At 44.2% G+C, this 72,089-nt stretch overlaps 3 protein-coding genes and 2 long non-coding RNA genes across 6 annotated transcripts; 4 read left to right on the top strand and 1 right to left on the bottom strand.

The window, feature by feature from the left end:
* The first annotated feature begins 28,516 nt into the window (after window positions 1-28,516).
* LOC147961296 (uncharacterized) lies at window positions 28,517-32,069 on the top strand. 2 transcript variants are annotated; one of them, XR_015611367.1, is made up of 3 exons: window positions 28,517-28,715; window positions 29,705-31,832; window positions 31,933-32,069. It is a non-coding gene; the product is annotated as an uncharacterized LOC147961296 (long non-coding RNA). The 2 variants fall into 2 exon arrangements; XR_015611368.1 differs by having other exon boundaries at window positions 29,705-31,851.
* Window positions 32,070-43,256: 11,187 nt separating this feature from the next.
* On the top strand, window positions 43,257-43,962 carry LOC125523494 (uncharacterized). The gene has a single exon (XM_048688526.2). The coding sequence runs from the start codon at window positions 43,367-43,369 to the stop codon at window positions 43,682-43,684; it is 318 nt and encodes a 105-aa protein (XP_048544483.2). The 5' UTR covers window positions 43,257-43,366; the 3' UTR covers window positions 43,685-43,962.
* A 6,099-nt stretch (window positions 43,963-50,061) lies between these two features.
* LOC125520838 (uncharacterized) lies at window positions 50,062-55,718 on the bottom strand. The gene is made up of 2 exons (XR_007288875.2): window positions 55,483-55,718; window positions 50,062-50,550 (listed from the first exon to the last, which is right to left on the bottom strand). It is a non-coding gene; the product is annotated as an uncharacterized LOC125520838 (long non-coding RNA).
* LOC125520837 (uncharacterized) lies at window positions 51,283-55,207 on the top strand. Its single transcript, XM_048685867.2, has 2 exons — window positions 51,283-54,528; window positions 54,663-55,207. Exons 1-2 carry the CDS (start codon window positions 51,594-51,596, stop codon window positions 55,013-55,015), a joined length of 3,288 nt encoding a protein of 1,095 aa, XP_048541824.2. The 5' UTR covers window positions 51,283-51,593; the 3' UTR covers window positions 55,016-55,207.
* Window positions 55,719-65,503: 9,785 nt separating the features above from the next.
* On the top strand, window positions 65,504-68,525 carry LOC147961295 (uncharacterized). The gene is made up of 3 exons (XM_087533749.1): window positions 65,504-65,771; window positions 65,859-67,780; window positions 68,268-68,525. The coding sequence occupies exons 1-3, from the start codon at window positions 65,504-65,506 to the stop codon at window positions 68,523-68,525; spliced, it is 2,448 nt and encodes an 815-aa protein (XP_087389875.1).
* Window positions 68,526-72,089: the final 3,564 nt, after the last annotated feature.

The raw sequence follows: 72,089 nt of genomic DNA, 5'->3' as shown, positions 1-72,089 counted from the left end.
GAATTGTTTCTCTTGGGAGCTCATGATTGGGGCATGAATATAACATTGATTTAAGCCTCCCCCAAGCTTGAGCGATGCTTTCTCCTTCGCGGGGCCAAAAATTATGTATATAATTGCGGTCACGATGAACAAGATGCATAGGGTAATACTTTTGATGAAATTCCAATTTCAATCTTCTATAGTTCCATGATCTCGTATCATCACATAGCCTATACCATGTCAATGCGTCTCCCTTCAAAGATAAAGGGAAGACCTTCTTCTTAGCAACATCATCGGGTATACCTGCAAGCTTAAATAATCCGCAAACTTCATCCACATATATTAGGTGTTCATCAGGATGCTTTGTTCCATCTCCTGTAAAAGGATTAGCTAGCAGTTTTTCTATCATACCCGAAGGATACTCATAAGGAATTTCATTTTCAATAGGTTCAGTAGGTTGAGGAGCAACTCTTTTCTCTACTGGTCAGGGTGAAGATACCCCGAACAAGCCCCTCAGAGGATTACTTTCCATAGTAACAAGTGATAGTAAATTTCAGCACACTATATAAATTTTTCCTTACCAAATTCCACCTACCAAGGGCGCTTCACTCCCCGGCAACGGCGCCAGAAAAGAGTCTTGATGACCCACAAGTATAGGGGATCTATCGTAGTCCTTTCGATAAGTAAGAGTGTCGAACCCAACGAGGAGCAGAAGGAAATGATAAGCGGTTTTCAGCAAGGTATTCTCTGCAAGTACTGAAATAAGTGGTAATAGATAGTTTTGTGATAAGATAATTTGTAACGAGCAACAAGTAACAAAAGTAAATAAAGTGCAGCAAGGTGGCCCAATCTTTTTTGTAGCAAAGGACAAGCCTGGAAAAACTCTTATATAAGGAAAAGCGCTCTCGAGGACACATGGGAATATCGTCAAGCTAGTTTTCATCATGTTCATATGATTCGCGTTTGGTACTTTGGTAATTTGACATGTGGGTGGACCGGTGCTTGGGTGTTGTTCTTACTTGAACAAGCATCCCACTTATGATTAACTTCTATTGCAAGCATCCGCAACTACCACAAAAGTATTAAGGTAAACCTAACCCAAGCTTTTAAATCTAGGCCGATACGACCGATATATCACTTTTGGAGCGCTACCGATATGAACATAACATATCATTTGGTAAATATCATTTTCCAACTTATCACCCGATATGGACCGAAATATTGACCGATATGGCCGATATCTAGCCCGATATGTCCATAGATATAGAATGATACGTGGATGACAACAATTCTTTATTAGAAAGCAGTGAAATAAGATTATGCATTTACAACTTCATTATATATTATCAAAGTCATGCACAATGTTTTATACAAATGCATATATATCGCATTGTTTTTAGGATTTTCTGAATCTTTTCTTAATATTTTATTAATCAATAAGTTAATAAACTAGGAATCTAAAAGTTTTATGTTAAAGCATTGACATCATACATTTTCCTTTACTAAAAATAAATGTTTTGAACAACAATAATGAAAAAGAAACTAGACATATTTTCTCTGATATATCTACATATCATCCGATATATCACCCGATATCCGACATCCGATATGTCGAAGCCAAACCGATATGAACCCGATATCCGATATTTTGAAGCTTGACCTAACCATAACATGAAACATATGGATCCAAATCAGCCCCTTATGAAGCAACGCATAAACTAGGGTTTAAGCTTCTGTCACTCTAGCAACCCATCATCTACTTATCATTTCCCAATGCCTTCCTCTAGGCCCAAATAATGGTGAAGTGTTATGTAGTCGACGTTCACATAACACCACTAGAGGCTAGACAACATACATCTCATCAAAATATCAAACGAATACCAAATTCACATGACTACTAATAGCAAGACTTCTCCCTTGTCCTCAGGAAGAAACGTAACTACTCATAAAGCATATTCATGTTCATAATCAGAGGGGTAATAATATGCATAAAGGATCTAAACATATGATCTTCCACCAATTAAACCAACTAGCATCAACTACAAGGAGTAATTAACACTACCAGCAACCTACTAGCACCAATCCCGGACTTGGAGACAAGAATTGGATATAAGAGATGAACTAGGGATTTGAGATGAGATGGTGCTGATGAAGATGTTGATGGAGATTGCCCTCTCCCGATGAGATGAGAGTTGGTGATGACGATGGCGATGATTTCCCCCTTCGGGAGGGAAGTTTCCCCGGCAGAACAGCTCTGCCGGAGCTCTAGATTGTATCCGCCAAGGTTCCGCCTCATGGCGGCGGAGTTTCGTCCCGAAAGGTTGCTTCCAGTTTTTTATCAACGAAAGACTTCATATAGCAGAAGATGGTCATCGAAGAGCCACCATGGGGCCCATGAGGTAGGGGGCACGCCCCCACCCTCATGGACAGGGTGTGGGCCCCCTGGTCTTCATCTTTGGCGAGGATTTTTCATTATTTATTATAAGGTATTCCGTGGAGTTTCAGGACTTTTGGAGTTGTGCAGAATAGGTCTCTAATATTTGCTCCTTTTCCAGCCCAGAATTCCAACTGCCGATATTCTCCCTCCTTATGTAAACCTTGTAAAATAAGAGAGAATAGCAATAAGTATTGTGACATAATGTGAAATAACAACCCATAATGCAATAAATATCGATATAAAAGCATGATGCAAAACGGACGTATCAAAATCCATTCAGGAATGCAGGTTTGATATCCATTTGCCAAATTTCATAATCATAAAATGCGACAAGTGCTAACATGATTCGGACAGACTTAAGCATCGCTACGGGTGAGAAGGTCTCTGATACGTCTCCAACGTATCTATAATTTTTGATTGCTCCATGCTATATTATCTACTGTTTTGGGTAATATTGGGCTTTATTATCCACTTTTATATTATTTTTGGGACTAACCTATTAACCGGAGGCCCAGCCCAGATTTGTTGTTTTATGTCTATTTCAGTGTTTTGAAGAAAAGGAATATCAGACGGAGTCGAAACGGAATGAAATCAACTGGAGAAGTTATTTTTGGAAGGAAACACACCTGATGGACTTGGACCCCATGTCAGAAGATACGGCAGCTGCCCATGAGGGTGGGGTGCGCCCCCTGCCTCGTGGGGGCCCCGTGGCTCCCCTGACGTACTTCTTCTGCCTATATAACTCCATATACCCTAAAACTTCCAAAACAGAGATTAGACCGGGAGTTCCGCCGCCAGAAGCCTCCGTAGCCATCGAAAGCCAATCTAGAACAGTTCCGGCACCCTGCCAGAGGGGGCAATCTGTAGGGTTTCGTAGTAATTTCAAAAAATTTCCTACGCACACGCAAGATCATGTGATGCATAGTAACGAGGGGGAGAGTGTTGTCTACGTACCCAACGCAGACCGACTGCGGAAGCGATGACACGACGTAGAGGAAGTAGTCGTACGTCTTCACGATCCAACCGATCAAGCACCGAAACTACGGCACCTCCGAGTTCGAGCACACGTTCAGCTCGATGATGATCCCCGGACTCCGATCCAGCAAAGTGTCGGGGAAGAGTTCCGTCAGCACGATGGCGTGGTGACGATCTTGATGAACTACAGCAGCAGGGCTTCGCCTAAACTCCGCTACAGTATTATCGAGGTATATGGTGGCAGGGGGCACCGCACACGGCTAAGGAATAGATCATGTGGATCAACTTGTGTGTTCTAGGGTGCCTCTACCTCAGTATATAAAGGAGCCAAGGGGGGAGAGGGGCGCCGGCCAGGGAGAGAGGCGCAGGAGGAGTCCTACTCCTTCCGGGAGTAGGACTCCCCTCCAATCCTATTCCAACTAGGATTCCCCGAGGGGGAAAGAGGGAGAGGGGGGCCGGCCACCTCCTCCTAGTCCTAATAGGACTAGGAGAGGGGGAAGTGGCGCAGCCACCTTGGGCTGCCCCTTTCTCCTTTCCACTAAGGCCCATGAAGGCCCATATGGCTCCCGGGGGGTTCCGGTAACCTCCCGGTAACCCGGTAAAATCCCGATTTCACCCGGAACACTTCCGATGTCCAAACATAGGCTTCCAATATATCAATCTTTACGTCTCGGCCATTTCGAGACTCCTCGTCATGTCTGTGATCACATCCGGGACTCCGAACAACCTTCGGTACATCAAAATGCATAAACTCATAATGTAACTGTCATTGTAACCTTAAGCATGCGGACCCTACGGGTTCGAGAACAATGTAGACATGACCGAGACATGTCTCCGGTCAATAACCAATAGCGGGACCTGGATGCCCATATTGGCTCCTACATATTCTACGAAGATCTTTTATCGGTCAGACCGCATAACAACATACGTTGTTCCCTTTGTCATCGGTATGTTACTTGCCCGAGATTCGATCGTCGGTATCCAATACCTAGTTCAATCTCGTTACCGGCAAGTCTCTTTACTCGTTCCGTAATACATCATCTCACAACTAACATATTAGTTGTAATGCTTGCAAGGCTTATGTGATGTGTATTACCGAGAGGGCCCAGAGATACCTCTCCGACAATCGGAGTGACAAATCCTAATCTCGAAATACGCCAACCCAACATCTACCTTTGGAGACACCTGTAATGCTCCTTTATAATCACCCGGTTACGTTGTGACGTTTGGTAGCACCCAAAGTGTTCCTCCGGCAAACGGGAGTTGCATAATCTCATAGGCATAGGAACATGTATAAGTCATGAAGAAAGCAATAGCAACATACTAAACGATCGGGTGCTAAGCTAATGGAATGGGTCATGTCAATCAGATCATTCAACTAATGATGTGACCTCGTTAATCAAATAACTACTCATTGTTCATGGTTAGGAAACATAACCATCTTTGATTAACGAGCTAGTCAAGTAGAGGTATACTAGTGACACTTTGTTTGTCTATGTATTCACACATGTATTATGTTTCCGGTTAATACAATTCTAGCATGAATAATAAACATTTATCATGATTATAAGGAAATAAATAATAACTTTATTATTGCCTCTAGGGCATATTTCCTTCAGTCTCCTACTTGCACTAGAGTCAATAATCTAGATTACACTGTAATGATTCTCACACCCATGGAGCTTTGGTGCTGATCATGTTTTGCTCGTGGAAGAGGCTTAGTCAACGGGTCTGCAACATTCAGATCCGTATGTATCTTGCAAATCTCTATGTCTCCCACCTGGACTAGATCCCGGATGGAGTTGAAGCGTCTCTTGATGTGTTTGGTCCTTTTGTGAAATCTGGATTCCTTTGCCGAGGCAATTGCACCAGTATTGTCACAAAAGATTTTCATTGGACCCGATGCATTAGGTATGACACCTAGATGGGATATGAACTCCTTCATCCAGACTCCTTCGTTCGCTGCTTCCGAAGCAGCTATGTACTCCGCTTCACATGTAGATCCCGCTACGATGCTTTGTTTAGAACTGCACCAACTGACAGCTCCACCGTTTAATGTAAACACGTATCCGGTTTGCGATTTAGAATCGTCCGAATCAATGTCAAAGCTTGCATCAACGTAACCTTTTACGGTGAGCTCTTTGTCACCTCCATATACGAGAAACATATCCTTAGTCCTTTTCAGGTATTTCAGGATGTTCTTGACCGCTGTCCAGTGATCCACTCCTGGATTACTTTGGTACCTCCCTGCTAAACTTATAGCAAGGCACACATCAGGTCTGGTACACAGCATTGCATACATGATAGATCCTATGGCTGATGCATAGGGAACATATTTCATATTCTCTCTATCTTCTGCAGTGGTCGGGCATTGAGTCTTACTCAACTTCACACCTTGTAACACAGGCAAGAACCCTTTCTTTGCTTGATCCATTTTGAACTTCTTCAAAATTTTGTCAAGGTATGTGCTTTGTGAAAGTCCAATTAAGCATCTTGATCTATCTCTATAGATCTTAATGCCTAATATGTAATCAGCTTCACCGAGGTCTTTCATTGAAAAACTTTTATTCAAGTATCCCTTTATGCTATCCAGAAATTCTATATCATTTCCAATTAGCAATATGTCATCCACATATAATATCAGAAATGCTACAGAGCTCCCACTCACTTTCTTGTAAATACAGGCTTCTCCGAAAGTCTGTATAAAACCAAATGCTTTGATCACACTATCAAAACGTTTATTCCAACTCCGAGAGGCTTACACCAGTCCATAAATGGATCGCTGGAGCTTGCACACTTTGTTAGCTCCCTTTGGATCGACAAAACCTTCCGGTTGTATCATATACAACTCTTCTTCCAGAAATCCATTCAGGAATGCAGTTTTGACATCCATCTGCCAAATTTCATAATCATAAAATGCGGCAATCGCTAACATGATTCGGACGGACTTAAGCATCGCTACGGGTGAGAAGGTCTCATCATAGTCAATCCCTTGAACTTGCCGAAAACCTTTTGCGACAAGTCGAGCTTTGTAGACAGTAATATTACCATCAGCGTCAGTCTTCTTCTTAAAGATCCATTTATTTTCAATTGCTTGCCGATCATTGGGAAAGTCAACCAAAGTCCATACTTTGTTCTCATACATGGATCCCATCTCAGATTTTATGGCTTCAAGCCACTTTGCGGAATCTGGGCTCACCATCGCTTCTTCATAGTTCGTAGGTTCATCATGATCTAGTATCATGACTTCCAGAACAGGATTACCGTACCACTCTGGTGCGGATCTTACTCTGGTTGATCTACGAGGTTCAGTAGTATCTTGATCTGAAGTTTCATGATCATTATCATTGGCTTCCTCACTAACTGGTGTAGGTGTCACTGAAACAGTTTTCTGTGATGAACTACTTTCCAGTAAGGGAGCAGGTACAGTTACCTCGTCAAGTTCTACTTTCCTCCCACTCACTTCTTTCGAGAGAAACTCCTTCTCTAGAAAGGATCCATTCTTGGCAACGAATGTTTTGCCTTCGGATCTGTGATAGAAGGTGTACCCAACAGTCTCCTTTGGGTATCCTATGAAGACACATTTCTCCGATTTGGGTTCGAGCTTATCAGGTTGAAGCTTTTTCACATAAGCATCGCAGCCCCTAACTTTAAGAAACGACAACTTTGGTTTCTTGCCAAACCACAGTTCATAAGGCGTCGTCTCAACGGATTTTGATGGTGCCCTATTTAACGTGAATGCGGCCGTCTCTAGAGCATAACCCCAAAACGATAGCGGTAAATCAGTAAGAGACATCATAGATCGCACCATATCTAGTAAAGTACGATTACGACGTTCGGACACACCATTACGCTGTGGTGTTCCAGGTGGCGTGAGTTGCGAAACTATTCCACAGTTTTTCAAATGTACACCAAACTCGTAACTCAAATATTCTCCTCCACGATCAGATCGTAGAAACTTTATTTTCTTGTTACGATGATTTTCAACTTCACTCTGATATTCTTTGAACTTTTCAAATGTTTCAGATTTATGTTTCATTAAGTAGATATACCCATATCTGCTTAAATCATCTGTGAAGGTGAGAAAATAACGATATCCGCCACGAGCCTCAATATTCATCGGACCACATACATCGGTATGTATGATTTCCAACAAATCTGTTGCTCTCTCCATAGTACCGGAGAACGGTGTTTTAGTCATCTTACCCATGAGGCACGGTTTGCAAGTACCAAGTGATTCATAATCAAGTGGTTCCAAAAGTCCATCAGTATGGAGTTTCTTCATGCGCTTTATACCGATATGACCTAAACGACAGTGCCACAAATAAGTTGCACTTTCATTATCAACTCTGCATCTTTTGGCTTCAACATTATGAATATGTGTATTACTACTATCGAGATTCAATAAGAATAGACCACTCTTCAAGGGTGCATGACCATAAAAGATATTACTCATATAAATAGAACAACCATTATTCTCTGATTTAAATGAATAATCGTCTCGCATTAAACAAGATCCAGATATAATGTTCATGCTCAACGCTGGCACCAAATAACAATTATTTAGGTCTAATATTAATCCCGAAGGTAGATGTAGAGGTAGCGTGCCGACCGCGATCACATCGACTTTGGAACCGTTTCCCACGCGCATCGTCACCTCGTCCTTTGCCAGTGCTCGCTTATTCCGTAGTCCCTGTTTCGAGTTGCAAATATTAGCAACAGAACCAGTATCAAATACCCAGGTGCTACTGCGAGCTCTAGTAAGGTACACATCAATAACATGTATATCACATATACCTTTGTTCACCTTGCCATCCTTCTTATCCGCCAAATACTTGGGGCAGTTCCGCTTCCAGTGACCAGTCTGCTTGCAGTAGAAGCACTCAGTTTCAGGCTTAGGTCCAGACTTGGGTTTCTTCTCCTGAGCAGCAACTTGCTTGTCGTTCTTCTTGAAGTTCCCCTTCTTCTTCCCTTTGCCCTTTTTCTTGAAACTAGTGGTTTTGTTAACCATCAACACTTGATGCTCCTTTTTGATTTCTACCTCCGCAGCTTTCAGCATTGCAAAGAGCTCGGGAATAGTCTTGTTCATCCCTTGCATATTATAGTTCATCACGAAGCTCTTGTAGCTTGGTGGCAGTGATTGGAGAATTCTGTCAATGACGCAATCATCCGGAAGATTAACTCCCAATTGAATCAAGTGATTATTATACCCAGACATTTTGAGTATATGCTCACTGAAAGAACTGTTCTCCTCCATCTTGCAGCTATAGAACTTATTGGAGACTTCATATCTCTCAATTCGGGCATTTGCTTGAAATATTAACTTCAACTCCTGGAACATCTCATATGCTCCATGACGTTCAAAACGTCGTTGTAGTCCCGATTCTAAGCCGTAAAGCATGGCACACTGAACTATCGAGTAGTCATCAGCTTTGCTCTGCCAGACGTTCAAAACATCTGGTGTTGCTCCACCAGCAGGCCTGGCACCCAGCGGTGCTTCCAGGACGTAATTCTTCTGTGCAGCAATGAGGATAATCCTCAAGTTACAGACCCAGTCCGTGTAATTGCTACCATCATCTTTCAACTTTGCTTTCTCAAGGAACGCATTAAAATTCAACGGAACAACAGCACGAGCCATCTATCTACAATCAACATAAACAAGCAAGATACTATCAGGTACTAAGTTCATGATAAATTTAAGTTCAATTAATCATATTACTTAAGAACTCCCACTTAGATAGACATCCCTCTAATCTTCTAAGTGATTACGTGATCCAAATCAACTAAACCATAACCGATCATCACGTGAGATGGAGTAGTTTTCAATGGTGAACATCGTTTATGTTGATCATATCTACTATATGATTCACGCTCGACCTTTCGGTCTCCGTGTTCCGAGGCCATATCTGCATATGCTAGGCTCGTCAAGTTTAACCTGAGTATTCTGCGTGTGCAAAACTGGCTTGCACCCGTTTTAGATGGACGTAGAGCTTATCACACCCGATCATCACGTGGTGTCTGGGCACGACGAACTTTGGCAACGGTGCATACTCAGGGAGAACACTTCTTGATAATTTAGTGAGAGATCATCTTATAATGCTACCGTCAATCAAAGCAAGATAAGATGCATAAAAAGATAAACATCACATGCAATCAATATAAGTGATATGATATGGCCATCATCATCTTGTGTTTGTGATCTCCATCTCCGAAGCACCGTCATGATCACCATTGTCACCGGCGCGACACCTTGATCTCCATCGTAGCATCGTTCTCGTCTCGCCAATCTTATGCTTCCATGACTATCACTACCGTTTAGTAATAAATTAAAGCATTACATCGCGATTGCATTGCATACAATAAAGCGACAACCATATGGCTCCTGCCAGTTGCCGATAACTCGGTTACAAAACATGATCATCTCATACAATAGAATTCAGCATCATGCCTTGACCATATCACATCACAACATGCCCTGCAAAAACAAGTTAGACGTCCTCTACTTTGTTGTTGCATGTTTTACGTGGCTGCTACGGGCTTAAGTAAGAACCAATCTCACCTACGCATCAAAACCACAACGATAGTTTGTCAAATAGACTCCGTTTTAACCTTCTCAAGGACCAGGCGTAGTCACACTCGGTTCAACTAAAGTTGGAGAGACAGTCGCCCGCAAGCCATCTATGTGCAAAGCACGTCGAGGGAACCGGTCTCGCGTAAGCGTACGCGTAAGGTTGGTCCGGGTCGTCTCGTCCAACAATACCGCCGAACCAAAGTATGACATGCTGGTAGGCAGTATGACTTGTATCGTCCACAACTCACTTGTGTTCTACTCGTGCATATAACATCAACATAAATAACCTAGGCTCGGATGCCACTGTAGGGTTTCGTAGTAATTTCAAAAAATTTCCTACGCACACGCAAGATCATGTGATGCATAGTAACGAGGGGGAGAGTGTTGTCTACGTACCCAACGCAGACCGACTGCGGAAGCGATGACACGACGTAGAGGAAGTAGTCGTACGTCTTCACGATCCAACCGATCAAGCACCGAAACTACGGCACCTCCGAGTTCGAGCACACGTTCAGCTCGATGATGATCCCCGGACTCCGATCCAGCAAAGTGTCGGGGAAGAGTTCCGTCAGCACGATGGCGTGGTGACGATCTTGATGAACTACAGCAGCAGGGCTTCGCCTAAACTCCGCTACAGTATTATCGAGGTATATGGTGGCAGGGGGCACCGCACACGGCTAAGGAATAGATCATGTGGATCAACTTGTGTGTTCTAGGGTGCCTCTACCTCAGTATATAAAGGAGCCAAGGGGGGAGAGGGGCGCCGGCCAGGGAGAGAGGCGCAGGAGGAGTCCTACTCCTTCCGGGAGTAGGACTCCCCTCCAATCCTATTCCAACTAGGATTCCCCGAGGGGGAAAGAGGGAGAGGGGGGCCGGCCACCTCCTCCTAGTCCTAATAGGACTAGGAGAGGGGGAAGTGGCGCAGCCACCTTGGGCTGCCCCTTTCTCCTTTCCACTAAGGCCCATGAAGGCCCATATGGCTCCCGGGGGGTTCCGGTAACCTCCCGGTAACCCGGTAAAATCCCGATTTCACCCGGAACACTTCCGATGTCCAAACATAGGCTTCCAATATATCAATCTTTACGTCTCGGCCATTTCGAGACTCCTCGTCATGTCTGTGATCACATCCGGGACTCCGAACAACCTTCGGTACATCAAAATGCATAAACTCATAATGTAACTGTCATTGTAACCTTAAGCATGCGGACCCTACGGGTTCGAGAACAATGTAGACATGACCGAGACATGTCTCCGGTCAATAACCAATAGCGGGACCTGGATGCCCATATTGGCTCCTACATATTCTACGAAGATCTTTTATCGGTCAGACCGCATAACAACATACGTTGTTCCCTTTGTCATCGGTATGTTACTTGCCCGAGATTTGATCGTCGGTATCCAATACCTAGTTCAATCTCGTTACCGGCAAGTCTCTTTACTCGTTCCGTAATACATCATCTCACAACTAACATATTAGTTGTAATGCTTGCAAGGCTTATGTGATGTGTATTACCGAGAGGGCCTAGAGATACCTCTCCGACAATCGGAGTGACAAATCCTAATCTCGAAATACGCCAACCCAACATCTACCTTTGGAGACACCTGTAATGCTCCTTTATAATAGTTACATTGTGACGTTTGGTAGCACCCAAAGTGTTCCTCCGGCAAACGGGAGTTGCATAATCTCATAGTCATAGGAACATGTATAAGTCATGAAGAAAGCAATAGCAACATACTAAACGATCGGGTGCTAAGCTAATGGAATGGGTCATGTCAATCAGATCATTCAACTAATGATGTGACCTCGTTAATCAAATAACAACTCATTGTTCATGGTTAGGAAACATAACCATCTTTGATTAACGAGCTAGTCAAGTAGAGGCATACTAGTGACACTTTGTTTGTCTATGTATTCACACATGTATTATGTTTCCGGTTAATACAATTCTAGCATGAATTATAAACATTTATCATGATTATAAGGAAATAAATAATAACTTTATTATTGCCTCTAGGGCATATTTCCTTCACAATCCTTCTCCTGTGGCCATCTTCATCATCCCGGTGCTCTCCATGACGAGGAGGGAGTAGTTCTCCCTCGGGGCTGAGGGTATGTACCAGTAGCTATGTGTTTGATCTCTCTCTCTCTCGTGTTCTTGAGGTGATACTATCTTGATGTATCGCGAGCTTTGCTATTATAGTTGGATCTTATGTTTTTCCTCCCCCTCTTCTCTCTTGTAATGAATTGAGTTTTCCCCTTAGAGTAATCTTATCGGATTGAGTCTTTAAAGACTTGAGAACACTTGATGTATGTCTTGTCGTGGATATCTGTGGTGACAATGGGATATCACGTGATTCACTTGATGTATGTTTTGGTGACCAACTTGCGGGTTCCGCCCATGAACCTATGCATAGGGGTTGGCACACGTTTTCGTCGTGATTCTCCGGTAGAACTTTGGGGCACTCTTTGAGGTCCTATGTGTTGGTTGAATAGATGAATCTGAGATTGTGTGATGCATATCTTATAATCATACCCACGGATACTTGAGGTGACATTGGAGTATCTAGGTGACATTAGGGTTTTTGGTTGATTTGTGTCTTAAGGTGTTATTCTAGTACGAACTCTAGGGCTGTTTGTGACACTTATAGGAATAGCCCAACGGATTGATTGGAAAGAATAACTTTGAGGTGGTTTCGTACCCTACCATAATCTCTTCGTTCGTTCTCCGCTATTAGTGACTTTGGAGTGACTCTTTGTTGCATGTTGAGGGATAGTTTTATGATCCAATTATGTTAGTATTGTTGAGAGGACTTACACTACACTACAGGAATCAGACAGTTTGCCGTCAGGCAAGTACAGATGGCAAAGGCTGAAATACAGACGGCAAAGACTTTGCCGTCACCTGGCTGACGGCAAAGTGCGATGGCAAAGGCAAAGTCGGCAAAGAGTACTTTGCCGTCAGCTTTTTATCGGGCAGACGACAAAGTCTTTGCCGTCAGCCAAACTCTGACTTTGCCATCAGCCAAAAGATTAACAGATGGCAAAAAACCGTGTCTTTGCTGTCAGCCAGAATGTGATCTTTGCCATCAACCGGACTAATGTACAGACAGCAAAGAAATTTTTTATATTAAAAAAAAGCTTCACACACAACAGGACTCCAACATCTGTCAACGGTACACTGTGCACGCATCAGCTAACAAAAAAACTAATTGCATCCTGACGTCGGACCAGAGCATCTCGCCCAGAAGATGTCGATTCAAATCGGACCAAGGCCGAGCTCGCCGGAGCAGAGCTGCTCGCTGCCCGCGCCAAGAGGGGCGCATCGCGCTAGTTAGGATCGACGGTCACAGAGCTGCATGCGCGCGAGGGCCACGGCGCCGGCCGGACGGACAAGGGGTGCGGAGTCCGGCAGCTCTGGAACGGGTGGTTGCGGCGCCGGACGGACGGCAAGGGTCGCGGAGTCCGGCCGCTTGGGGGCGCTGGACAAGCGCGCGGCGGCTCGAGGGTGCCGGACGGGCGAGCGGGCATGCGCAGGCCAGCTACGCGCGGCTGCTCGAGGGCGACGGGCGCGCGACAGCTCGGGGTCGCCGGACGGACGGGCGGGCAGGCGGCGCGCAGCTGCTCAAGGGCGACGGGCGCGCGACAGCTCGGGGTCGCCGGACGGGCGGCCGGGCACTGGCCGGCGGCGGTCGGCTGCTCGGGAAGGAGAGAGGAGGGTGCTGCCCGCCGTGACCTTCTGCTCGGGAGGAGAGAGAGGATTGAGGGAGTTCGGGGCAGAGATGGAGAGGAGACAGGCGCGTGGGGGTGGGGGCGGGTCGTGGGGGACGTGCGTGGGTGGGGTGTGTTCGTGGGTGGGTGGGGGGCATGTGTGTATTTGACGGTTGCGGTGGGTGGGATGTGCGTTTTAGATTTTGCCACGTCAGCGATCTGCGTGATCAATCCGCGTGGTGTGTTTTCTCTTTACCGTCTACCAAATAAAATACAGATGGCAAATAGCTTATTTTGCCGTCTGCCTTTTTTCTGCAAACAGCAAAGCCTATTTTGTCGTCTGTCTTTTTTCTGCAGACGGCAAAGCCTATTTTGCTGTCAGTATATTTTTAGCAGATGGCAAAATTAGCTTTTTGCTGTGTGTATTTTGTTTGGCAGACGGCAAAGTCCATTTTTCTGTTAGTATTTCTTTGCCATCTGCAGTTGACGGCAAAATTGGTCTTTGCCGTCATGCCCGACGAAAAAATGACGGCAAAGACAGCCACAGATGGCAAATTAGCTGATTCCTGTAGTGCTAGTGAAAGTATGAACCCTAGGCCTTGTTTCAACGCATTGCAATACCGTTTATGCTCACTTTTATCACTTGCTACCTTGCTGTTTTTATAATTTCAGATTACAAATACCTTTATCTACTATCCATATACCACTTGTTTCACCATCTCTTCGCCGAACTAGTGCACCTATACAATTTACCATTGTATTGGGTGTGTTGGGGACACAAGAGACTCTTTGTTATTTGGTTGCAGGGTTGCTTGAGAGAGACCATCTTCATCCTACGCCTCCTACGGATTGATAAACCTTAGATCATCCACTTGAGGGAAATTTGCTACTGTCCTACAAACCTCTGCACTTAGAGGCCCAACAACGTCTACAAGAAGAAGGTTGTGTAGTAGACATCAAGCTCTTTTCTGGCGCCGTTGCCGGGGAGGCGAGGAAAGCGGCACTAACACCCCGTCAACTAAGCTCTTTTCTGGCGCCGTTGCCAGGGAGGTGAGTGCTTGAAGGTATATCTTTAGATCTTGCAATCGAGTCTTTTAGTTTCTTGTTTTATCACTAGTTTAGTTTATAAAATAAAATTACAAAAAATGAAATTAAGGTTACCTCATATGCTTCATCTTTTTAATGTTTTTCGTGAAAATAAGGATTCCGATAATTGTGCTCAAGTGCTAGAAGAAGAATGCATTAGAATGTTTGGCACTAAATATTTGAATGATGAGCATGATTGCAATGTTGTTAGTATGAATTCCTTGAATATCTATGATGCTAATGATATGCAAAGCCACAAGCTTGGGGAAGCTATGTTTGATGAAGATGATATTTTTTTGTCCCCCAAGTTTTGATGAGCAAATTTATTATGATGAAAGCATGCCTCCTATCTATGATGACTATTGTGATGACACGTATGCTTTAAATAATAATGGTAACAATAAAACTTGTCATCTTGATTTCAATTTTCAAACACATGATGGTTACTTTGTTGACTTTGCTCCCACTAGTATTCATGAGAAGAATTTTGCTTATGTGGAGAGCAGTAAATTCTCTATGCTTGTAGATCATGAAAAGAATGCTTTAGGTGCTGGTTATAATGTTTAATTCATTCATAATGCTACTGAAAATTATTATGAGGGAGGAACATATGCTTGTAGGAATTGCAATAATATCAAGTGTCCCCTCTATGTGCTTAAAATTTTGAAGTTATGCTTGTTTTACCTTCCTATGCAAGTTGATTCTTGTTCTCACAAGTTGTTTTCTCACAAAATCCCTATGCATAGGAAGTATGTTAGGCTTAAATGTGCTAGTTATATTCTTCATGATGCTCTCTTTATGTTACAATTCTTATCTTTTATGTGAGCATCGTTGAAATCATCATGCCTAGCTAGGGGCGTTAAACGATAGCGCTTGTTGGGAGGCAACCCAATTTTATTTTTGTTCCTTGCTTTTTTCTCCTGTTTAGTAATAAATAATTCATCTAGCCTCTGTTTAGATGTGTTTTTATGTGTTTAATTTGCATTTGTGCCAAGTAGAACCTTTGGGAAGACTCGGGGCAAGTCTTGTTGATCATGCTGTAAAAAACAGAAAATTTAGCGCTCACGAGAATTGATGCCATTTTTATTTGGAGAGTGCTATTTAGTTAATTATTTTTGCAGATAATTAATAGATAAATTCCTCAGGTACAGCAATTTATTTGAGAACTTTATGAGTTCCAGAAGTATACGTTTGATCCAGATTACTACAGGATGTTCTATTTTTGACAGATTTTGTTTTTCATGTGTTGTTTACTTATTTTGATGAATCTATGGCTAGTAAAATAGTTTATAAACCATAGAGAAGTTGGAATACAGTAGGTATAACACCCATATAAATAAATAATGAGTTCATTAGAGTACCTTGAAGTGGTCTTTTGTTTTCTTTCGCTAACGGGGCTTACGAGTTTTCTACTTTAAGTTTTGTGTTGTGAAGTTTTCAAGTTTTGGGTAAGGATTCAATGGACTATGGAATAAGGAGTGGCAAGAGCCTAAGATTGGGGATGCCCAAGGCACCCAAGGTAATATTCAAGGATAGCCAAGAGCCTAAGCTTGGGGATGCCCCGGAAGGCATCCCCTCTTTCGTCTTCGTTCATCGGTAACTTTACTTGGAGCTATATTTTTATTCACCACATGATATGTGTTTTGCTTGGAGCGCCAATTAATTTTGTTAGGATTTTCTTGCTGTTATTTAGAACAATGTTTTGCATCTTTTATTTCAATAAAAGTGGCATTGATAGCCTTTACTATGCCTATGTTACAAGTGTACATGTTGCTGTTTGAAAACAGAAAGTTTACCGCTGTTGCAATAATTCCCTAGAAAAGTCAGAATGTGATAAAATGTTGAAACCTCTTGCATATTAAGCTCTGATAAATTTACTACAGTGGGAATTTTCTTTCATAATTTTTGGAGCTAGGGAAGTATGGATGTTGCAGCATTCTTTACAGACTATCCTGTTTAGGCAGATTGCTGTTATGTTTGCATTGTTTGCATATGTTTGCTTCTTTAATGATTCTATTTGAGGATAGGACTATTAAATATGCAGAGGCATTTAGTATGCAATGTTGAATAATAATTTTAGTGATTTGCTACAGTAGAGTATGATAAGGTTTTGGCAATGGTTTATACTAACTTATCTCACGAGTCCTTGTTGAGTTTTGTGTGGGTGAAGTTTTTGAGATTTAGTGAGACCGTGATATGAGAGGAATTAAGGAGACACAAAAGCTCAAGCTTGGGGATGCCCAAGGCACCCCAAGATAATATTTCAAGAAGTCTCAAGGATCTAAGCTTGGGGATGCCCCGGTTGGCATCCCACCTTTCTTCTTCAACAATTATCGGTTAGTATCGCTTGATCCTAAGTTTTGCTTCTTCACATGATGTTTGCTATTCTTAGATGTCATTTTCTTTTGCTTTGCTTGCTGTTTGAATAAAATACCAAGATCTGGAATTATTAAATGTTAGAGAGTCTTCACATAGTTGCATAATTATTAAACTACTCATTGATCTTCACTTATATCTTCCGGAGTAGTTTGTTGTTGCTCTAGTGCTTCACTTATATCTTTTAGAGCATGGTGGCAGTTTTATTTTGAAGAAATAGATGAACTCTAATGCTTCACTTATATTATTTTGAGAGTCTTAAATAGCATGGTAATTTGCTTAAAATCCTAACATGCTAGGTATTCAAGAATAATAAAATTCTCTTATGAGTGTGTTGAATACTAAGAGAAGTTTGATACTTGATGATTGCTTTGAGATATGAGGATGGTAATATTAGAGTCATGCTAGTTGAGTAGTTTTCAATTTGAGAAATACTTGTGTTGAAGTTTGTGATTCCCGTAGCATGCACGTATGGTGAACCGTTATGTGATGAAGTCGGAGCATGATTTATTTATTGATTGTATTCCTTATGAGTGGCGGTCGAGGACGAGCGATGGTCTTTTCCTACCAATCTATCCCCCTAGGAGCATGCGCGTAATACTTTGCTTTGATAACTTCTAGATTTTTGCAATAAGTATGTGAGTTCTTTATGACTAATGTTGAGTCCATGGATTATACGCACTCTCACCCTTCCACCATTGCTAGCCTCTCTAGTACCGCGCAACTTTCGCCGGTACCATATACCTTCCTAAAAACAGCCACCATACCTGCCTATTATGGCATTTCCATAGCCATTCCGAGATATATTGCCATGCAACTTTCCACCGTTCCGGTTATTATGACACACTCCATCATTGTCATATTGCTTAGCATGATCATATAGTTGACATTGTATTTGTGGAAAAGCCACCGTTCATAATTCTTTCATACTTGTCACTCTTGATTCATTGCATATCCCGGTACACCGCCGGAGGCATTCATATAGAGTCATCTTTGTTCTGGTATCGAGTTGTAAATAAATAGAAGTGTGATGACCATATTTCAATAGAGCATTGTCCCCCCCCCCCAAAAAAAAGAAAGGTCAAATAAAATAAGAAAGGCCAAATAAAAAATAAATAAAAGGGACAATGCTATTACCACACTTGTGCTTCAAAGTAGCACCATGATCTTCATGATAGAGAGTCTCCTATGTTGTCACTTTCATATACTAGTGGGAATCTTTCATTATAGAACTTAGGTTGTATATTCCAATGATGGGCTTCCTCAAAATGCCCTAGGTCTTCGTGAGCAAGCAAGTTGGATGCACACCCACTTAGTTTCTTTTGAGCTTTCATAAATTTATAGCTCTAGTGCATCCGTCGCATGGCAATCCCTACTCACTCACATTGATATCTATTGATGGGCATCTCCATAGCTCGTTGATATGCCTAGTTGATGTGAGACTATCTTCTCCTTTTTGTCTTCTCCACAACCACCACTCTATTCCACCTATAGTGCTATATCCATGGCTCACACTCATGTATTGCGTGAAGATTGAAAAAGTTTGAGAACATCAAAAGTATGAAACAATTGCTTGGCTTGTCATCGGGGTTGTGGATGATTTAAATATTTTGTGTGGTGAAGATGGAGCATAGCCAGACTATATGATTTTGTAGGGATAGCTCTCTTTGGCCATGTTATTTTGAGAAGACATAATTGCTTAGTTAGTATGCTTGAAGTATTATTGTTTCTATGTCAATATTAAACTTTTGCCTTGAATCTTATGGATCTGAATATTCATGCCACAATTAAGAAGAATTACATTGAAATTATGCCAACTAGCATTCCACATCAAACATTATTTTTTTATCATTTACCTACTCGAGGACGAGCAGGAATTAAGCTTGGGGATGCTTGATACGTCTCCAACGTATCTATAATTTTTGATTGCTCCATGCTATATTATCTACTGTTTTGGGCAATATTGGGCTTTATTATCCATTTTTATATTATTTTTGGGACTAACCTATTAACCGGAGGCCCAGCCCAGATTTGTTGTTTTATGCCTATTTCAGTGTTTTGAAGAAAAGGAATATCAGACGGAGTCGAAACGGAATGGAATCAACTGGAGAAGTTATTTTTGGAAGGAAACACACATGATGGACTTGGACCCCACGTCAGAAGATACGGGAGCTGCCCACGAGGGTGGGGGACGCGCCCACCCCCTAGGGCGCGCCCCCTGCCTCGTGGGGCCCCCGTGGCTCCCCTGACGTACTTCTTCTGCCTATATAACTCCATATACCCTAAAACTTCTAGAACAGAGATTAGATCGGGAGTTCCGCCACCAGAAGCCTCTGTAGCCATCGAAAGCCAATCTAGACCCGTTCCGGCACCCTGCCAGAGGGGGCAGTCCTTCTGCGGTGGCCATCTTCATCATCCCGGTGCTCTCCATGACGAGGAGGGAGTAGTTCTCTCTCGGGGCTGAGGGTATGTACCAGTAGCTATGTGTTTGATCTCTCTCTCGTGTTCTTGTGGTGATACGATCTTGATGTATCGCGAGCTTTGCTATTATAGTTGGATCTTATGTTTCTCCTCCCCCTCTTCTCTCTTGTAATGAATTGAGTTTTCCCCTTGAAGTAATCTTATCGGATTGAGTCTTTAAAGACTTGAGAACACTTGATGTATGTCTTGCCGTGGATATCTGTGGTGACAATGGGATATCACGTGATTCACTTGATGTATGTTTTGGTGACCAACTTGCGGGTTCCGCCCATGAACCTATGCATAGGGGTTGGCACACGTTTTCGTCGTGATTCTCCGGTAGAACTTTGGGGCACTCTTTGAGGTCCTATGTGTTGGTTGAATAGATGAATCTGAGATTGTGTGATGCATATCGTATAATCATACCCATGGATACTTGAGGTGACATTGGAGTATCTAGGTGACATTAGGGTTTTTGGTTGATTTGTGTCTTAAGGTGTTATTCTAGTACGAACTCTAGGGCTGTTTGTGAGACTTATAGGAATAGCCCAACGGATTGATTGGAAAGAATAACTTTGAGGTGGTTTCGTACCCTACCATAATCTCTTCGTTCGTTCTCCGCTAATAGTGACTTTGGAGTGACTCTTTGTTGCATGTTGAGGGATAGTTTTATGATCCAATTATGTTAGTATTGTTGAGAGGACTTACACTAGTGAAAGTATGAACCCTAGGCCTTGTTTCAACGCATTGCAATACCGTTTAGGCTCACTTTTATCACTTGCTACCTTGCTGTTTTTATAATTTCAGATTACAAATACCTTTATCTACTATCCATATACCACTTGTTTCACCATCTCTTCGCCGAACTAGTGCACCTATACAATTTACCATTGTATTGGGTGTGTTGGGGACACAAGAGACCCTTTGTTATTTGGTTGCAGGGTTGCTTGAGAGAGACCATCTTCATCCTACGCCTCCTACGGATTGATAAACCTTAGGTCATCCACTTGAGGGAAATTTGCTACTGTCCTACAAATCTCTGCACTTGGAGGCCCAACAACGTCTACAAGAAGAAGGTTGTGTAGTAGACATCAGTCTCATCGTAGTCAATCCCTTGAACTTGTCGAAAACCTTTCGCAACAAGTCGAGCTTTGTAGACAGTAACATTATCGTCAGCGTCAGTCTTCTTCTTGAAGATCCATTTATTCTCAATTGCTTGCCGATGATCGGGCAAGTCAACCAAAGTCCACACTTTGTTCTCATACATGGATCCCATCTCAGATTTCATGGCCTCAAGCCATTTTGCGGAATCTGGGCTCACCATCGCTTCTTCATAGTTCATAGGTTCATCATGATCTAGTAGCATGACTTCCAGAACAGGATTATCATACCACTCTGGTGCGGATCTTACTCTGGTTGATCTACGAGGTTCAGTAGTAACTTGATCTGAAGTTCCATGATAATCATCATTAACTTCCTCACTAATTGGTGTAGGCGTCACAGAAACCGGTTTCTGTGATGAACTACTTTCCAATAGAGGAGCAGGTACAGTTACCTCATCAAGTTCCACTCCCCCCACTCACTTCTTTCAAGAGAAACTCCTTCTCTAGAAAGGATCCATTCTTAGCAACGAATGTCTTGCCTTCGGATCTGTGATAGAAGGTGTACCCAACAGTCTCCTTTGGGTATCCTATGAAGACACATTTCTCGGATTTGGGTTCGAGCTTATCAGGTTGAAGCTATTTCACATAAGCATCGTAGCCCCAAACTTTCAGAAACAACAGCTTTGGTTTCTTGCCAAACCACAGTTCATAAGGCGTTGTCTCAAGGGATTTCGATGGTGCCCTATTTAACGTGAATGCGGCCGTCTCTAAAGCATATCCCCAAAATGATAGCGGTAAATCTGTAAGAGATATCATAGATCACACCATATCTAGTAAAGTACGATTACGACGTCCGAACACACCATTACGCTGTGGTGTTCCAGGTGGCGTGAGTTGTGAAACTATTCCGCATTGTTTCAAATGTAGACCAAACTCGTAACTCAAATATTCTCCTCCGCGATCAGATTGTAGAAACTTTATTTTCTTGTTACGATGATTTTCAACTTCACTCTGAAATTCTTTGAACTTTTAAAATGTTTCAGACTTATGCTTCATCAAGTAGATATACCCATATCTGCTTAAATCATCTGTGAAGGTGAGAAAATAACGATATCCGCCATGATCCTTAACATTCATCGGACCACATACATCTGTATGTATGATTTCCAACAAATCTGTTGCTCTCTCCATAGTTCCGGAGAATGGCGTTTTAGTCATTTTGCCCATGAGGCACGATTCGCAAGTACCAAGTGATTCATAATCAAGTGGTTCCAAAAGTCCATCAGTATGGAGTTTCTTCATGCGCTTTACACTGATATGACCTAAACGGCAGTGCCACAAATAAGTTGCACTATCATTATCAATTCTGCATCTTTTGGCTTCAACATTATGAATATGTGTATCACTACTATCGAGATTCATCAAAAACAGACCACTCTTCAAGGGTGCATGACCATAAAAGATATTACTCATATAAATAGAACAACCATTATTCTCTGATTTAAATGAATAACCGTCTCGCATTAAACAAGATCCAGATATAATGTTCATGCTCAACGCTGGCACCAAATAACAATTATTTAGGTCTAATACTAATCCCGAAGGTAGATGTAGAGGTAGCGTGCCGACTGCGATCACGTCGACTTTGGAACCATTTCCCACGCGCATCGTCACCTCGTCTTTTGCCAGTGCTCGCTTAATCTGTAGTCCCTGTTTCGAGTTGCGAATATTAGCAACAGAACCAGTATCAAATACCCAGGTGCTACTGTGAGCTCTAGTAAGGTACACATCAATAACATGTATATCACATATACCTTTGTTCACCTTGCCATCCTTCTTATCCGCCAAATACTTGGGGCAGTTCCGCTTCCAGTGACCAGTCTGCTTGTAGTAGAAGCACTCAGTCTCAGGCTTAGGTCCAGACTTGGGTTTCTTCTCCTGAGCAGCAACTTGCTTGCTGTTCTTCTTGAAGTTCCCCTTCTTCTTCCCTTTGCCCTTCTTGAAACTGGTGGTCTTACTGACCATCAACACTTGATGCTCCTTCTTAATTTCTACTTCCGCAGCCTTTAGCTTTGCGAAGAGCTCGGGAATTGTCTTATCCATCCCTTGCATATTATAGTTCATCATGAAGCTCTTGTAGCTTGGTGGCAGTGATTGTAGAACTCTGTCAATGACACTATCAACCGGAAGATTAACTCCCAGCTGAGTCAAGTGATTATGGTATCCAGACATTCTGAGTATATGTTCACTGACAGAACTATTCTCCTCCATCTTGCAGCTGTAGAATTTATTGGAGACTTCATATCTCTCAATCCGGGCATTTGCTTGAAATATTAACTTCAATTCTTGGAACATCTCATATGCTCCATGACGTTCAAAACATCGTTGAAGTCCCGGTTCTAAGCCGTAAAGCAAGGCACACCGAACTATCGAGTAGTCATCAGCTTTGCTCTGCCAGACGTTCTTAACGTCGTCGGTTGCATCAGTAGCAGGCCTAGCACTCAGTGGTGCTTCTAGGACGTAATTCTTCTGAGCAGCAATGAGGATAATCCTCAAGTTACGGACCCAGTCCGTGTAATTGCTACCATCATCTTTCAACTTTTCTTTCTCAAGGAACACATTAAAATTCAACGGAACAACAGCACGGGCCATCTATCTACAATCAAACATAGACAAGCAAGATACTATCAGGTACTAATTAAGTTCATGATAAATTTAAGTTCAATTAATCATATTACTTAAGAACTCCCACTTAGAAAGACATCCCTCTAATTTTCTAAGTGATCACGTGATCCAAATCAACTAAACCATAACCGATCATCACGTGAAATGGAGTAGTTTTCAATGGTGAACATCACTATGTTGATCATATCTACTGTATGATTCACGCTCGACCTTTCGGTCTCAGTGTTCCGAGGCCATATCTGCATATGCTAGGCTCGTCAAGTTTAACCTGAATCTTCTGCGTGTGCAAAACTGGCTTGCACCCGTTGTAGATGGACGTAGAACTTATCACACCCGATCATCACGTGGTGTATGGGCACGACGAACTTTGGCAACGGTGCATACTCAGGGAGAACACTTTTTATCTTGAAATTTAGTGAGAGATCATCTTATAATGCTACCGCCAATCAAAGAAGATAAGATGCATAAAAGATAAATATCACATGCAACCAATATAAGTGATATGATATGGACATCATTATCTTGTGCTTGTGATCTCCATCTCTGAAGCACCATCATGATCACCGTCGTCACCGGCGCGACACCTTGATCTTCATCGTAGCATCGTTTGTCGTCTCGCCAATCTTATGCTTCCACGACTATCGCTACCGCTTAGTGATAAAGTAAAGCATTACAGGGCGATTGCATTGCATACAATAAAGCGACAACCATATGGCTCCTGCCAGTTGCCGATAACTCGGTTACAAAACATGATCATCTCATACAATAAAATTTAGCATCATGTCTTGACCATATCACATCACAACATGCCCTGCAAAAACAAGTTAGACGTCCTCTACTTTGTTGTTGCAAGTTTTACGTGGCTGCTACGGGCTTAGCAAGAACCGTTCTTACCTACGCATCAAAACCACAACGATAGTTTGTCAAGTTGGTGATGTTTTAACCTTCGCAAGGACCGGGCGTAGCCACACTCGGTTCAACTAAAGTTGGAGAAACTGACACCCGCCAGCCACCTGTGTGCAAAGCACGTCGGTAGAACCAGTCTCGCATAAGCGTACGCGTAATGTCGGTCCGGGCCGCTTCATCCAACAATACCGCCGAACCAAAGTATGACATGCTGGTAAGCAATATGACTTATATCGCCCACAACTCACTTGTGTTCTACTCGTGCATATGACATCTACGCATAAAACCAGGCTCGGATGCCACTGTTGGGGAACGTAGTAATTTCAAAAAAATTCCTACGCACACGCAAGATCTTGGTGATGCACAGCAACGAGAGGGGAGAGTGTTGTCCACGTACCCTCGTAGACCGAAAGCGGAAGCGTTAGCACAACACGGTTGATGTAGTCGTACGTCTTCACGATCCGACCGATCAAGTATCGAACGTACGGCACCTCCGAGTTCAGCACACGTTCAGCCCGATGACGTTCCTCGAACTCCGATCCAGCCGAGTGTTGAGGGAGAGTTTCGTCAGCACGACGGCGTGGTGATGATGTTGATGTTCTACTGACGCAGGGCTTCGCCTAAGCACCGCTACAGCAATATCGAGGTGGACTATGGTGTAGGGGGGCACCACACACGGCTAAAAGATCAAACGATCAATTGTTGTGTCTATGGGGTGCCCCCTACCCCTATATATAAAGGAGCAAGGGGGGTGCGGCCGGCCAGGGAGGAGGCGCGCCAGGAGGAGTCCTACTCCCACCAGGAGTAGGACTCCTCCCCCCTTTCCTAGTTGGATTAGGACTTGGGAGGGGGAAGGAGTGGAGGAGAAGAAGGAAGGGGGGCGCCGCCCCCCTCTCCTTGTCCTATTCGGACTGGGGGGGAGGGGCGCGCGGCCCAGCCCTAGCCGCCTCTCCTCTCTTCCACCTAGGCCCACTAAGGCCCATTAAGCCCCCGGGGGGTTCCGGTAACCTCCCGGTACTCCGGTAGAATCCCGATTTCACCCGGAACACTTCCGATATCCAAACATATGCTTCCAATATATCAATCTTCATGTCTCGACCATTTTGAGACACCTCGTCATGTCCGGGATCACATCCGGGACTCCGAACAACCTTCGGTACATCAAAACATATAAACTCATAATATAACCGTCATCGAAACTTTAAGCGTGCGGACCCTACGGGTTCGAGAACTATGTAGACATGACCGAGACATGTCTCCGGTCAATAACCAGTAGCGGAACCTGGATGTTCATATTGGCTCCCACATATTCTACGAAGATCTTTATCGGTCAAACCGCATAACAATATACGTTGTTCCCTTTATCATCGGTATGGTACTTGCCCGAGATTCGATCATCGGTATCTCAATACCTAGTTCAATCTCGTTACCGGCAAGTCTCTTTACTCGTTCCGTAATACAACATCCCACAACTAACTCATTAGTTGCAATGCTTGCAAGGCTTAAGTGATGTGCATTACCGAGAGGGCCCAGAGATACCTCTCCGATATTCGGAGTGACAAATCCTAATCTCGAAATATGCCAACTCAACAAGTACCTTCGGAGACACCTGTAGAGCACCTTTATAATCACCCAGTTACGTTGTGACGTTTGGTAGCACACAAAGTGTTCCTCCGGTAAACAGGAGTTGCATAATCTCATAGTCATAGGAACATGTATAAGTCATGAAGAAAACAATAGCAACATACTAAACGACCGGGTGCTAAGCTAACGGAATGGGTCATGTCAATCATATCATTCTCCTAATGATGTGACCCCGTTAATCAAATGACAACTCATGTCTATGGTTAGGAAACATAACCATCTTTGATCAACGAGCTAGTCAAGTAGAGGCATACTAGTGACAATCTGTTTGTCTATGTATTCACACATGTATTATGTTTCCGGTTAATACAATTCTAGCATGAATAATAAACATTTATCATGATATAAGGAAATAAACAATAACTTTATTATTGCCTCTAGGGCATATTTCCTTCAGCGACCAGACAGTGAAGGGAGGCATGGCTTGATTGTTCAGCAGGATCTTCGAGTGGGTTTCGAGAGGAGAAATCTTGGAAAGCATTATGGAAGACGCAGGTCCCAACAAAAATACGGATGTTTCTCTGGCGTTTATTCAAGTTATCACTGCCGACTGAAGATGTCCGTGCTCATTGTCATATGTCAACCTAATCAGCATGCGGGATATGTGATGCGCCGGACTCATGGCGCCACTCACTCCTGGAGTGCACCACTTCAAGATGTACATGGGCCCTTGTAGAAGAAGAAATTGGAGAGTCATTAGTAGCAAACGTGGAACCAAATGCCAAACAACGGCTGTTCTCTCAGATGGAGTCCTTATCACATGCGTCCTTTGTGAAGCTAGCAGTAACCTTGTGGGCTGTTTGGTCAGCAAGAAGAAAGGCTATTCATCAAGGTATTTTTCAGAGCCCGCATTCTGTCCATTCCTTTGCCACAAGATACATTGGGGAGCTAGAGATGATCAAGGAAACAAAACCAGCCGCTGATCCAATCGCTGATGTGGCTCGGGCTGGGATTATACGGCCGAGAGCACCTCCTGCTGGGCATGCAAAGATACACGTAGATGCAGCAGTCAGACCAGGTAGAAGGGGGACGACAGCTGTGGTGTGCAGAGACCAGGGAGGCAATTATTTCGGCAGCTCCCTTCTTGTAGTACAAGGTGTGGACGATCCAATTATTCTGGAATCAATAGCATGCAGGGAAGCTTTATGTGTTGCAGAAGATTTGCTCCTGAAGCTGTTTGTCATTGAACATATAAACGCTGCTAGAGTACCCGCCCATCTAGAGCCATCGCGTCGTGCGGTCAATCCGGCTCGCATGTTCTACCTCGCTGGCAGTTTTACTCGACGCTGTCAAACATCCAGCCACTTATCTCTTCCCACGTTGCTTTTTGGTGGTACAGTCAATGATGAGGCTAAATTTCATGTTTTGACCTTTTTTTAAAACCTATTTAAGATTTGACTTTATTTGAATTTTTTTAGATCTGATCCTGTTGCTACCGCTAGGGACCATGGCGGTAAGGTATAACAGCCTACCGCCAAGGTCCCTGGCGGTAGGGTTGCATGCCCTACCGTCAAAAACCTCCTAAGTATTAAACACAGTGCGTGCTTGTGCAGGCTACCGTCAGTCCGGTTGGCGATAGCGATGTTTCCTACCGCCAAAGTCTCTGGCGGTAGGCCATTAGACTTCACCATCATGGACTCTGACGGTAGTAAAAGGGTCAGATCTCGAATTTTTTTCAAACTAGAGTCAAATCTCGAATAAGTTTCAGAAAAAGGTCAAAACACGAAAATTTGCCAACGATGGGTGGGGCTCTTTTCCTTCCAAGCCCAGCTTTGTAGTGTGCCTAGATATATCCTACGTTATTCGTAAAAAAAAAGATATATCCTACGTGAAAAAAGATATATCCTACGTGAAAAAAGCGAGCGTGGGGTTCGCGCAGTGAAACCTAGCCCCCGCGTCCCCTCCACGGCTGCGCCGCCTCCTCCTCCCCTCAACTTCTCTCCTCCCTGCCTTGGTCGCCGCCGCTCATCTCTTTCTTCCGGCCCATTCTTCTCCATGGATCCTCTCCCCCGTCCGTCCCGGCGGGGCCGGCGACCTGCAGCCAAAGGTGATGACGGCGGGGATCGATTCCCTTTAGGAGAGAGAGAAGATGAGAGGGAGAGAGAAGAGGAACGAGAGGAGGGAGAAAGAGAGAAGAAAAAGGAGATGTAGGTGCGTTGGCTGGCGGGAGAGGGTCGTCGGCCGCCGGCGAGGTCGGGCGGGGCCTGACAGTTGGTTCCAGATCCAACACAGGTCGTCCCCATGGGTGAGCAGGGGAGGAGGGGTCTTCAAGGTTGGTGGATGAGCAGGGGAGGCCGGCAGCTTGCGGGAGGACCGGAGGAGTAACGAACCGGGAGCCATGGAGAGGCCAGCGTCGGGGACAACCAGCTGTGGGGCGAGCGGTTCCATCATGGTGGTTTGGAGGGAGAAGGAGGTCAGCAACGAGAGAAGCAGTCCGGCCCTGCTTCGTCATGGAGGATGCTGCCCAGCGGCACGACTGCTCGTCCTCCTCCGCCTCTTCTTCCCTGGACCATGGATTTGTGATGTGTTGTGTTGTTTCCCTTTGTCACTAGATGATGGCTACTGCTTCATCCGATTTCTTCCTCTTTTATGCCTGCACAACTCTAGCTTTTTCAGTTTCCCTGTCTAAATTTTTGTGATATAAAATATTATGAAACAATGTGGTGCTATTGTTATTATTGAGCAATGATACTCTGTTTCTCTTTTGAAGTAGGAATTGATGAATTAAGCAAGGATGAAGGACGTAGTGTTTGATATTCGACCATTTCTCAACTCTAAATCCAGGTTAGGATTGTCCCCTGTTAAGTATATGTAGTAGTACCTGCTGCTAAATTAATCACGCACGACGACACAACGATGTTTGATCTTTGACTGTTGCTTGCCTCTGAAACCCAAGTTAGGATTGCTCCTTGTTAGGTGTGTGCTTGTGCCTGTTGCTAAATTAATCATGCACTTTTGTTTGCTCTATTATATATTCACCAAACGAAAATACTTAGGTAAAATCTAATTGGTTACAGAACTTTGGGGAAGTATTTGGCCTCCAGTCATTTAGCCAGGTTTATGTTTTTGCTTGATTCTGACAAGTTTAGCCACTTCAATGTTAGTTTATTTAAATGACTTTTTTATACTTTCCGACAAGCTTGTGCTGGGGAGATTGTTTTTGCCACTTCATCGGTTTCCACCACCATGTTGCTTGCTAATTTTATTTTCCGATTTAGTTGGTCAGGAGTTCAGCTTGGGACATGGTCCAACTCTGAATTATATACATAGACCTTATTGGTGGTTAGCTTAGTTGTTTGGATCAGGTTTAATGTAGGGTAACCATATTCGAATCAAAGGACTTCAAAAATTGAAGTAGCATGGTATTTATTTGGCTTATTGGGTTGCTTCTCTTTCTACGTCTCTATGGTACTAGACTTTCTTACTTCATGGACGGATTAGAAGGTTTTTCTTTTGTTTTTTGAGTTGCAGATGTACCAACCTCTGCGCACAATGAATGTATGATTTAACCGGATTAATTATATGGATTCGATCGTGTTTCATCATGCCACATGCCCTTTTCTGTTAATGATGGATATTACTATGCTTGCTTTTGCATTTTGGATATTTTCATGCATGTTAGGACCGTTAGGTCATCAGCGAATTAGTGCTTTTGCATGGTTTTGCACTCTCTTTTCCGAGCAGCAGCAGTTTGCATTTGAATATTATAATGATCGTTCATGTAAAAATATGTTGATGGTCTTTATGCCTTCTAATTATGTCTGTTCTCACAGGTATATGCAACTACATTCTGTTGTTATTTACTTGCAAAAATTGTTTTGACAAGCCGGGTAGGTATGAATTCTTTATCCTTCCTCTCTTATGCCCTACATGAGATGAAACGTTGATTTGATTGTCTACTGCTCTTGGAGGTAGAAATGATTAGCTTTACCTCTGTATGTTTAAATGCTGAAAATTATGGTGCTTAGTAACCCTGCCAGGTCATGAATTTTGCAAAAAAACTGAAGATATGAACTTTCATTAGCATTTAGTTAGTGTTATGATATGAAGAGTATGATTCTTTCGTATGTGTGCCATGACTGCATAAGCACAATATCTGATACATTGTAATAAGCTCACAGTTTAAGAAACTCACACTCATGAATTTAGTACCAGGGCCTCATGAACTAATAAGCAACTAATTAGGCATACTGTTACTTTCCACACTTCTGGGGTGTCTGTGCAATTTCTACTTTATGCCTGACTCCCGCTCCTTCTATGTATTTTTGTTTGTACGATTTTACTCTGGTGCTTGCATATGCATTTATCAAAAAAGTATATAGCTAATTGTGGTTTCCCGTTAGTGTGTGATCATATTCTTCTCAATGGTGTGAACTAGCATATGATGAAAACTGTAAACCTGATGTACCAAATTTACCTTGCTGTTTTTATTTTTACTCATTAGAACAGATGCTCAGCTTGCTTTGTATTTTTTGTTGCCTCTTATGGGTATCGGTAAGCACAGGTAGGTACCCTTATTTCTCCCATTTTTATTGTTCGTGTTGGTGCAAACAATGTCTTAAAAATGAATGCTTGGTGAATGTCTGAGGAATGCTTGTTACTTTGTGTCCATTCCCATTTCACCTTGCCTTAATATATACTGATTGAGTAGGGGCATGCATTTTTACTTGTTGTCCACTCTCATTTCACCAGTTTTAATACAGATTCTACAATGATTGATGCAAGCTATACTCCACTGATTGAGGTTAGATATGCTTGCTCTCCTTTGTTGTGAGCTTGCTGCCTGCTGTGCTCGTGTCACTGTCATTCTTGCGCTGGTGCTGCTAAATTCTTTCATTAACTATTTGAATTCTTGCGCTTGGCATCTTATCTAAATTCTTTCATCCTAGATATTATGTATGCCCAGTTGAGTACCTTAATTAGCCTCTTATGACTATTAACTATTTGAACTGTTATATTAGGACTCAGACTTTCAAAGTTATTAGGATCTGGACATGTTTTTACTTTAGTTTGTACAGTTTTGTGTTCTTTTGGCTTCAGGCTGCTGCTGCACATAAAGTACAGTAAACTCAGATGATGCATGAAAAAAACTGCAGATCTAGCATAGTTTTTGTATTCAAATTTTGTAACTAATTACGTGATGCCCTTTTGTTAAAATGCTTATTTGTTTTCCAACTAGGCCAACGACGGCTGCTAGCAATGATATGTACATATCAACAATTCCAAGGAGGTGCATGTGTCAGTATGCATAGCATAGTATATATATGCTTGACCCTGTGACTGGAGGAGATCCAGGAAGGGATGAACTCAAAATCATTTGTGATTTAATTGGAAAATACTCTTCAGCATCTGAAACATCTAAAGGCGATCACTCGACCAAGTATGTTATTCAATATACCCAGCTCGGTGATTGGAGCAGTCCCAGCCGCTAATTAGTACTCCAGTGTTGAATCGCTCAGCTAAGTATCAACACTCCCTCAAGACTTGGCTATAGCAAAGTAGGGCTAGGTCCTCGGCGTTCGTTCTTACTCTCTATTTTCTCGAGTCTTTGGTTTCTCTTTATTCACTTTTCGCTTTCTATTTTCATTATCACTATTCATTTGGTATCGTGGTTTCTCTTTGTTTAGTCTCCACCCTCTTCCTCCGGTACCTATTTTTTCATTTGTGTGTCTAAGTTAAGAATGAGAGGCTAGATAAACAAACAGGAAAATGTTCAGTTCGTTCAGGCCTTAGGGATGCATTCCATCACTGTCCATCAACAAGTTCAACTCCGACAATGGTTCACCGATAATGTGGGCCGGTGCACCACGTCAGCAACGTTGACGGCCTGACAGACCATTTTTCAACTGGGCCATTGTAAATGACGAGACCATGAGGATGTAATCAGTGATGTTGCTCCTGGTATAGTTATTTAGTGAAGGTATAAGTTTCTCTTTTTGGAGTTTACTTCTACAAGTGCTCACTCCCTGCATCTTGTTCTGTTTTTTGTTCTACTTTTCAGAAAATGAAGATGTACTTTGCCGTTCCACTAATCTCGGCAAAAGAGTAGATTATGGGGCCCCTCGTGCTACAGTGAATTGAATCACAAGAAAATTACAAATTCATCAAACAATGAAGGAGGTTAGTTTTTACCTGAGCGGCAGCGGCGGCCACCGTGGTCTTGCTGGAGCCTCGCTTGCAGTCGAAAGTCACAAGCTTCAGGGAGTGCCGGCACAGCCAGAATAGACGCCACCGCCACCTTCGACAGGGAGCAACTGCGAGGATTTGGCTCGCGGATACAAGCAACGGCGGCGCCATACCCCCTTCCGCAGCTCCGAGCTGCTGGTCCCGAGATGCAGATGGAGCCGGCGAGCCGCTGCACCTCCAAGCTGCCGGGCCACCGAGATGCAGATGTAGCCGCAGCGCCTCCGAGCTGCAGCGAGAGTCGCTCTGCCAAGCTGCAGTGTGAGCTGCCATGAAGATAGAGCCGTGCTTTCTCTCCAGTATGAGTACAATGGGGAGAGGGGAACGAATCCAATGAACTGGTCGATGGAACCAAGACCAACAGTCAACCACGTGGTGATATCTATGCTATATGTGCGTCAAGCGTGTGTATAAGTGTCCAGAATGTGTGGTTCTATGTCATAGTGGCATAATTGTAATTTTATCTTGGTGCTAATTTGTAGCACTTGTATGATCTGTACTATTTTATCTGATTTATTCCAACTACTATTCTTAGAATATAAGAGTATCTACAGCCACAAGTATCAAAATCTGGCCTCAGAAGCCTGCGGACGCGTTGCTCAGATACCTCATTTGCAAATCATCAAATTTATACAATTACATACAACTAAACTACTCTAAATTTTCGCTGGCGACAGTCCTTATTGTTCCAGTCGTGTCCATGTCTAGCAGCCGGTTGTGCCCCTTGGAAAAGTGTGGTCGCTGAGGAGGAAGTGTAGGACATGGGACACACGGGGGCTCGAGGCGCCAACGTCTCCATGCCCTACTCTTCCTCGTTAGAGCCCGGAGCCTGCACGTAGTCGGTAGACGTGAGATCGACGATGGATGGACACGCCCACCATGACGCGGTTGCGGCGCCAGGGATGTGACTGTTGTTGGAAATTAATTCTGTCTATAGCAAGGATAAGATATTAAGCTTGAAATTAGTCATTTAGGGTTTACACTATTGTTTGCATTCCACGTTCTTTTTAATAGCTTCCTCCTGGTACTATTATGCGCCAATAACTAATAAAAAATATTGTCCAAAATTATGTGGTGTACAAAATCTCAAAAGCACTTTGGAATTGATAAAAGTAAAATTTTGTTTGTTATGAGCAGCAAGGATCTTGATATGGTGCTTAAAATCACTAACCCCTTCATTGTTCACATACATTTGTTGTTCCTTTACTGATTTACTTTTCTCGGCATTTTGTGTGTGTGTGTCTGTTTTTATGACCAGCTTGACCATTGCTCAGGAGGGAGTCGTTCAACTCAAAAAAAGCAAAGAATTTGAGACTGCTTTATCTTTCTTCAATAGTTCACATTCAACAACCAACTTTAGCCAAGAACAAACCATCATCAAGAAAGTGTAACCTGGGATAGGTGTGCAGAAATCCTTGAGAAAAAAGATAATCACAGTGAAATGGTACTTTCCAGGAATTTATTGTGGTCCTTCAATATTTCAGTAGGGAACTCGAAAGGTTTGTGGAGAGAGGAAGTTGATTTTCTTCTTATTGCACTTTGTTTTCTTCCATTTGTTTGTGTCTCTTGAAAGTTAATGTCGTTGCAGTGTCTTTTTTTTTATATTTTCATTTTGTTGGGAGAAAGATGATGCTCTTTCTTGGGAAATTACTTATTAGATAGAACAATAGTCACCTTACAAAGTTCTTCCCCAAATGTTTTTGTGTGTGCAACTATGATCATTTTTCTATTCATTTATTGTACAGTTTTATTCTGCAGAAGCGGCTAAAAGTTAATTATGAGGACGGTGAAAGAATATTGTTGTTTGCTCTATCAAGAATATTAGCTCGAATAACTCCAAATGTATGCCAACTGACAAGGCTCTTATGTGTTTATTTTATATGTTTCATTTTGTATCTACATATTTCAATGCACACTCTTTCAATACTTGGCTTGGGTTCGGCCTTTGCGCCATGGGCGCAACGGGTCATCTAGTAGCCTCAAATGCTAAGCAAGTGGTCAGAGATATAAATCAAGGGAATCATGGGAAACGTGGTGCAATCATCAGTGAGATTAAAGCACGGTCTACCTCTTTTTTATGTACATTTGTTTATGAGGGTCGAAAGAGTAATGTAGAAGCTCATAGTTTAGCCAGATTTGCTCTTAATCTAGCTTCTGGGCGTCATGTGTGGTTGGCCAACCACATGGTGCAAACATTATCCCACTCTATGTGGTTTTTGATCAATAAAGATTAGGCCTTACCCCTAGAAAAAGCAGCAAATAGGAAATACCTTGTCTAAAAAAAGCAAATAGGAAATACCAATTTAATCTCTCCCCTAACAATTTAATCCTCTATGAAACATTGATAATTTAATTTTATATAGAAGGAGCTGCCGGCTTAAAACAGTGAATGGAATGGAGGACTACTGTGCGACAGGTGTAATGCTCTACAATAGTTATTCAATGTATAAATAGTCTGATTATCTTAGATGATAAAACATGGGGATGTAGCTCAAATGGTAGATCGCTTATGTATGCTAATAAGAAGCAGGGGGGTCGATACCTCCCATGTCCAATTCAACCTGTTTTTCTTTTTATGCAAATAATTACCAGGAAAAAAAGCAAGGGCTTGAATCTGGAAATTACTCGTCCCACAATACACATATAGACCTAACATTTTGCCCATACAGGAGGTTGAATTCGTGCCTATCAAATTTTGGGAGTTTCATCATTGATTTATTTTTTTACATTCATAAGTTTCATCTTCTTTTTATGCAAATAATTACCAGGAAAAAAAGCAAGGGCTTGAATCTGGAAATTACTCGTCCCACAATACACATATAGACCTAACATTTTGCCCATACAGGAGGTTGAATTCGTGCCTATCAAATTTTGGGAGTTTCATCATTGATTTATTTTTTTACATTCATAAGTTTCATCATCGATAATTTAATTGGGAGCTCCTTTTTGACGCATCCTGCAGGAGCTCTAAATAGCGAGCCCTAAGGTAGCTGGTTGTATCCAGTGTTTCCTCGGGTTTTCATTTTTTTTTTGTTTTACAAGATTTCAGTCGATTTTTATATTTAGTTTTCCAGAAGTAGATGAATATATATTTATTTTTTAAGAACAAACATTTTCTAAAAAAATGTGGTTTTATTTTGACAAAATGAACAATTTATAACACCTTTTTTGAAGTTTTATTTTTTTGGAAAAACTTTCAATCTATTCATCTTTAATCATGATAGTACAACGAATAATAGAAATAATAAAAATTACATCCATATCCGTAGATCACCTAGCGACGACTACAAGCAATGAAGCGAGCCGAAGGCGCGCCACCGTCATCGCTCCTCCGTCGCCGGAGCTTGGCAAAACTTGTTGTAATAGACAGTCGGGAAGTTGTCGTGCTAACTAATGAAACTATTTTGGTAAAATTCAATTCTCTCAATTCCTCGGCAATCGCGCCAAAAACTCGAGTTCCTTTTGGATTGCCTTTTTGATCAATTATAACCGCAACATTGTCATCATAGCGGATTATTATACCGTCTTCGCATTTGAACTCTTTACATGTACGTACAATTACAGCTCGAATTACTTCGGATCTTTCTAGAGGCATTTGGGGCAATGCGTCTTTGATTACAGCAACAATAACATCACCAATACGAGCATATCGCTGATTACCGCCCCATAGGACTAGCGCACCAAAACAGCAACCGCCGCCATTGAAGAGTAGCGTATATCGGAAGGATCCAACCTGAAGACACACGAATGTAGACGAACCACGACAAGATCCGAGCAAATCCAGCAAGGACGGATTCACTGGAGACACACCTCCACACGCCCACCTACGATGCTAGACGCACCATCGGGACGGGGACTAGGCGGGGAGAACCTTATTCTATCTTCAGGGAGCCGCCGTCGTCTCGTCTTCCCGAGCAGGGCACAAAACCTAACCAAACTCGTAGGAACATCTAAACCTTTGTGAAGTTTTTCATAATCATTAACACTTTTAAGAAACCACTACGATTTTTAAACCTGTGAACATTTTGTAAGTTTTTAGGAACTAATTTTAAAATTGTGGACACTTTTTAAACCCGATACAAATCGGTAGAGAAAAAAAGAAGAATGAAAAAACGGGGTGAGATAATTGTAAACCATTTCATAAAATGGGTAGTGTTAAGATGGTAAGGTAATTGTAAACATGTTCTCATCACTCGATCATGGTGGCAAAGGTTCAATCGGCTTCACCTATGAATTTGCTCTATTCCATGTATACAAGGCCCAAGCCTCATGTCCACGCCCAGTATAGCAACGTGGGCGAAGGATATTTTTTGGGCGCTTGCTAGCGTACAAAAATCAAAAGGCTTTTCATCAGTCTGAAAAACCAGGAACAATTTACGTAACAACCATCGCCGCAACAGAAAGCAATTTTTACGGTAAATTCAAACCAAAGTTATGAGTGTGACCCATTACGACTAACATTACACATTTATGTTTTTGTTTCTCGAGCCTTGGATTAAATCAAAATATGAAATATGACGTTGAGTCTAGTCCCACACCGATCGCGGGAGGGGGCAGGGCACGAATTGTAAGGATGGGGTGGCCTTTCCTAACAAACCACCGGACGCCACATCCTTTGTATGGGCCGACCCATTTTGATTTTTTTCCCCATTGGTTTGGGAGGGTTTCAAAACCTTCCATGAATAGGGTTTTTTTCCTAGCTTTCCTAGTTTTTCTTTCTTCCTTTTTCCATTTCCTTTTTTCTTTTATGTTTTCCCTTTTTTCATTTTTCATTTTCCCTTTTCCCTTTTCTTTTTTCATGTTTGTTTTTATTTTATGAAAGCCTAGGTCTAACCCGAGTTGGGTATACCTGGTAATGGCGATGTTTTACATCGTTACCTTGTTGAAGTCATTGTTCGGAATGCTCACACTGATTCTTCAGGGTGAAAGTTTAGATTCTAGCATTGGGTGGCTGGATCCGATGACGGCGACACTTGAGTGTCACTCCCTTCCTGAAGGTGTCGCTGTTGAAAAACCTCATCGTCCACGTGGTGTCATGAGATGGTCGGTGTAGATATGGTCATTGTTATAGTCGTACTAGGGAAAGGTCCTCTCGCTACTTTAGCAGCTTGGCCAATTACACGGAATTCACGATTATTCTATTTCCTGATGCTCGCAATGTATAGTGGTCAAATAGGATTATTTTCTTCGCTCTTTTTTGAAAAGTAAAAAGGGGTGGAGTAAACCTGTTTTTATTTTCTTCGAAACTAGCGCCCTCTTCCTCCGCGTGATCAATATACTTTTAATGTCGAATCGGGATTCACTAAGACAGAAATAAAACATTGGGTCGAACTCTTCTTTGGTGTTAAGGTGGTAGCTGTGAATATTGCCGATCACGGATCTGATCGTTTTGGGGCATTTCTTTTTCTTTTTCCTCGCCTACGCATAATTTTGGTCTTATATGACTTTGCTATTTGCCGGCATATTTTTGTGTGCGTACATTGGTGTTGGCTATGTGCATCCTACACATTTTGGTTGTATCATCTTGATGCTCCATTTTGAGTCAATAAAGTCCACCCTTGATCGAAAAAAGCATTTATCTTTTATTTTATTTTACTTTTTGTTATTTCTTCTTTTTTCCTTTTGCAAACATCTTTTCAAATTTCTGAATATTTATTAAATCATAAAAAGTTTTAGATCATGAAAAGAATTGTAATCATGAGAATTTTTCAAATTCACAAACATGTTTCCAATCAATGGACATTTTTAACAAATTATCCAACATTTTTTGAAATTGTAAACATATTTTGAAACTCGTGAACACTACTGAATCAGGAAACAGTTTTTTGAATCAACGGATATTTTTTAAAAATTTGGAACAATTTCGAAATTCACGAGCAATGTTTTGTTTGACGAGCATTTTTTGGAATGCAGGAACATTTTTCGAGTTCATTGACATTTTTCAGTCAGCAGACATTTTTTAATTGATGATGTTTTTGAATTTAGGAACAATTTCTTTTGGAATTCACAAACATTTTTGAATTCACAATTTTTTTTCAAAATCACGAACCTTTTTTGATTTCCTCAACATTTTTTCAAAATCATGATCTTTTTTGCATATGTGAATAATTTACAAAATCATGAATATACTTTCGATCCACGAACGTTTTATGATTTCCCTACCATTTTTCAAAATCATGATCATGTTTGGAAATCACGAACATGTAATGATTTCTCAGGCTTTTTATTAATTCACAAATTTTCTGAAATTTGGAACTTATTTGAAATCCCAAGATATTTTATTAATTTAAAGAAGAAGAGAAAACAAAATGAAAAAACAAGGGGGCGCCCTGCCCCACACATGGGCCGGCTTAAAAACGCGTGCGAGGTGAGCGGGAGCTCCGCATTTCCCACATATTCAACGCTCGTTAGCAAACCCAGAACCGCGTAACATATTGTGTCATAGTAGACAAACTATCTGTATATGTGTTGTTGTATTCTCCTGAATTTTCAACAACATTATTTGAGCCATTTTATGGTTTGGGGCATCGAAAGCACCTAATACTTCTGTCAACGTAGACACGCTTGTATATATATTAATAATAAAGGCGAGTTTTAGATCTTGATTATAGTACTACAATTAACAAGATCTTGATTATAGTACTACAATTAACAAGATCTTGATTATAGTACTACAATTAGCAGTATGATTATTTGCACATCAGTCATCAAGGCACTCACAATGCATCCTCTCTTAGCACATTATCTTAGAAGATACAAAAACTTAAGAGACGACTAGTCCAATGCATTGTTTCATAGGGGTTGTATCTAAATTTAATGATTCGGCACTCATGCATACATGTGATTAGGATCACGTTTTTTTTGTTGCCTATGTGGTCACGTGTAAGGATTGTATGTTACTCACACCCCCCCTCCCCCACCTCTCTTCATTAACTACTATGCCACATCAGCAAAGTACTTATCAAACCGGGCAAAAAACCTAACAAGGCATACAGAGAATTGATTGCAGGAAATTAACCAAAATTAACGGGGTTAATCGAGGGAAAGAAACCTGGACAACGGTCTAGGTCTTGTGGCAAAACACGGAGCATGTGTGCCACCGTGCCAGAACCAACGGGTCAGACGACCTTGACGTGGAAATGATGTGGTACGGAGAGGGCATTTGTTTTTTTTTGGAGGGGGGGGGGGGGGGGGATTTTGAGATTCCTGAATGTGAGGAGGGGAAATATGTTTCCTCTATTTTCCCGTCTACGTAGGGTCCTAGAAAGATAGGGAGCGACGAGTGAGATGGTTAAGAGGACAGAGGTATCCCAGCGCATCAAGGTTCAAATCCGGGCACTTGCATCTTCCTGAATTTATTCTAGAATTTCCGGCGATGCGCGTTTAGTGAAAGGAGACGTTCGCGTCGACTACGAGGCGCGTGTGGTGACTTCGACAATGTCAATATGATATGTCGGCTCAGTATTTCGAAAGTACTCATAAGGATAGAATGTGCTTATGTGTTTTTAGGGATGAATATATGTGTGTATATGAGCGCGTGCATATGTACTGTGTTCTAAGAAAGGAAAAGGGGTGAGAGGAGGAGATCGCAAACTGAAAACCGTGGGTGTGCACTTGTGTGGCACGCACGCTGCACCCAGAGATGCGGCTGAGAATGCTGAGTAGGGTCATGCATTCTATGTCGTCAGCCATGAGCAACGGATGTGCGTGCGTGCGTGCGTGCATGTGACGGGGCTCTCAGAGAAAACCATGTGTGCTCCCACTGTTTGCACATGGCTGATCTGACGAGACTGAGAATATACAGGATCGAGATCGATGCGTGCGGCCGCATGGACCCGACGTGTATATTCCTTGGCGGCTCGAGATATGCTGCCAGGGAGTGCCATTGGCATGTCGTGCTGACCATTGACCGGTCAACTTTGTATGACGAGGAAGGGACGTGGATGTGGATCTGCTTCTTCTTGGAAAACCGTGGGTGTGCACTTGTGTGGCACGCGCGCTGCACGCTCTCAGTTTCATCGGCCTGCAGCTGCATACGAAACCACCATCGTGCCAGCCTAAACAGTGACTTGCATACCTGAAAACTTCCTGCCTCTTCAATAGTCAACAACTTTTTTGTGTTCTGCACATTTGGTTTTCCTAGATACTCTACTCCAAACATTTGCATTATGACATGGGCAAACTGATATAGTCTTCAGGCATGTGCTCCCTCCCATCCGGACCATCTCGCCGCCGACGGCATGGGCGGTAGTATCAAGTGCAAGCATCCTCAAAGCAGTCGTGCATTTCTACTTAGCAGAGAAAGAAAGTTGGTTGCAACAATCGCTAGTGAGCTTGAAGTAGTGACTGTGTGCCTCCACTCCCTCGACAATGCGCAAAAAAAAATCATTTGCACATACAAAAACGAAGACCAAACCCTATCCGATTAATAACTCTTCTTCCTTTGATTGAGCCCTTGAAGTTGAGAATATGCTCCACCTGCCGGTCCATTTCCTCTTGCATGCTCATGAACATGATCATATCCACTTCTTTGTCTGAATCCGATGAATCAAAGAACCCATTTTTAATCATTTTATCAAGCTCCGTTGGTCCATACGCCTTGTGCGATGAAGCATCGGAATCCATTGTTTTCCCAACACATAAATCACAAAAAACCTGGGCGGACAATGTGTTGAACACATCAAGGGCAAGGTGCAACCCGCAAGTTGTCGGACGTACCGTTGTGGCGTCCGGTCCAGCGACGATGTCCACGGCGGCGAGCATGGATGGGGCGACTACGGTGTCCGTGCTGAGTCTCAGAACGACAGTGGAGCAAGGGAGGCAGCGGAGCTACGGGACGTCCGGTGTGGAAGGGGGAATAAGAGAGGAGAGAGCAAATAGAATCAATAGTTCGGGGTGGATTTGGTGCAATATGTGGTGGGGTCGGGCTGTCGGGACCGATGTGGCAGACACATCTTAGTCTCCCCATATCACCCTATATTTGGGTTCGATATGAGAGGTGCCGGTCAGCCCAGACGTTTGAGGCGCCCGTCTGGGTCACATCTTTTTGACCGGTCACTGACCAGGTCGTTTGTCCGGGTGTTTGAGGGGGGTTTGATGCGTCCGGCTGTAGATGCTCTTAGCTAGTTGGCCTTTGTGTTGTGTTGTAACTATGTACGGGGTGTTTTGTGTTTACCCTGTCTTTGCCCGTAGGGACGTATGGTATTTGGGTTTAATATTCCTTATACATTGGATCAAGGTTTTCGATCTAGTCTTCCTCATAAAACGGATCATGGTTCTCAAGCTGGTTTCCCTCATAAACGGCTTATCTTTGAATAGAGATCATATTCAAGTGACATGTTTATTTTTTCCTGATCTCTAGTTTGCTTATATATTTGGGGTCCTGGTAAGGAGATATTTTAAACAAGACAAATCATAAATATATTTTCATAAATATTTAAATACGAAATTAGGAACTTGGTGAAACTATAAAGACTATAAAAACGATACAAATACAAAATTGTACACGGCGTTACATGGTGTATCATAATACTCTGGAGTGTGTTAATCATCACTAGTTTTATTGTAGTTCATTGTGTACGATAATAGAGTATTATATTGTAAAATGTGTGTAAATGTGCATCAAATAGTCATAGTCAACATTGTCTTATTATGTTTCAAAAGCAGCCATGTCGTTTCAAAGTGATGACCGTGTTCCAACGGCTATCATAATGTTTCATTCCGTGTCTATGCAGTTCAAACTTAAAACTACAAGGTTGTATAAACACTAGCTATTGACTTCTTATCAAGTTTTATTGGGGCTTTTTACGCAAAAAAAGATTATTGGGTTTTATCGTGTTCTGTAGTGCATTATAGTGTTTTTCAATAAAACAAACTGGCATGAAACAAGTTTCATAGACTATATCATAGAGTGTGACCCTCTTTCCTAAGGTTTCATCATGTTTCAAAACTCAAAATTCAAAACTTATGAAAAATATATTCAAGAGTGACCTTGTTTAGAATTTCTTGCCGACAAGAACATGGAAGTTAAAATGGGCTTTCAGTTCCTAAAAAAGAACTGATTTCAAACTTTGAAAATGAAATCACATGAAAAAAAAAACATGGAAGCTGCGTGCGCAGAAAATGGTCAGCGTGCATGGGAAATAAATTGCAGAGAAATGAGGATACAAATCTCTCCAACTAGATGAACGACTACCAAATAATGCAGGAGATATCCGGTGTGTATGTATGCATTTCTCACCCGCTGAAGTGTCCTGCTAACCTAGTGGCAGCCTTTGCTTGATCGAGCAGCATCAGTCTCGATCGTGATCTCTCTGTCCGAGTAAACTTGGGGTATTGCAGCTGCAAAGGACAGGGCACATGGCCACCCTTTCCTCGGACGCGAGCGCGCATGCAGAGAGGCCCCGCGGGACACGGCCGGCGTGGCTCCGGCGGGCGCTCGCTCGCACGCACCGCCCCATTGCCAGTTGCCAACCGCCGTCTCCACCTCGGTACGAGCAAAAGGTCGAAGAGCTGTTCTATTTTCTCGGTCTTCGGAGTCTGTCAAGTCCCATGCATCGGCAATGTGCATGCACATGCATGCTTCCGCGCGCCGTCCCTACGTACGCCTAGTTTATTCATGGGTAGTAAAATGTAAACCCTTCTTGTTAGGAAATGCTTAATCGATGCTTTGCTGGAGGGCCGGCAAGCTTGCTGCAGTGCTGCTCGCACACAGCATCCCTTGATTCCTGGAGCTTAGCTTACTATCAAGCTAGCCGCTCCCTAATCATCATAGTGTTAGCTACACTAACGAACTAGGTTCATCACTTAATTCTCTTTTGCAACCGAAAAAGCAACTCACACTCGAGACTTGCTCACTAGGTTGAGTAGATGCAAAGAGGGGGCTCGTGGCTCATCCTTGTAGTTCAAGCCACTTTAATTAGTTTATCATCCTAATAAGATAATAAACCAAGACAGAACCATACCTACTCTACACTGGCTCCAGCAGGAGTGTACTTTTCTATACGCTCTCGTACGTCCGGGCACATGGCCACATGGGATGCGAGACGGGAAACCGCTCACCACCCCGCCCCGTCTCCTGCAACCCCGCCCCACTCCACTCACTGCCGGATCAGCTCGACAACTCCTATAAATCGGCGCCACCAACACCACGGAATCTCCCACCTACGCCGCTGCACACTCCAACAGTCCAACCAACCACCAAGATACATACATTCTCCCGGAATCAACCGGAGCAGGAGGCGTCGATCGAGATGGGAGATCAGCGAAATGCCTCGTCGTCGTCGTCGTGCCGCGGCCGGCGGGGCCCGGCCGGGTTCGGGCTGGCGCTGGCCCGGCTGGTGCGGAGGATGCGGAGGCGGAGCAAGATGCTGCTGTGCAGTGCGGCTCCCACGGGCGCGTCCTCCCGGTGCCGCCAGTACGACCCGCTCAGCTACGCGCGCAACTTCGACTGCGACGGCTTCGGCACCGCGCTGTACGACGACGTCTCCGGCGCCGGCCACCTCTGCCACCACTACAGCTTCGCCTCGCGCTTCGTGCTCGCCTCCTCCGACGCCCGCCAGCCGCTCTAGGAGTCTAGGACGGCAGGCCGGCCGGTGAGCGAGCTGGTCGCAAGTAGCACTAGCGTAGCCAGAGCTGCTCTGTTTTTTGTTTCGTTCTTTGTCCCCCGGCTTCAGCTAGCGGAGTAGCTAGTAGATGGTATGCGTGTTCATATGTGGGGTCAATTTCCAGGCCGGCCTCCTTGTCTCCTAAAATTTGTGACCACTTGGAGAGCTGCAGGCAAATTAGCCAAGTGGATGAAATGTTTTCAACATATAAAAGCTAACATTTCTTGAATTTCTCGGCCTTCTATTTCCGTCTCTAATGTTCCTGATAGTACAAACCATCTCTTCATACGCCCTTTGTCAGAAAGAAAAGAAAATTCGTCTCTTCATATGCTCTGAAATTATGCATCGACGGAGGCATCTCTGGGCACCGGGAGGTGAGTCCAGGCTGGCATTGTATCAAGTGATCCAGAGTGGTTGGAGGAGTACAGTAATTGCTGCTGCTGAGGATGCGGTTTAGGCCAACTCCAACGCACGACTCGAAACGGACGTCCGTTTTGTTTGGATTCTTTCCGTTTGAGCGGCAATGGGGTAGCCCATGTCCGTTTGGGGCCGTTGCCGTGTCGGTGCATCCAACGCGCGGCGGCACCTCAAATTATGTCTGGGATGAACATGTTATAAAAAAAACCGCAAACTCAAATAAAATGCTGGAAAAAAATTAAATAATACGCAAACACAATTAAACATTATAGTCTTCACGGCCTCCACAGTTAGAACATAGTTTACATTAAAACTAAAACAAAAGACAAGCGCCGCCCGTCGTCGCCGTGCACGTCGATGCCATGCCCGTCGCCGTTGTCGTCGTCGTCGCTGCCAGTGAGGTCGATGTAGGGCGGCGGCATCCAGAGGTGGGACGGTGGTGCCTGGAAGGTGGGAGGCGCCTGCACCACCTCCCCCCTGTGGCGACGGTTCGCGCTCCGGTGACTGCGGCAGCATGGGGCACCACCCGCCCCCCACGGCGTCGGCCATGTCCGTGGCCGTGCACAACCAGCTCCATCGCTGGCCCACCAGGTCCGAGTGGAACGCGGCGACGGGCTGCTCCTCCAGCACCTCCTCCTTGACACCCGTCATCTCCAGCCTCGGTACGGCCACGTCGCCGGCCGCAGAGAGCGCCAACATGGTGTCCAGGCCCTCCCATAGGCGCTCATCGTGCGTGTTCATGGAGTCTTTCATGACATGTTGAAGGAGCCAGGCCTCCTCCTCTGTCATGCGAGGAGGTGGTGGTGGCGACAGAGAGGGCGAAGGCGTCGGCATGATGTCGCGCACCCATGTACGCCCGTGCACCTGGGAAGGGCTCGGAGCACGAGCTCAGCGCTCTGTATGTGGCCGCCGAGGGCCAGATGAGGTACCAGCAAAGTAGAACGCGCGTCGCATGTCGTGTTCATCCCGAAACCAGGTGTCCCACAGTGCGGAGTCGATGGTGTACCTGGGGTCGTAGTACAGGTCGTCAGGCAGGAGGCGACGACGGCGGTTGATCTCCTCGCGGCAGGCACGGCCGCTCATCGGGATCGGCACCCGATCCGGAGACAGATGCCAGTTATTGGGCAGGTGTACGTCGCTCCAGGAGCGGCATCCTAGTTTCCCAATAACGTCGGCAAACAACCGGGTCGATGAGTGCCGGTCGCGCTCGTCGGCGGCCGTAGGGGGCGATGGCGAATGCGGGCGGCGAGGGGGCGCTCCGTGGGGGTGGTGCGGGCTCAGATCTGGCGGAGCGGCGGCGGCGGCCGGAGCACGAACCAGCCTCGTGATCGTGCGCCCCCTTGCGGCCGGTGCTCCACCGCGCCATTGCTGCCGGTGGCCGGTGAGCTCGAGGAAGGGGACGGGAGAAGTAGGGTTTGCGGTCGGGTTTCGAGGAGGCAGCAGGACTGGAGTGTGAGCATGGACTGTGACCGGTCCACGACTTCCCATTTAAGAAGGATGGCGACCGCTCGCTTGGGCGGATGACAGATGGGGCCGACCGCGCATGCGCAGTTAATTTGGACGGTGGGAGGTAGGTGACCTCCTGCCATGTAGCCCCGATACGGACGAGAGGCGTGTCTGTTCGCTGTCTGCCTAAACCCAAACCAAATACATGTTTTTGCTTGAAATGAGTCGGACTGGACACAAATAAAAAAAATGAGTTAAGACGGTCGCATACTAAGGCGTGAGGTTTGTCCGTTTTATCTCAAACACACGAGACGGACGTTACAAGTCATGCGCTGGAGTTGGGCCTTAGGCAGTGTGACTACTCTGGCTAGTCATCACCGCGATTGTTCGAATGGGAGTAGGACGCGCCGTGTCCCACGGGTGGTGCCGATCAGCGGCGGTCTTCGTTATTTCACCGATCTGGCAATGATTCGACCAACAAACGATGGGCCGGGAAATAAACACGAGTGCAGGTTTCATGGCTGTAAAAATTAGAGGAGTAATGCAACCTGGGTTTTATAAATAGATGGATTTTACAAACATGTGAATTTTGATTGGAGATTAAGGGGAGGAAAGGCCCTACCTCATGAAAATCAGGGAAAAAATGGTTAGTTAGAAGGAAAGAATTTTAGTCAGCGTGTAATTGCGTGTAATTTTTTATATGTTTAACCTTATTGAAATTGGAGGAGACCGTTGTGAGAACGATATCTCACTTAAATCTAGAATAACTCCTGTCTCACCTCAAGCTTTTCGTGTGGCGTACAGTACTGCGCCGGTCCATTTGTAAAGTTGCTCACGTTCGCTCGCTCGCTGTTTGGTGTGTTTGCTGCTACGGTTTTCCTCTTTATTTTTTTATTTTTTTCCATTTCATTTGTTTTTATCGGTTTTTCTTTTTTTGTTTTCAATGATTTTTGTTTTCGTTTTTTCATATTTTTCTTTGTTTCTTTATTGAGTTTTTTATTTTTGTTTCTTCGGTTTTCTTTGTTACTTTCTTGATTTCTTTTATTTTTCTTGGTTTTTATTGTTTTCATTCTTTTGCGATGTTTTCTTTGATTTTCTCTTCTATATTCTTTTGGTTTTCTTTTTTTGGTTTCTTTCTCAGTTGTTACTGGTTTTCTTAAAAAATATATTTTTGACGGTTTTGATTGGGGGTTTCTTTTCTTTTTTATAGAACAAGAAAATTTTATGTACACATTTAACATTATTAAAATGCACCACCCAAAAATCATTGTTAAAATGCATGAAATGTTTGTCATACACATCAGAAACATATTTTTTGTACACCTTGTAGGATTTCTAAATACGTGATTAACTTATTTTTTAAAATATGTATTTTTGATATGTGCTTTCTTTTTCATACACATTATATATTTTTGCCATACATATCAAACATTTTCTTATATCCCTTTAACATTTTTCAAATCCCTAATTACCGTGGTTTGTTTTCGTACACCTTGTACATTGTTTTCATAAAAATGTACATTGTTTCATGCATGTTTAATATTTTTTGAATACATGATTAGAAATTTTATTAAATATATGCTGTCAACTTTTTTTTCATACACATTTTACATTTTCATTATAGATCGATTTTTTTACAAATTTAACATTTTTCAAATACATGATTAACAAAGTTTCAAATATGTGTGTTAAAGATTTTTTTAATATGTATTAAACATTTTAAGTGTCTATTTTTTTGGAATGTTATCGATTTTTCGACAATGCGTTAACATTTTTCAAATTCACGAGTGTAAAGGAAATTTAGTAAATTTAAATTTTGGAATGCTTGTATTTATAATTTTTTTGAGAAATATAAAAAAGGAAAAAAATCAACAAACAAAAATTGAAAGAAATGGCTGACTCACTACTGGGTCGGCCCACTATATGTGTCCTTGACGCAACACTGCCTTCCACCTTGCACTAAGCGAGGCATAGGCAGACTAGGGAATATGGCCGGAGCTATAATGTATCGATGTGTTTGGTTGGTTGCATGCGCAAACAGGCTCACTAGATGTAGAAAAAGCCTCTTTGTTTGCATACACGAGGGCCTGGCCCGCATGCATACGAACTTTGAAGCAGCCCAGAGCGTGGCTCACTAAAAACACCCAAATCGGTTGTTTCGGTGAGCTATGTTGAGTAGAGCGCAAAAGGGGGGACGTCATGCTCAGCGGTGCAGGGGGGATTCGACAAAGAGATGCCGGGAGACCAAAATTTGTCTGCACTGGATGGTGCGAAATGTCTTGCCCCTCACCCATGTTACCCGCTCAACTCCAGCGGTAGGACAAATCCAACGTCATTTCTGGGCACCGATGGCGGTTGCGGCCGCTTAGGCGTCGACAAGTTAAATCTCTGGTAGCATGACTTGTTTGTCTCCTTCATCTTCGTCTTTGTCTCATCCGTCTTGTCTCCGACATGGGCGGATCATCGAGTCCATCAACGGTAAGCACCATAGAACCACCCTCCACTGTTAGGTCGTTAAAAATATGGTATAGGGTCGATTTCGCCATTACATACTTACGGCAACATCGGTTCCACTAGGACGAATGAATTAAGTTGGTTGTTCAGGCAACAACACTCGTGGATGTGATTCGGGCCTGAGTCATATTGGTCCTCAAGAGATCGGTTCGTCATGGTGATAAGCATGTGATCCATTATGGTCCATTGTTAGTCCGTGATAGGGAGAGGATGACGAATATTGACCACATCTACAACATCAACTACGTAGGGGCTGTTAACATGCTTCAAATGCGAAGAGCACGTTTTGCAAAGTGGAGACTTTTAGGCACAAGGGATTTCTATATGATAGCATCTACACCGCTGTGAAAGAGTAAGTAGCAATGTTTCTTCATGTTATGGGTCATAATGAAAGGCTCAGAGTTAATCACAGCACATCCAAAAGATCTAGTGAGACAATTTTTAGACATTTTAACAAAGTATTGTAAGCGATTTGGGAGCATATGTGAAGTAAAACCCACGGCAACATGGAGAGTGGATTTTCTCCCATGCTCGATCGATAGGTCCTGTGCATGAATTAGTCCATTGATTATTTTGGATGGCCTATGCAAGCAACCTTTTGCAACTTTTGGCAGCTCCACCCATCCCACCCCCTATCATTTTTCTTTTGACTTTCAATATTGAATCTTTTATATTTTGAACGACAAATCCAGCTTATTTTTCGTATTCACATTCATGTTGCTTGTGACGAAGGCTTTCAAATAAGATCTATTTTGAATACATTTGATGAATTTATAAATCTTCGTTAAATTTCAAATGCTAGAACTTGGTACGAGCGAACGCAAAATCACAAGTTTCAGAAACTGAAACTTAAAATTTGGTTGCCCCCATGGGGAATCCAATCGTTTTGCGGATCACGAGGCACATCGAGCGGCCATGTAAGTGTCAACTACTAAAACTTGATTGTAACGATGATAAATTTAGCAAGTTTCATAATTAAAACTTAAACCTAAATTCTAAACCATAAGCAGTAAAGCTCTAAGCCCAGAATCTAAAATCCTAAAAGCATATGATTTTTGGTAAAACTTAACGTTATAATTATGAAGTTTCAATATTTGAAAAAAAATAAAGTTGTTGAAGTATATATAATCAAGATTGGTCTTGTTCGAAAGTTCTCATCACGACGAACACAAAACATGCATGCATGAGCCCCTTAGGGCCTGTTCTGAAACTGCCCAGCTTCTCTAAAACTTCTTAGATTCAGCTTCTTGCATGGCTTCTCGCTTTAGGTGGCGACTCGAAAGCGTTCGGCTTCTCCCAACGCCATTTTGATCTTTTTTTAGGGAAAACGCCATTTTGATGTGGTAGCCTAGCTGGGAGGACTGCTGGACCATCTGTTCCCCCTTGGGCCGGCTGAGAGTAGCCCATATTGGGCGAACGAGGAGGAGCCGGCGCGTGCGGTACCCCCCTATACGAGAGGGCAAAATATCAGGTACTCCCACCCCTTGGGTACTTCCGGTGCACCGATGCCGAAAAACATTTTAAAAATGTTTGAAAAATTCTGAAAAAAAGTTAGCACAGTCACACAACATCGATGTGTCTTGTCACAAAATTTCAAATCAAAATTCAAAACATTTCTCGAGATACAAAAATGACAAATTTGACATCAATGTGATAATGGGCCAAATCTAAAGCCCAACTTATGTTATGTACTATTTACTGTCGAATTTGTCATTTTTGTATCTCGAGCAATGTTTTGAATTTTAATTTGAAATTTTGTGACAAGATGCATCAATGTTGTGTCAATGTGCTAAGTTTTTTTTTCAGATTTTTTCAAAAATTTTAAAATGTTTTTCGGCATCGGTGCACCGGGAGCACCCCAAAGGGTGGGAGTACCTGATATTCTCCCTGTACGAGAGGAGCTGAGGGATCGAACCGTTTTCTTTGACGGTGGCATTTTGGTCGTAAATACATCCAACTTCAGATTCTTTTTGTTTAAGCTTCAAAACCCCACTTTAATACTTTATTAAACTATATTAGGGATCTCGTCTGAAACAGTGCTGAGAATACAATCTGAGGGAACTAAGTCCAAAAAAACAAAACACTAGAACTAGCACCTAGTTTTGCCAATAAATGGGCAGCCCCATTAGCCGTCCTCCAGACCCAGGTTAGCCTGAAATCATCTCTAGTTTTGATCATGGCCTTGACCTCTTCGACCACTTGTCCTACAAGCGACAAATTCCTCTCCTTTCCTGCCAGCATCCCAGCAACCACCTGCGAGTCCGTTTCCAAGTGCAGCCTCTGTATGTCTCTCTGAATGGCTAGCTAAATCGCTTTTTTGCATGCCAGAAGCTCAGCCATATCCAGCCTAGAGCAGTCCGGAAAGAAATGGGATGCGGCTCCCCTGAAAGCTCCATCTTCGTCCCTGAAAATCACGCCCCCGCCACCGCTCAAACCAGAACAACTCCAGATTCCTGTAAACATGGAGCTGTGTTAATACCTAGCTTCAGAAAATTACACTGCACCTAGTTGGCTTCGTGAAGTTTAGCTTCTTGGAGTTGAGGCGTTCTGGCTGAAACAGGCTGAGAAGTTGTGAAGTTTGGAGTTTGAGGGCAACAGAACAGGCCCTAAGAGATACACGCAAAGAAGATAAGAATGCAAGCATGCGAATCTCCAACCAAATAGATGGCTGAGGCATGCATGGGACCTAGAATCCCCTTTTATCTGTCCTAAATCTGAGCACATTTTCCAGATCCAGTGTACAAATGTCTGCAGATGCTACGGCCATGATTCCCGAGAAAGAAATGCCATAGTTTCGAAATGGGCGTGACATGTTCAGCAGTCCAAACCACGATGGAATACTTTTAGCCTCCATGTAATGCGGCAAAGATTCCCGTACTAAAATCTCCACAAAACTTTGATGCGTCTTCCCATTTTCCACTTCTCCAGCCAGGCCTAATCAGTAGCCTTTAGCAAACATGGCCTACGTACAGCAACAGGCAAACGATAACGTGGAGTTGAACTTTTCCACAGGAATAGAACAAAACCATTGCTGATACTGACAAGAAGACCGCAGACCAGGTCAACACAGTGCCACTATAGCCTGTAGTAACATCATTTCGTCGACAGCTCTGGTGCCTTGTGAAGAAAGCGTCCCATGCATTAATTGATCGCCGGAAGAAAAATGCCATTGTTTTGCGAGTTGCATTGCAACATGTATCGCCCCAAAATTCCCGTAATGAAGTTTCCACAAAATTTCTCTGCATGTTCAACTTTCCACTTCTCCAGAGAAGGTCTTCAGTAGCCTTTTGCAAACGTGGCCTACAGGCTACAGCTAACATGTATAGATTTTCCACTGGATGAGAACAAAACCTTCGCTGTTTTAGACAGCCACCAGCTAATGCGTACAAGAAGACCGCAAACCAGGTCAATACCCTGCCAATATAGCCTCTAGTGACATCAATTCATGGACACCTTTGGAATCTTGTGAAGAAAAGGGTCACCCACTAGTCACCCCATGGCATGCTCTACTCCCTACTGGAAGCCCTACTCGGCACGGCAAACCGAGACACCAGCGCTTACACTGCCACCAGCACGGCAACACGCCTATATAACTTGTGTGCGAGCCAAAGCTGTAGACACACATGACCCAACCAGCTTTCTTGATCCCTCACTCTACGGCCCACACTCCACTCTACATATGGCAACCATGGCGCGGCCTCTCGAAATGCTGCTGCTGCTCTTGCTCACCGTACATGTAGCGGCGGCGAGCAGCATCCACAACCCCGAGCGGGACGCGCTGCAGGCGTTCAGGACCGGTGTGTCGGACCCGACGGGCACGCTCCAGTCGTGGAACAGCACGGCGCACTTCTGCCGGTGGCCGGGGGTGACCTGCGTGCACGGGCACGTCACGGCGCTGGAGATGTCCTACCTCGGTCTCACCGGGATCATCTCCCCGGCCTTGGGCAACCTCACCTACTTGGAGTACCTCGGCCTCAACAAGAACACCCTCTCCGGCAGCATCCCCGCGAGCCTTGGCCGGCTGAGGCGCCTCAGCTACCTTGGCCTTTGCGACAACGGCAGGGTGAGTGGGGAGATACCCGACAGCCTCCGCAACTGCACTAGCCTTGCTGTTGCTTATCTCAACAACAACACCCTCAGTGGCACCATCCCCGCATGGCTCGGGACGCTGTCAAACCTCACCACCCTCTGGCTAACCCACAACTTGCTCACCGGCGAAATCCCGCCATCATTTGGCAACCTCACAAACCTTGATAGCCTCATGCTCGACCAGAACCTTCTGGGAGGCACCCTCCCCGAAGGCCTCTCGCGTCTTGCTCTCCTTCGGCAACTCAATGTCTACCAAAACCGCTTGCGCGGTACTATCCCACCAAGATTCTTCAACATGTCCAAGTTAGAAGACATGTCCCTCGCTAACAATGCGTTCACCGGAAGCTTGCCATCATACGCAGGAGCTCGGATGATGAAGCTTCAGGTTCTCCTCCTCGGCGGGAACAAACTAACTGGGCCGATCCCAGCATCTCTAGCCAACGCCACAAGCATGGCGTCTCTCAGCCTCTCCAACAATAGCTTCAATGGACAGGTGCCTCCTGAGATTGGCACGTTATGCCTCAGTAAGTTGGAGATGTCCAACAATGAGTTAACTGCAACCAATGAAGACGGCGGTTGGGAATTCTTGGACCGTTTGACAAAGTGCAACAACCTAGAAATTCTTTCTCTGGAGGACAACAAGTTCAGTGGCAAAATGCCACGCTCCATCGGCAACTTCTCAAGGAAGCTTTTGGATCTAAACCTCGGGGGTAACCGCATATCTGGTTCAATTCCATCTGGTATTGAGAACCTCATTGCCCTACAAACCTTGGGGCTAGAATCCAATCTCCTCACCGGTACCATTCCGGAGGGGATTGGGAAGCTCAAGAACCTTACAGAGTTACGGCTGCAGGAGAACAAATTGTCGGGGCCGGTGCCATCTTCCATCGGGAGCCTGACAGAGCTCCTTAGGCTTGTTCTTAGCAACAATGAATTGAGCGGATCAATCCCTTCGACCCTCGGCAACCTACAGAAGGTGGCTCTTCTCAATCTCTCCAACAATGCACTCACCGGTGAAGTCCCAAGACAACTCTTCAACTTGTCATCGTTGTCGCAAGCAATGGACTTGTCGAACAACCGGCTTGATGGCCCGCTTCCTCCTGAAGTCATCAGACTTGGGAACCTTGCGCTCCTGAAGTTGTCAGGAAACCTCTTGACTGGTGAGATACCAAAGCAGCTTGGTGGTTGCCAGAGCTTAGAGTTCCTCGGTTTGGACAACAACTTCTTTAGCGGAAGCATCCCATCTTCCTTGAGCAAGCTGAAGGGGCTTCAGATGTTGAACCTGACGAGCAACAAATTGTCGGGAAGGATACCTCCGGAGCTCGGAAGCATGTCCGGGCTCCAGGAGCTGTACCTTTCATGGAACAATCTGACTGGAACAGTCCCAGAAGAGATGGCAAATATGAGTTCGTTGATCAAGCTGGATGTGTCATACAACCATCTTGAAGGACACGTGCCACTTCGGGGTGTGTTTGCAAACATGACTGGGTTTAACTTCACCGAGAATGGCGAGCTCTGTGGTGGCGTGCCTCAACTCCATCTTCCACGATGTTCGGTAGTAAGGTACGGAAGCCATACTAATTGGCCTCTTCATATCATGGCACCGATCCTAGGCATATTTCTCATCTCGTCCATACTCCTCACCATTTTCCTATGCTACAAGAGAAACTCGAGACACACAAAAGCCACGGCACCAGACATACTTGATGCCTCGAACTACCAGAGGGTCTCGTATGCCGAATTGGCGAAAGCCACAAACGGCTTTGCGGATGCCAATCTGATAGGTGCAGGAAAGTTTGGTTCCGTGTACCTTGGAGCTCTCCCACTGAATGACAACGGAACACTCGAGAGTGTTCCTGTGGCGGTGAAAGTGTTTGATCTTCAGCAAGTCGGAGCCTCCAAGACATTCCTGTCGGAATGTGAGGCGTTGAAGAGTGTAAGGCACCGGAATCTGATCAGGATCGTCACCTGCTGCTCCAGCATCGATGGCAGGGGCGATGACTTCAAAGCTCTAGTGTTCGAGCTCATGCCCAATTACAGCCTAGACAGGTGGTTGCATCCGACACCTGAAGCGCTGAAGAACGTAGGCAGCCTAACCGCAATCCAACGGCTTAACATCGCCGTGGACATCGCCGACGCGCTGCATTATCTTCACAGCAACTGCGTACCGCCGATCATACACTGTGATCTCAAGCCAAGCAACATTCTTCTCAGCAAGGACATGACGGCCTGCATCGGTGACTTCGGCCTCGCAAAGCTGCTCCTCGATCCGGGGATCCATGACACCATGAATTCAGAGAGCACCATTGGAATCAGAGGCACCATTGGCTACGTCACACCAGGTAATTTAAATTCCATTTTCCTAGTGTCTCATGTACATATAAATAGCATTTGGCAGCTAATTAGATTAGAGACTACAAGTAGAATAACTTTGCTGGTATGAAAAGGAATAACTTATCTGTACTTTGCACTGCAGAGTATGGAACGACTGGCAAAGTTTCGACACAAGGCGATGTCTACAGCTTCGGCATCATGCTGCTGGAGATCTTCTCTGGGAGGTCGCCGACGGACGACATCTTCAGGGATGGCCTGACGCTGCCAGGGTTCGTCAGCGCGGCTTTTCCCAACAGAACAGAGGAGGTCCTCGACGCGACGCTGCTGGCGACCAAGGAATTCGATGGTGATTGCCGCGTCTCAGTGCATGATTGCTTGGCTTCTGCTATCTGGGTTGGGCTTAGCTGCACGAGAGCGGCGCCGTACGAGAGGATGAGCATGAGGGATGCGGCCGCCGAGCTGCGCGCGATCAGAGATGCTTGTGCCCAAGCCTGAATCCTGGCTACTTCTTTTCTTCTACCGAGAGGCATGTGCAGTGTAATGCCGTGTATGTATGTATGTTCAGAGTCCAGGCTTCACACATTTTATATCGTTTATTAAGAGAAACAACTTCGAACTGCTATGATAACAGAGATTACAGTTAGTGTAATTCGTCGCTGCAAATGGGTCATCTTTTGAGATTGCTTTTCCTTACTTTCTTTTCCGCAAGATTTGCTTTAGCATGGGTGAAATAAACATGAAACATCACCGGTGCCATTTACTACAAGTTACTGAGATAGTGTAGGGATCAGATTCAGATCACCTGAAAGTATCTGAATCTTGGGGCGCGTGAGTGAGTGCCTACCTGGTCGGCAACCAATACCATGAAAAAAGTGAAGCTCTGAACAGTAAGTAAACACATTCATGGAGCCCCGTTGGAGTGTGTGTGATAGCAACTTAGCCAGCCAGGCGGCCAGGCTTACCTCGGCGAGTCGGCGGTATGGCCCCTGCCGCGCGTCCCCTCCGACGACCTCTGCATAACGGCGTGACAAGCCGAGCGGCCTGCCATATGTGCCGCACGCGCCGGAGTCCTTCGCCGCGCCGGCCAGCAATCGGCAGGCACAGCGCCGCCGCCCCGTCCCCAAGTCGGTCTCCCCTCTTCGGCTGTCCGGTCTGTCCGTCAATGGATAGGGTAGATACGGGCTGATAATCTTTTCGCTTAAATTGAAAGGCCCATAGGCCGAAACACTTCAGAGCAAAACCTCTAGAAGCCCAGATACAAATGTTAGCCCAGTGCCAGACCTTCCAGCCTGCCGCAGGTTGGCCGACACGAGCAAGTCACGAGCCTCGAGTTTGAGTTCTCCATTCGTTCAAACGAAAAATGGAGAAAACACATGGCAATAAAAGGCACTTCTCCTTTGATTCAAAGAAATGCAGCAAATGGAATTGAAGAAATTTTCCTTTGCCCTCAGTTTCTAAGGAAAAATGCAGAAATTTTACAATCTATTTGACCTCTTTTTAAAATTTCTATGCAAGAATCAAGACCTGTTTACGGAGGTGTGTACATAATTGAAGGCTGCAGCATGGGGTACTTTTACGGAATCGATAACTCCTGAACGACCTGTATTTTTACATCTCGTCCCGAACGCGTCCAGAGCCACTTGACCAAAACACACATATCTTAAAGCTAACCCCTGCCACGTCATCTAGAGTCGAGCGTTCGGAGAAGCGATCGTCGCGAACGAACGCCACTCCCCACCCACGGCACGCAGCCCCACTCCTTTTTTCCATGACAAAAATACATTTATTTTCACATGACAAATTTTAGGTTGGGTTGCCATGGCAAATTTATTATAAAGAGCATGGCAATTTTAATTCAAGTATTATGGCAAAATTAAATTTATAGAACATGATAAATTTTACTATGTGGCATCTTTAATATATTTGTGTAACCATGGCATTTTTTAATTTATTTCCATAGCAAAAGTACTACTTTTTGCCATGGCAAAAATTAAACCATTTTTGCCATGGCAATTTTTCTTTAATTAACATGTTCAAAAACATGTAAACTTGCCATGGCAAAGTTATAATTGTTGGAAAACATGGCAAACTTTTCCATGGCAACATATGATGTTCAAAAACATGGCAACCTTTTGTAGATATTCAAAAATATGACAAATTTGCCATGGCATTTTAGAATTTCAAAAACATGGCAAACTTTAATATGTGCAAAACATGGTAAATTCTTTTAATTAAGTTTGTTCAAAAACATGAGAAACTTCTTTTAATTAACATGTTCACAAATATGCAAACTTGCCATGACAACTAAAGATGTTCAAAACATGGCAAATTTGGCATGGCAACTAAAATTAGTATTGTTTATAGATGTATCCTTTCCCATCGCAACTAAATGCATTTTTTTGCTATGGTTCGTCGTGTCTTTCTGCCATGTCCATCCGGAGAATGTTTTGTCATGGACATTACAAATTAGTTTGAAAACACGGCAAGTTTGTTCTTTCAAATTTGTTTTTGCCATGGGTATTACATGTAGAATATCATTAAAACTTCAGATGTTTTCTCCATTTTTTCGGAATTTTTCTATGTGTCTAGAGAGAGCTTTTTTCACCATATCACTTCATGGCAACTTTTGCTTTTTTTTGTAAACTTCGTAGTGATGGCAGTTTTTCGTACTGTACATATGCAAATTGCTATGATTTCTTCTTTTTGCAATTTTTTTAAAGCATATACTTGAACGTGGCATTTTTTTTCATAGAATGGCAAAAGTGCATGGCAATTATGACGTGCAAAAGAACATTGCTTATTAATCACAGAAAAACTGGGCTTTTTTACTAGTCATAACTTAATATGGGCTTTATTTTTCATTTTCCTTTCATAGGAAAAAGGACGAGCCCCGTTGGTGGGGGCGTTCACGTTGGGGCGTTCTCCTGCCGAACGAGTTGTACTCGTTCAGTCGATCCCCCTCCCGTCCTGAACGAAACATTCAATCTGGCGTGCTCCCAGTCCGAACGGTCGCGCGTTATCAGGGTCCTACTTTTACCCAACATGGGTGGCAGCATAATTTTAGGATTGGCCCCCCTCTGCTTTAGGCTTTATACTGAATCTACATGTTTCCGTGTATTTCGCCTTTTTATTTTTCGTTTGTGTGAGAGAAGCTTGTGTTGGCTGTGTGCATCTTAGTTATGCAGAGGCCGAGCGTAATGCTTAAGTCTTTGAAGTAATAAAGCGTCCTTTTTCAAGAGAAAAATGAACAAAAAACGACTGAGATCCTTAGTGAAATAATTAAATGCTAATTATACCTAATCAGGTGGTTTGTTTTTTAATTTGACTATATTGATTTGAATCCTTTTCTATTCCGGTTAACCAAACACCCAAGTCCGCAAAATTCCTACACTAATCCTCTTTTTACATATGCACTCATTTCAAATTGATGTGTTTTTTCCTTTCCTGCATATTTTTAAATTTTGTAAACCAAAGGAGGCCGCATGAGGCTACGAAAACAGATGGATCGATATTTGGATAGCGGTTTAAGGTCATCTCCAATGCTGACCCCCAAACTGCACACCACATCCGTCCTTGGACCGGGGAGAGGGGGCAGTCCGCGGAAACGGATGCGGGAGCCGGGCATCCAACTATAGAAACATACATTTCAAGCTGGATTTCAACTAATCAGACAATTTTCATCAAACACGACAGAATTCATCAAAGTTCGGATAGAAATAGCACAAATCATCCCTAAATAGCATGCAAATATATCTAGTACATAGGGATGAAAACAGAGCGGAAACAAACAGAACTAGGTGCTACTACATTTGACCACAAAGGACGAGGTAGATCGACGCCGGTGTTGGCGGGAGGCACAGAAAACCTGAGCAATGGTGGCGGCTAGGTTGAGGAGGCGGTGGCTGGGTGACTCTACTTATGGTACTTTGACTTTGCATCGGTTTTTTTATGCTTTAGGCCCTATTTGGTTCAGTTTTTATCGACGGATTCCGCTGCCGCGCAGCAGAATCTGAACCAAAGGGCGAACCCAGCAGAATCCGATTCCAGAAATCCGCTACCAAAATCTGAACCAAAAGCGGAAGCAGCCCAGGACGTGCTTTCCTAAATCTGATTTCGCTGCGGGCCAAATCTGAAAAAGCTGTATCAGCTGGTTTGCCAAATGACCTACATCTTTTTCACATCAGATTTTTCACAGCTGTTTTTCTACAGCAGATTTTTCACATCTGTTTTTAGAAATCCACAGCCGAACCAAACAGGGCTTTTAGTGTATGCAGCACCTTCAAAAAAAAATTGACCTACGACACTCCATGTCTTGTTAGCACATGAAAACACTTACTTGACCACAAGAGAATCAACAAAATGGAAATTTCAAGAACTCGATGAGAAACCATTGTAAACATCTCAAGCACTCTAGAATTTTTTATTTACTTATACCTTAGATAGACATTCGTTTGCTCTAGAAATCTCTACGCAGATATTTGCTAGTCTACCCAATTTAGAGATGTTTGCCTAAATATTTAAGTAAGAATGCACACACATATACAAACGTAATAATTCATCTAAGTGGCATAATTTATTGTGTGCGGGATTGTGTTTTTGTCATTTTTATTTTTCTCACATCCATCTATGCAGATCAATTCAAATGAAGATTTTATGGGAAAACTATTAAAAAATAACCAATGTAAATGTCTTTAAATTTTTTAGGGCCAATAAACAGAAGTACATTTGCGTTGTTGTACATATTTGTTGGCAAATAATGGCTTGCCTTAATAATTAGCAGCGTGGTTATATTGTTGGTTTTGCTAAGCATATAAATTAGAAAATATATTTGTGAAAATAGTATATTGACGGAATGAGTTATAAATAAGTAAAAAATCTGATTTATTTTGGTAAGCAGAAGACCTTACAATACGTATTGAGGCCGTATATTGATAGAATAAGTTATAAATAAATATAAAATGTGACTGGTTTTTCTAAGGGTGCTTGGTAAATATATTTGTGAAGATCGAACATTAACAGAATGACTTATAAATAAATATAAAATGTTTTAGGTTCTGTTGCATTTAATAAATATATAAAATATGTGATTAAATTTGCTAAGTGTAATAGAATTTTTTTATTAATAAAATGTATTGACAGAGAATCCATGATGTAATACTCTTTTTAGTATAACTTTGCACCATTGTTCCCACACGGTGCATTCACCATAACAATGTGCTCATCACCATTTTCGCCCTCCACCTCCACCTCCCCGATCATACTTTGCCACCCTGCTGTTCATCCCGCCTTTAGTGGAAATATTGTGGCATGCTATCCTCATCACATGGGCACTCTGTCATTTATAAGTATAGAAGTGGAACGGTGGGGAGTAAATAGAGGAAATGAGAAAAGAATGTAAGGAAGAGAAACATATTTGCATGTCGAACACACGCTTAGGCTAGAGCTCGTCGGTATATAATTTGAGATAAATAATGTGATCACAACTTGTGATCGTGACTTGTCTCAAATTTGAGTGTGTGCTGGATTCCTGTGATATGAATGATAGTGTGATTTATGGTCTGTGTATGAAACTTATCTGTCACTAGCATAACAAGAAGAGGCGTGATTAGTTTCCTTGAGTTGCATAGTTAGAGTATGTGTCCACTTCTCCTTTACCACATAAAGTTTCTCCACTCGAAAGATTAAAGGAAGCATGTGACATCACCTTGAGGGTCGGAAATGTGCTTAATTCTAACAATCTACGACACTTGATTTCTGAGTGCAAGTATATCCTTTATATGTATGCCAGGGTGGTCTCCCTGAATCACTTTGATTTGAGATTTGGCAATGCATAAAATGTGAAGACAATCTTCTCCTTAGTATAAGTGTGCAACTAGAGATCGAGGATCATGCATGAGGTTGGGCAATGCCTCTATATCCCAATGTTTTTATCTCAGTTTGCTCATGATTAATTATACTATCGAGGGTAAGTCGATTTCCCCAACTCTCCGTGCCGCACTTCCCTTATTTTGTCCCTAAAGGCTCGTGTTTCCATGACAAGGATGGCGCATGTCTAGGCCACCGACATCTACATACGCTCTCCCCTAGGTGATTTTCAAGGCGTTCAGAACTCCAAGATAGGACGAAGAAGCAGACCAAGATGGTGACAGACTAAGCCACCGACCAAGACCCCAATAAATAGGCATCCACCAACACGATCATGACGTCTAGAAGCTCAAAGTTTGTCGGTTATTCTAGCCATAAACTTGTTTAAACATCATTTGCACTTGATGATTGTAATCACTTCGTCATATAATTTCATACAGGTAGAAGTAGGGTATGTTACTCATCACATGAGGGGCCCAAACCGAGGTAAAATATGTGCCTCGTGTTTATCTGGTAAAATGAGGTGACATACCATTGTCATACAAATTATGTGCAGCTCTGGAACTATTATTGTTAGGTATTTGGAAACAAAAAGACCTCGACGGCTGGCGCTGACAGTGGGGATCCAGTACCTCACTTGGCCTCACTTACTTCTTTATCTTCATTGCATCCACTAGCTCGAATATATGACTACCCATTCCTCTTCAGAATGCTCCTCCAGTACCTCACTTGGCCTCACTTACTTCTTTATCTTCATTGCATCCACTAGCTTCGGATGGTGGCAACGAAGATCCCGCAACGCCTACTACGTCGACCTAGACATCTAAAGAGCCTGATGGATCCATCAAGTTGATCCCGACTAGGCAAACAAGCAACAATCTAGTCAAACTAGTAGGAGAAGAAGCTGGGAAGGCACCTAGGCCAAAAGTGATGTGCCCCTCGTCAAATCTTTCGACACAAGAAACGCTGCCGTCAAACACCGACAAGTAATCCTTAGGCGGAGAACATCACTCACGGGAGCCAAGACGTGACGACCGATGGGAGGCAGAAAAGCAAAACATATACTCCCTCCGTCCGGAAATACTTGTCCTAGAAATGAATAAAATGAATGTATCTATAACTAAAATAAGTTTAGATACAACCATTTGTAGGATAAGTATTTTCGGACGGAGGAAGTATAAAAAAAGGGACTCTTGAAACCATTCAATGTCTGCATCAAGCCATTTATCAACATGGAATCACGAAGGAACCAAAAGGATGCTCATAAAAGGAGGAAGCAAAAAACTGTACTATCGTGGGAATGGTGCAACTACCGTAAAAGCATCACTCGTGCCACAACAGCTTATCGAGGCTGAGAGCGCATTTTCTATTTGTAGCAGCCGCCAATTACTCTCATATGGTGACCCCCCGATCAAACAAGATGAGTGGGCACAAGAACAGAGTACAGGACTTGGGTTCCTGGCCGATTTTGGGAACCTTCTAGTAGGTTCTTGAATCGGTTTTATTTACTGTTTTTTCAGGGTTCTTTTGTTTTCCTTTTTTCTTCTCTTTTGATTTTTTTTAAAGGAAATTCTTTTGTTCAAGATTTTTTCAAAAATGTTCAGAGAATTTTAAAATGGTCGCAATTTCAAAATTTATTGTAAAATTTAAGTTCGGGAATTCAAAATTTGTTTGTGTCTTCCGAAAATATTTGGGATATAAATTTTTCATATTATTAAAAAATGTTCGAATTCCCAATAAAAATTTGGTTTTTCAAAATATTGTTCGGAATTTGAAAATGCATACAAAATTTTAAAAATGTTCAAACTAAATCACATTAGAAAATGTTTGAACTTCCAAAAATGATTGGAGTTTAGAATTTTGTTTCATAATTCAAAAAATGCTCAAAAAATTCAGAAAATGTTTGCTATTCAAAAAAGGGTCTCATTTTAAAACAAAGTTGTGTGTTACAGTGCAGTTCGCTACAGGCAAAGCATGGGTCTCTCCCTCGTTGCATGCGCCTGCTCGCGTCGCAATGGGCCGGCCAGTTAGTGCACGTCATGTGCGAAGAAGCATCTATTTGCCTCAAAGAGCTCCCTACTTATTTTAGGCTTCTGACCGAGGAACCGCCACAAAACAGGCTGAAGAAGTCTTGGGGTGTCAACTTATTAATAGCAACGATTCCAGTGAGGACCAACAAAGAAGCCACATAGCGAACGCCTTGGGTCTGACTAAATTTTGCACTTCATTAAACTCCGATAATCATCTTATTTTAGGGGGTCCAATAAGAGAGCAACTAGTTAACGAGAGCTCCTTCGGGAGCCTCGCAACGATCAGCGTCACTTGGCGCGCTCTCAGTCATTCGCCATGTGTCGTGCTCTGGGCGCTCCGGATTTTTTTTATTTTTTCGCATGCGTTTTCGGCTTTTTAAACGGGTTTTTCCGACGTTTTGGTTTTTCACCGGTCGTCCTTAGCTTTTCGATAAAAAAATTGCACGAAAAATGCGTTTTTTTTCTTTCGCGAGAGTCACGGTTTTTCTTCCACGAGAGGCACAATTTTGGTTTCGCGAGAGTCACGGTCGTGCCTCTCGAAAACGGAAAAAATAAACGCGTTTTCTGTTTTTTTTTCCTTTCGCGAGAGTCACGTTTTTACTTCCGCGAAAGGCACGGGTGTGCTTTCACGAGAGTCACGGCCGTGCCTCCCGGAAACGAAAAAAACGTGTTTTCTATTTTTTTTCGCGAGAGTCACGGTTTTGCTTCCGCGAGAGGCACGGGTGTGCTTTCGCGAGAGTCACGGTGTGCCTCCCGGAAACGAAAAAACATGTTTTCTGTTTTTTTCCTTTCGCGAGAGTCATGGTTTTGCTTCCGCGAGAGGCACGGTTTTGCTTCCGCGAGAGTCACGGCCGTGCCTCTCGGAAACGGGAAAAAACGTGTTTTTTGTTTTTTCTTTCGCGAGAGTCACGGTAGTGCCTATCGAAAACGAAAAAAAATATGTTTTCTGTTTTTTTTTCCTTTCGCTAGAGGCACGGTTGTGTTTTCACGAGAGTCACGACCGTGCCTCCTCTGAAACGAAAAAAAACATGCTTTCTCTTTTTTTTTGTTCCACGAGAGTCACGATTTTGCTTCCGCGAGAGGCACAGTAGTGATATCGTGAGAGGCACGGGCGCGCCTGTTTCGGAAAGGGAAAAAACCAGTGCCCTTAGTTCGGTTTTTTTTGTGAAAAAAAGTTTGTCAAAACCTATCAATATGGGATCTAGTTTTAAAGATCTCGACGCGAGGAATCCAACAATGAAAGCGGTTCGAGATTTGGACGCACGGTTTGAGAGATAAAACATTTTGAATAATCAGATCTATGAAGAAAAGGGAAAACTCCAGGTTGCGACAAGTGGCGCGCTGCATGTGCGTCACTTGTCGCAACCAGGAAAGTTGGAGTGATCTTTACAACGAGTATTCCTCAGCTAGTGATTTTGGTCCAATAATTATCTAAAAAGGACACCATCCTCTAACAAAAGCCGAAAGCCCAGTGATAGACAGTGCTGCCCCGAATATAGAAATCATTGGCAACCCCAATATCGATGAGAAACAAAAATAAACTCGCAAAAATAAATATTGTGAAAGCAAAATAGGATGGAAACCGAATAAAAAAAGATGGGAATGGGTGTTCTTATATTTGTTTCTGCATTTTCCATCAGAAAGTGGAAATGCATATTGAAGATCTTCAAACTAAGCCTAGAAAGATAAAACGAACACGAATACAAAAAGTGATGTTCACAAAAGAAATACGCTCTTTGCTATGAAAAAAAACACGACAAAACCAACAAACTTCTCAATCTGGCAAGATTAATGAGGTGTGAATAGGCCTATTCATACGCTTAATGGCCTAATTAGCCCACTGATTTTCTGATACTACCTCTCTCTCAGTTTATAGGACATATGCGTACCTCTAGGTCGTCAATTTGACTAACCTAATACAAGTCATATATTACAAAAAATATAGCAATATAAACTTTAGATGTTCTATTTTCAAACGATATAATTTTTGTGTCATATAGTTTATATTAAGATGATAAAATTGACAACCTAGATATACGCGTAGGACTTATAAACCGAAACGGAGGTAGTCCCTTCTTTACCTTTTTTGCTTAATCAGGTGGTCGCACACCCATGTTCCAAAAATGCGCACCGAGGCCTATTCATACGCTTATCATGGCAAAATGAAATATCCCACGAAGCTAGAGCTCCCTATTTCGATGGCACGTGCTAATAACGGGATATTTTTACGAGAAAACTTTTGATCTATTCATTTTTAGCCATGACAGTACAACGAACACCAGAAATATTAGAAATTACATATAAATCCGTAGACCACCTAGCAACGACTACAAGCACTGAAACGAGTCGAAGGCGCGCCGCCGTCATCGCCCCTCCCTCATCGAAGCTGGGCAAAACATGTTGTAGTAGACAATCGGAAAGTCGTCGTACTAAGGTCACATAGGATCAGCGCACCAGAAGAGCAACCGTTGCCGATGAAGAGTAGCGTAGACCGGGAAGATCCAATCTGAAAATACACAAAAACAGGACGAATGACAATCAGATCCGAGCAAATCCATCAAAGAAAGATCTGCCGGAGACATACACCTCCACACGCCCACCAATGATGCTAGACGCATCAACGAAACTGGGACTGGACGGGAAGAATCTTATTACATCTTCAGGGAGCCGCTGCTATCACACCTTCCGGAGAAGGACACAAGCCCTAACAAAACTCTAAGAAACCCATCGATAAGGGTTGATCCACCGTGCCCCATGGCCCTAAGGCCACAGTAGGCGAGGTGGACCGGCAGTGGCACCATCGAGAGGCATAGAAACCCTAATACATTTTTTGTTGATGAGGCGACATCTTTCATATTTCCTTGTTGGACTATAGAGGCAACACGCTAATAGTGGGATCTAACTACATTCTAGAAAGAAAGACCCAACCCTCTCCAGAAGAGAAGATGCAAGCGCTCGGTGCCTTTCTATGCATCGACGGCAGACCAAGCCTAAGCTGTTGAAGAATTTTCGCCCCATCAGTCTTTGCAATGTGCTTTACAAGATTGCTTCCAAAGTCTTAGCCAACCGTCTGAAATCTATTCTGCCTATGGTGGTCTCGGAGAGTCAGAGTGCCTTTGTCCCCGGCAGGTTGATCACGGATAACACCCTTATTGCTTATGAGTGTCTTCACACCATCCGGAAACAGCGCGTGAAGAAACCCTTCTTTGCTCTTAAGATCGATATGATGAAAGCTTATGATCGTGTGGAGTGGAGCTATCTGCATCAGTGCCTGACCAAATTGGGTTTTGCAAGTTTGTGGATTGAGACTGTCATGAGGTGTGTGACGAATGTCCGTTATGCCATGCGTGTTAATGGTGAGCTTACTGAACCGGTGGTTCCTTCTTGTGGGATTCGTCAAGGGGATCCAATAAGCCCATATCTTTTTCTCTTATGCTCTGAAGGTTTGTCTAGTCTGCTATTTCAAAAGGAGGCTCGTGGCGAGCTACATGGGATTCATAACGGCCGTCATGGCCCGTCTATCTCACACCTCCTGTTCGCAGACGATAGCATCTTCTTTGCAAAGAGTGATTCTCAGAGTGTGGCTTCTTTGGAATCTACCCTTAATTCCTACTGTGCGGGATCGGGCCAGACTATTAACAGAGACAAGTCGGCGCTGTTCTTTGGCAATCACTGCCCCACAAGTGTCAAGGACATGGTTAAGGCACAATTGGGCATCAGCAACGAATCCTTTCAAGGCTCATATCTGGGTATGCCGACGGAGGTTGGTAATTCTCCTACTAGTACCTTCAAGTTTCTTGTTGATAAGGTGTGGCAGAACATCTTTGGTTGGTCTGATCGTCCTATGTCTAGAGCTGGTACTGAAACTTTGCTAAAATCAAAGACCCAAGCTATTCCCACCTTCATTGCTAGCTGTTTCCGTTTACCAGTGGCTATTTGCGAGAAATTCACGCAGATCGTGTCTGACCAATGGTGGGGCCGAGAGGATGGCAAGAAGAAAATGCATTGGCGCTCATGGGAGTGGCTTTCTACGCCGAAATCCCTTGGGGGTATGGGCTTCAGGGATATGGCGCTCTTCAACCAAGCTATGTTGGGCAAACAAGGTTGGAGACTTCTGACTGACCCCGGATCTTTGTGTGCTCGGGTTCTAAAAGGGAGGTATTTTCCGTTTGGTGATTTCTGGAATGCTCCTGCTCCTAATTCTGCCTCGGCCACTTGGCGAGCTATTTTGCATGGACGGGACCTGCTTAAGAAGGGTGTGCAATGGGGGATAGGGGATGGCAGTAGTACTCTCGTCGTCAAAGACAACTGGATCCCTTCCACTCCTCCTGCTATGCTTCGAACTCTTTCTCCCATTCCAAGCTCGGCTACAGTCCACTATTTGCTGGATGAGGAGAGTGGGAGCTGGAACGAGGAGACAGTGCGTGCTTTCTTTCCTGTTGAAGTGGCTAACGACATCCTCAAGCTTCATGTTAATCTGGAGGGGGGCCCGGACTACGTGCGCTGGCCGTTCACTAAATACGGTCATTATTCCGTCCGGTCAGCCTACAATATGGTCAGGACGAGCAAGTTTCTTTCGGCTCAAAGTGGAAATGGTGGGGGTCAGCACTCAGGTTGGCCCTTGGAGGAAAAACTTTGGAAGAAGATCTGGACCATCAAGGTGCCGAACAAGATGAAGATCTTGCTGTGGAGATTTGCTCACAACTGTTTGCCTTCGGGGGAACAATTGCAGCGTCGACATGTCCCAACGAGGACTGATTGTGTTTTCTGTGGCCGGGCCGAAGGTGTTGAGCATGCGTTGCTTTTCTGTGTCCATGCTAGCTCAATCTGGGAGGAGATCAAGGACGTCTTTGGAATCAAGTTGTATCGCTCCTCTTTCTCTTCGCCAAAGCAATGGCTGCTCGATCTGCTTGGCCGGTGTTCTGGCAGAGATATCTCCATCATCACGGTCACTATGTGGCACATCTGGGAGGCCCGTAATGCTGCTCGAAATGAGTCGGATCCTCCTCATCCAAAGCGGACCGCTGCGAGGACGAGGGCTTATGTGGATATGATCTTCCAGTATCTTTTCAAGCCTTTCGCTGCCTCTAGGCGTGCTACTTCAGCGCTTGGTTTCTGTTGGACTCCGCCATCGCCTGGTACACTCCTGGTATCTTTTGATGCTGCGGTCTCCGTCGAGAGTGCTTCTTCTGCGGTGGGGGTAGTGGTGCAGAACCATTCTGGGCAGTGTGTGGCAGCTGCCTCCGAGCCCCTGCCTGTTGTCTCGTCCCCGGAAGTGGCTGAGGCCCTCGCTCTCCGTCGGGCGGTGCTGCTGGCGGGCGAGAAGAATTATGACACGGTGATATTTCAGTCCGACTGCCTCTTGGTGATTCAAAGGATTCAATCTTTGAGCCGGGACCGATCCATGGTGGGTTCGATCATAGCTGACATCAAGATGGCATCTCGATCTTTGCCTTCTGCCTCTTTTATGCATGTTCGTCGGCATTAAAATATTTTAGCATATGTTCTAACTAGATCTAGTTTGAACTCTATGAGTCCTTGTGTTTTTCATTCTGCTCCGGATTGCATACGGGAGACTCTGTGTAACTTGTGTGCATGATTAATAAAGGCCGACGTTCTCTAAAAAAAACGCTGGGAGTATTTTTTTGAGAATTTTTTCATTCAAATCATGAATCAGTACAAAGTAGTTGACCCTTACAAACACAGTAAAACGCAAACACAAAGGACCATGAACATCTAGAGTATCCTAAGACAACCATAACACAAGAAGATCTCCGGAGCCCTATGTCATCATCCCTGAATCTTGAGAGAAGACTCATGCAGCAGAAGGATCTGCAACTAGTCGCAAACAGGTCATCATCTTCGACCACGGTACAATTGCCGCCACGCTGCTTCCTCCTTTCTTGACACCAGCGCTGAGAGGGCATGGACATCAATCCAACACACCTGTAACAGCCATCGCCATCTTTGGCTTTGAGTACCGCGAAAAGTGTCCCTTCCGGAAGGAAGAGAACTCGAGTCATCCGACCGGTCCAGCACCGCGGCCGGCCATCCGCCCGGACAAAGCAGGATCTCTCACCGGCATCAGCGTAGAGGAAGGAGAAGAATAGCAGCAGCAAATCATACCAACAAGGAAGAAAAAAGGTCTTCGTCTCCTTGCCCCGATCGCCCATCTGAGGATCCAAACGATCAGTGCCGAGGGACCTCCAACCACCATAGCCCGCGACCTCGACGAGATCCGAGGATCCCCAACACCGCTGACTCCTAGACGAAGGCAAAAGCCTCGCCTGACCGCGAACGGAGCCCGGAGAAACTTATTCCGACGCGACACCACCGCAACGGCCTCGGCAGTGTCTTCCTCAACCCTAACCCTACCACACACCCACCTAGCGAACAGACCCGAGGTTCCCCCTCCCTCCCGCCGCCGGAGCGGCCGACGGAGAGAGAGGGAACCGGCGGCGCGCAAGGGATCCCTCGCCTCCTTGATCGCCTAGATCCTACTTTTCCGGGCGCGAGGGAGTTGACAGTATAACTGTTGATCTGGCAGGTGTCCTTTTCTAACGTTTGAAGATGGCCTTAACAGAGAATCTCGTCGTTGACACTTTCTATTTTTACCAAATTTTTTAGGCCATTATTCTAGCATTTTTCTAACCTTTTGCTTATGATTGCCAGCTTTCGCAGTCAAAATTCTCCTAAGGAAGAAAATTCTTTTCCCAATCCGACAGCGGCGGAGGCAAGGTCAATGCGGAGCTGGCGCTGAGATAAAGAGTCTGACTAATTCGCCGGCAAAACAAGAAATGAACGCCCGGCTCCTTCGATCATATCCTATCCTAAAGAAAAGTCAGTGCACGCGTGGACGTAGTACTAGTATACACTCGGGCATGGCGCATGGCACGCAGCTCCCATGCGGTCACGCGGACCCGGTCCTTTTTTTTAACATCAGTACAGATGCAAAGCGTTCATATACATATACTTATACTCATCTCTATAAACGCACACACGCACATCTTACTTTTATGAGTATCGTCAAAAGACTGAGCCAGCATATCATGTTTACCGTAGGTGCCTCATCGTTGAGGGAAACATCTCCTCCCACTAAATACACATCACCGGAAATCATAAAATAAATTTAGAAATTAATGCAAGCATCAAAATTTAAATCCTAACCATCCAAATACATGTTGGTTTGCGCGGACCCAGTCTTTTGTTGCGTGCATAACAGATGGATGGTCACTTGGGTCGTGTCAGCGTCAGAGCAAGGTAGACTAATCAATGTCACCGTTTTGGTTTATGTCAGCATCAGCGTGCAGGAAGTCATGTATAGGCAGAGCAATCAGCAATGGATTACTCGTTATTACTAGTACGTAATAACGTATCTTCTTCGTCGTAGATATGGAGGGACGTGTCCCGTTTCGGTCCATCACGGCACCGCCGATGTCACCATGCGGGACAAACAGTAGGAAAAAAAACGACCATAGACGCAAGAAGAGCATGCACGGTGGCGCCGGTGTTTGCGGCCGGCGGCGGCCGCGGACGCGGACCGGTACGCGCTGGTGACCTCCACCTTGCTTTTTTTTCTCCCGAAACCGGTCCATAAGGATCCCGATTCCTTAAAAAGAGGGTTGAACGCTTAATTAACGAAAAATCAGGATAAAACCATCACAACAGCCCACATAGGGCAACACCGCCTGACTTGGCCACCCACACAAAGATACAACAATGCTGCATAGAGGAAACACAAACTTAAGGGCGTCACCAAGTGTTATCGTCATCACTCCTCCATGACCAGCGACTTCGACGTCACCATCGTCTTCTACCAACGAAGTCCTCGTCGTCACAAACGCCGAAACTCATGCCGGCCTATGCCAAACAGTCGGCCACCGGCGCAGGCGCCAGACAACTCCGACTAAGAAGACCACCAAAACACAGGGAGAGATGGACAGAGTTGGGGCCAACTAACACCTCCTCGAAGACCACCGGCCACTTGTCATCGTCGCCGCCTAGGCACCTCCCGGGCAGCTCCGACTCCGCGACGGCATAGCGAGACCCAGAAGAGACCTGTCAAGCATGCCGGGTAAGCATCGACAACCGAAGCACTGCCGCGACCCTGCACCGCTAGCCATCATCATCGTTGCCAAACTAGACGCCGCACCGCCACATTGCCGACCGGGCACCTGCCGACCGCAGAGTCATGAGCGTCTAGCACATGCAGAGCGCGAATGGGAACCAATGCTCTTCAAGGCGACGCCCCAATGAGGGAAGCGACGATGCCGACGCCGTCGCCCAACCCGACCGGGCCTTAGGCTTTCACCTGAAGAGCTGGATCTTTAGCTAAGGCCCGCCTTGCTGGGTTTTTTCTATTGTTGTGTCACTGGATTTGAAAACGACGAGGTTTTGCCAATTTGTGATGGGTCCAAAATGGCAAAGTTTTGGTAAGATTTTGTCCTATTTTATATAAATAGATTGCATGTGGCCTTTCCATAAAAAAAGCTAAGTATATTGTTACGAGAAAAAAACAAACACAACATTAAAATGGGTGCTGCATATAGATCGGTTAATCGGAGAAAACCCATTTATTGTCGATTCTGTTCGCAACATTGGATTCTTGGCTTATCTTTTTCTTCCTCCCATTCGCATTGCCAGTTCAGTCGCGCCCCTTCTTCCTTCTCCTCATGCATCGCTGAGCCTCCCGCCGGATGCCGCTACTTTTGGACCATTGAAATTTGGGCTTATCTTTTTCTTCATCCCACCCGCGCTGGCATTTTTGGTGGAGTTTTCAGGTTGCGATCCCCTTCTTCCTTCTCCTCATGCATCACTGAGCCTCCCGCCGGACGCCGCTACTTTTGGAGCGTTGGAATTTGGGCTTATCTTTTCGGTGGAGTTTCCAGGTCGCAATTTCCCTTCTTCCTTCTCCTCATGCATTGTTGAGCCTCCCACCGGCCGCCGCTACTTGCGGGGGGGGGGGGGGGGGGGGGGGGGGGGCTGCCATGTGCCGCCTTTTTTGCCTCATCCTTCTTGAGCATCCGAGGCCCCAACCATCCAACTATACATGCTAGGATCTCTTCCTCCGACTCCCCCTCTCCCAGACAGTCAAGTTCCTTACTTGTCACTGTGTATGATGCCGCCGCCGCGTCGTCGATGGCTCCGGCTTGCTCTAGGCGGGACCTTGCCGCAGCCGGCCGCGGCGTTCCTGTCTCACCTGAGGGTCACACACTTGGGAGAATCGACCGAGGCAAAATAAAATCCTAATTTCCCGAGGAATAACCGCCGCATCGCTCTTGCACCGGGCGATTTGGGCGCGCCGCTACCCTAGCCGCCGTCGAGTCCCAATCTAATCCCTCCTCTCCTCCCGTCGCCGCCGGGCTAAGCCCGAGGGCAGATGGCGGTGGCGGGGGTTTCTGGGCGGGGTCCCCGGCGTGTGGAGGCGCGACTGGTCGAGTCCTGCGGCGCGGTGGCCGTCCCTGCTTCATGGCTACGGCGGGCGGCTTTGCGGCCGATCGAATCTCGGATCGATGGCGGCGGCAATGGAGGGCTTGGTGGATGGGTCGGTTGTACATGTGGTTTGGCTTCTGGTCAGATCTGATCTGGCCGGTGCGGCCTACTTCATGCGCTGCGGCGGTGGTTGGTGGCGGTCTCATGCACACGAGGCTAGATGGAGGCTCCTCGAGCAGATC

The sequence above is a fragment of the Triticum urartu genome, chromosome 7A (genome assembly GCF_056163025.1).
Source record: "Triticum urartu cultivar PI428250 chromosome 7A, HENAU_Tu73, whole genome shotgun sequence".
Classification (NCBI taxonomy): Eukaryota; Viridiplantae; Streptophyta; class Magnoliopsida; order Poales; family Poaceae; genus Triticum; species Triticum urartu.
This window is presented reverse-complemented; position numbering and strand designations above follow the sequence as displayed.

What these genes read in the sequence shown, in the direction of transcription:
- LOC125520837 (XM_048685867.2), top strand. Translation starts at nt 51,594, where the DNA reads ATGGCATGCTCTACTCCCTACTGGAAGCCCTACTCGGCACGGCAAACC. An exon ending in CATTGGCTACGTCACACCAG is followed by an intron (nt 54,529 to 54,662) that starts GTAATTTAAATT and finishes TTTGCACTGCAG; the next exon opens with AGTATGGAACGACTGGCAAA.
- LOC147961295 (XM_087533749.1), top strand. Translation starts at nt 65,504, where the DNA reads ATGGTGGTCTCGGAGAGTCAGAGTGCCTTTGTCCCCGGCAGGTTGATC. An exon ending in TTATGCCATGCGTGTTAATG is followed by an intron (nt 65,772 to 65,858) that starts GTGAGCTTACTG and finishes TATGCTCTGAAG; the next exon opens with GTTTGTCTAGTCTGCTATTT. An exon ending in TTCAGTCCGACTGCCTCTTG is followed by an intron (nt 67,781 to 68,267) that starts GTGATTCAAAGG and finishes AGTCGCAAACAG; the next exon opens with GTCATCATCTTCGACCACGG.
- LOC125523494 (XM_048688526.2), top strand. Translation starts at nt 43,367, where the DNA reads ATGGGAGATCAGCGAAATGCCTCGTCGTCGTCGTCGTGCCGCGGCCGG.